The sequence below is a fragment of the Phascolarctos cinereus genome, unplaced genomic scaffold (genome assembly GCF_003287225.1).
Source record: "Phascolarctos cinereus isolate Bilbo 61053 unplaced genomic scaffold, phaCin_HiC Scaffold_726;HRSCAF=1367, whole genome shotgun sequence".
Classification (NCBI taxonomy): Eukaryota; Metazoa; Chordata; class Mammalia; order Diprotodontia; family Phascolarctidae; genus Phascolarctos; species Phascolarctos cinereus.
Window position 1 is genome coordinate 273,267,264 of NW_027556098.1, and position 72,089 is coordinate 273,339,352.

Genomic DNA, 72,089 nt, shown 5'->3' on the forward strand with positions numbered 1-72,089 from the left:
TTAGCTGTGATTTAAAGGAAGCCAAGGAAGTCAGCAGGAAGAACTGAGGAAGGAGAGTATTCTAGATGTGAAGGACAGCCAGGGAAAATGGCCAGAATTTATAGATGGGCCACACTGTTCAAGTAAGAGGCAAGATGTCAGTGTAAGAAGCCTGGAAAGGTAGAAGGGGGCTAGGTTAGAAAGGGCTTTGAATTCCAAACAGAAGATTTTGTATTTGATACTAGAAGTGACTGGAAACCACTGGAGTTTGAGGTAAGTGAGTGAGAGAGAGAGAGACAGAGAGAGATACAGAGAGAGACAGAGACAGAGAGACAGAGATATAGGATGATAATTATTGGAAATGGAGGATCAAGTGAGGATTTTCTTTTTCTAGTTGGGAGAGACATGGATATGTTTGTAGGCAGTAGAGAATGAGTCAGTAGAAAGAGAGAAATTGAAAATACATGAAACAATAGTGATAACAGAGGGGGAAATCTGTTGAAAGAGATGGGATAGAATGGGATTGCTTCAGCAAGTAGAGGGGTTAGGCTTGGTAAGGATTAAGGCCATTTCATCTTATGAGACAGGGTGAAGGAAGAGAAAGTAGCAGAAGACATCTGGGTGATAGGAGATAAGGAAGAGGGGAGAAGAAGGAGCTCCTGGTGAATGGCTTTAAATTAGTTCTGTAAAATATTAGACCAAATTCTCAACTGAGAGGGTTGGTAGGAAGGAGAGTCATGGGTGATTTGATGAGGGTTGAAAAGGTTTGGAAGGGCTGCTGTGAACAGGAGGATAGTGAGTTGATAAGGGAGGTATAGAAGGATTGTCTAGCAGCAGTGAAAGCACAGTTGAAGTTGTATACCATACATTTGTGGTGGACACATGCAGAATGGTTGCATTATTTTCTCCTTCATTCAGCAGCATGTGCCTCATTCAGCAGTACATGTGTAGGAGCAAAGGTAATGAATGATGGGAGAGATCCAGATTTGAGGCTTAGCTGGGAATAATTGGTGAAATGACAAGACATTAGGTATGGAAGAGAGGAGGACAGTCTGGAGTTTAAAAATGCCAAGATATGTAAAGCCATAATTACCTTAATGCTACAGACTAAGTTCTTGAGCCCTGGACTTTGATGAAGTTGTTTTCCTAAATCTTGATGTACTCTGACATTAGAGTAGTGTGGGGATTAAGTCACTTTTACTTGGTCTCAGTCTCTGATTAACTCTCCTAGGAACGTAGTGTCTCCTAGGTGAAAAGCTCTTTATTTTTATATATTTTTTTCCAAATCAGCTAGTGCTGTGGCCTGTTGAAGAAGGAAGAGGTTGGAGAGTTTATATTTTTAGCTTCATTTGTGGTCTTAATTATACCCCCCATGGGCAAATTCGGTTACATAAAGTAAAACATAATGACATAAAACATTATGCACTCAGAAGTTTCTAATGGTAGTTTCTTCTAAATGCCAGGCACTGTGGTAGTCTCTAGTGATTTAAGCACAAAAATAAATTAAATAAAATAAAATTTTAAAAAAGTTTCTGGTCTTAAGGACCTAAGTAGGAAGACAACATGTGCATGTATATGAGATACATATGAGATATACAAAGGAGATACAAGTAACCTGGGAGATTAAGGTACTAGTAGGTTCGCAATCCAAACAAATAAATATAAGTATCACAGGATTTTAGAGCTGGAAGGCCAAATAGAGGGTCAGTTAGCTGGGTGGTACAGTAGATAAAACACTGTGTCTAGAGTCAGGAGGACCTGAGTTCAAATCCAACCTCATATATTTACTAGCTGTGTGACCCTGGGTAAGTCACTTAACTCTGTTTGCCTCAGTTTCCTTAGCTGTAAAATTAGCTAGAGAAGAAATGGCAAACCACTCCTATATCTTTGTCAAATATGACCCCAAATGGAGTAATAGAGTCAGACACAATTGAAACAACTGAATAACAATAACCGATCTTCTCATTTGACAGATGAAGAACTAGACCTAAAGAGGTTATAAATGACTTGCTCAAGTTAAAGTGTTGAAACTAATGCATAGGACTCATGAACTCATTTCAATATTTAGTGTAATGTGAAAGCTAGAAGTTAGCTAAGACATCATTTAGCCTAAGCCCCCTCACCTTAAAGGAGAATAAATGAGGACCATGAAAAATGAAATAGTGCTCCCAAATTATGTGGCTAATGTGTCATAATCAGGAACTGAGCTCAGTCCTTCTGATTCACAGGCCAGTGCCCTTTCCCCTATTCCAAAGCTGCCTTCTTCAGCAATAAGAAGTTCATGAGTCATTTCCAGGAAGCCTTCTGAGATTTATACTTCATACTGTATGTAAATAGTAACTCTTATTTGCCAATAATCTCTAGAACCAAAATCTATAGAGACTTTGACAGATAGTAAGTTATCTATAAGAATAGTGAATATAAAAAAACTGATTTCCAGAAAACTATGATAGGATCATAGCATTAGTACACTAAGAGATCTCTGAAGTCAATATACTACTTTGCTTCCCATACATGCACCTTTAATTACAGTTGAAGAAACTGAGACTCAGAGAGGTTATAAAACTTGCCCTAGACCAGCATTAAACTCAAATCCTTTGATTCCAAACCTAACCCTCCACATTCCCAAACCCTCTATGAATCAACCAATCAACTAGCATTTGTAAAACATCTACTATGTGCCTCAAGTACCTTATTAAGTGCTAGGTATACAAAAGAAGGAAAGAAAGAAAAAATAATTTATTAGGTGCCTACTCTGGGCCCCGTGTTTTGCTAACACTTCACAAATATTATTTCATTTGATTCTCATAATAACCCTAAGAGGTTGGTGCTATCAATATCTATAGTTTACTATTGAGAGAACTGAGACAGCCAGAGTGATTAAGTAGTTTGCCACCATCACACAACTGCAAGTAACTGAGGATGGATTTAATTCCTAACTTCTTCTTAACTCTTAGGTTCAGTGCCTTCAGCAGCTAAAAGGAAGAAAAAAGTCATATCCTCTTTTAAAGTATCTCATACTCTAAGGGGGGAGGCAATATGCAAAAAGTCATATGTAAACAATATTTATCAGGGTAAATTGAGGCAATTTCAAGAGGGAAGGCACAAAGATTAAGGAGTACTGAGAAAGGTTTTTTGCAGACATTGGGGGGAAGCTAGGCCTGCTAAGAAGTGAAGGAGAGACAGAATACTAGGCATGGAGTATATCCAGTGACAATGCACAGAGTTAGGAGATGGGAGTCTCATGTGCAAGTTACAGAAAGGGTGTTAGTATCACTGAGTTTCAGAGTGCATGGAGGCAAAGTGAAGTAGAAGACTAGGAATGTAAAAAGAGGTTTAAGAAAGGATCTAAAAGACAAAAAAGATAATTTTGTATTTGATCCTGGTTCTGACAGGGTTCCATTGAATGTGGGCAGAGGCACATCATGGTTAGATCTGAACTTTAGGAAAATCACTTTTTAGCTACATAGAGGATAGACTAGAGTGCAAAGAGAGTTGTGGCAGGTAGACCAGTAGTCTAGGTATGAGTGATGAGGACCTAGACCAGTGTGGTGGCAGTATGAGAGGAAGGAAAGCACAAACCTATTTTAGTAAGTTATTGGATACGGGAGGTGAGAAAGAGTGAGGAGTAGATAATGATACCCAGGTTTCCAGCTGAGTGACCAAGAGGATGGTGATACCCACAATAGTAATAAGGAAGGAGAAGATAAAAGTGTTTAGTTTTGGACTCATTACTCTTACCTGACATCTACAGGACATCCAGTCTGAGATGTTAAAAATTATCTGGGGATGTTAGACTGAAGGACTCTTCTCTCCTAGGATAAGAGAAGTTAGGGCTGCATAAGTAAATCTGAGTGTCATCTACATAGGGATAATCATTGAAATTTCCAACATGAGCTACTGATTCCATTCAATTCAAGGAATATATCTATATCTATATCTATATCTATATCTATATCTATATCTATATCTATATCTATATCCACATATATATACACACACATATATGTATATATATGTATATATCTGTATATATGTATATATATATATATTTCTTGTGTGTGTATGTATATATAAATATATATATATAAACATACATTCACACATATACCTATATACATATACATACATACATGTGTATGTATGTATATTACACTAGCTAGGCACTATGTAGAACCCAAGGAAAGCATAAAAATGCCTTCATTTGCCTTGAGAATTTCACAATGTGTAGTAGAGGGGGAGATGATGATTTAAAAAAAAAAAATTCCACTCCAATGCTATCTATTCTATCACATCAGGTTCCAAAAGTCCAAAACAACAGGTCCATTACCCATTAGCCTTCCCTATCCCCCAGATGTTTGGGAAGATACAGAAGTGATGTTATCATTGCACTGGGGAAAAAAAAAAAGAAAATTTAGTGGGAAAATCAATAGACAGTTCTTTCCATGTGTTTTTAGTTACTCTGATTTTACTGGTACTTGAGCCTTCAGGCTGTTTACACCAAAGGCTCAGTGGTTGAAATACAAATGATAAATGAATATACAGATATGGATTGCCTAGGATGAGAGAGAGCTATCAGGCTACCTTACCAGAGGCAATTGGGAGCAGTCATGGGAACTCAAGCTTTCCCTCCATCCTGGAAGCTAATCGAAGCTGTTCCAAATGCTGGTGGAATCATAGGAGTGACCGAGGGAATTGGATCCATTTAGGAAAGTAAACATAGACCAAGGGTCCAAGAGGTACTTGGCTCCATGTTTATCCACTCCGATGCCCCAAGCATACATAATAATTAAGACTATCTCCTAATAGAGACTAAGTAATTATGGAAATCATGAAGCTTTGGATTGACTTTGAAAAGACTTTTTTGCTTTCATACCAATAGGGACCATCACTTTCTAAGATTCCAGAGTAGGAGAAACCTAAATGGCATTACTTCCTTCCGTGTTGCAATCAGATAAAAATTCTTGTGAACTCTAAAGTCTTAAATAAAAGTTAATTATTGTTATTATTATTATTGTTGTTGTTGTTGTTATTATTATTATTATTATTATTTAGGGCATAGACACTCCCAACAACTTGGAGGAGCCTTTAATAAGATAGAAAGAGCTGTGGCAAATTAGGTAAAAACATCTATATATTTGTGTTCCCCACCAAGCCAGTCACAACTCTAATTGCAAAGACTACCTTCCCAGAAGGATTCCTGTTTGTATTTTTAATAAAACAACTGAGCTGCATCTCAAATTTCTTGTGTTCATGAAAAATTCATTGCTCAGGTCCTTCTAAGTGTTGATTGGTATATTCAGTCAATGAAAAATCCTCAATGAGCTGTAAAAGGACCCCTAATTATTGTTATCAGTAACATCATTGGATGCCTCCCTCACCCCTCACCCCACCCTAGAGGTGACTGCATTTCCATACATAAATTATCATTTTGATAAGAACTGTTGAGAAAAAGGAGCTGAAAATTGTTAGACTGAGCTTTCATGCCTCTGGGCCTTTCTTCCCTTAACCTCTCCAAAATTCATACGCATCCTTTAAAGGCCAGCTCAAATGCCACATCCTTCATGAAGCTTCCCTGGACTCCCTGATAGCAATGCCCTTCTCCTTCCATACTCTACCCGCAGTTTCACAGAGCTCTTCATCTATAACCTATCCAACACATTTTTCATATGATGTGTGTCAGAATTGTCCATGTTTGTGTCTTAGCCCCCTGAAGCTTGTGGAATCTGTGAGGATTCTTGTAAGGAACTCTTCATTACACAAATTTTGCATGGTTTTCAAAGCCAAGAGTCATGTTCTGCACATTATAGGTGCATATTTGTCAATATTTACTGGTTGAATAAAAGCATCAATGGATGAATTAGGAGAATATTGCATTTCACTCTCTCACCAGTCCTGGAAGTATTTTGTTTAAGACTGCCTAGACTACCTGCCAAGGTGTGTGTGGCAGGGAGATATTGTCAAGTTTTTGTTGGTTAAGTAACTGATCCATACTATAGCTACAATTCACTTCTGTGCTTTTCAATTGATTTTCTTTTTGCTTTATATATGGAGCATTGTTTGGTTTTTGAAATATAATATCTGAAGGTAGAAAAGTTGGGAGAAACATCAAAGGGCATAGAATCTTAATTTGCAAAGATTTATCAATGACAAAGTTTCATAACCTTGACTCACAATGCACCATACAAATACTTGTGATTATTACAATAAACAGAAACAATAGCAGATATGTATATATATACATATATACATGTATATATGTATATATGTATTATGTGTATATATGCATATATACACACATACAGGTACATGTGTGCACTTGTAGAAAGGAGACAGTGGGGTACAGAAGAAAGAGCACCATCTATGGAATCAAAGCACCCTAGTTTAAATTCCTCCTCTGTTACTTACTACCCACGTGACCTTGGTAAGTTATTCAGGCTCTCTGGACCTCAGCTGCTTTATTTGTCAAATGAGAGGGTTGGGCTATAAGAGCTCTGAGTTCTCTTCTAGCCCTAGACGTATTATCCTATGAATTGCAAAGTACTTGTATATATGTCATCACATTTGATCTCTATGAGGTAGGTTGGGTAGGCATTATCATTCCCATTTCATAAAGGAGGAATTGAGTCCTAGAGAGGTTAAGTGATATATTCTCAAGACCATGCATTATTGTTTGGTTGTGTTGTTTTATTTTATTTTGTGTATACATTTCAGAGGCAGGTGTGCTGACCCAGGACTGAGTACCTGACTCTAAATTTAGGGCTCTTTCTATCTTATTAAAGGCTCCTCCAAGTTGTTGGGAGTGTCTATGCCCTAAATAATAATAATAATAATAATAATAATAACAACAACAACAACAACAATAATAATAATAACAATAATTAACTTTTATTTAAGACTTTAGAGTTCACAAGAATTTTACATTTGTGCTCTCTTTTGATCCTCACAGACCCCTCTCTGGAAGGTATTAAAATTGTTGTCTTCATTTTATAAAGGAGGAAAATGAGAGTCAGAGATTTATAGTGACTAGTCCTGATCATACAGTTCAAAAGTGTCAAATGACATTTTAACTCAGGCCTTCTTAACTGCAAGTTTAGCACTCTGTCCAAGATACAACACTATATCATTACTTTAGTCTTTGTTTCAATGGGAAATGTCAGAATATTTCTTTAAGGCCTTCCCTTATTTCTGTCATAGTTACTAGGAGAATTAAGGTAGTGTATATGATAGTCATCATATGACTAATGCCTTTTCATCACCTATGGTAATCTTAGAACTTTTGCATATCCTTCAACCCAGAGTTGTTCTGGTAAATGTCTAACAACCAACTCTCAGAAAAAGAAAATGTATACATGATGTACTTTTAAGTTTAATTGGCATTATTAACACTCTGTCCATTACTTAAGTCTGAACATCAACAAAGCGACAAATCAAGCCCTGAGATTTACAGGGTTTGCAGATTTCGGAGATGCAAATGCTCATAATGAATATTTAGCAATTGGCTTTTGTAAGTCCATTCAAGCTGGCTTCAGAAAACCCCAGCTTCAATACAGACTTTTAATGGATGTTGCATTGTATTATGACATCATGGAGTATACAAATCTCAGAGTTCAACGGGATCTCCTAGGTCATCTACTTCTAGTCCAATCCCTTGTGGAGCCCAAATCATGATCACTCAGACCTAACATGAGGACTTCTAGTGAAAGAGACCTTAGTACCTATTCCATTTTTGGACTGCACTAGTTGCTTAGAGAATAATGAGGAAAACGCCCAATGAAGGGGAAGTGGATTTCTCCACCATTTTCCATGTAACAATCTCAGCACAAAGTATCATCAATCATAATTCTAACATTTCCCTTGAAATGGCTTCATTTTTGGATGAGATGAGACATGCCAGTTATTCAAGTTCTTAGTACTAGTGCTAAATAGCAAACTGTCTGCTGTATCTGAGGTTGTTGACCACCTCTTGGATATTCCCTCTTCTTCAGGTTTTCTTAAAACTACTTTGACCTATTTTGCCCCTTACCTCTCTCACTATTCCTACTTAGTCTCCTTTGCTGACTCCTTATCCATATCATGCCCCATTAAAGTAGATATTCTCCGAAGTTTTGTCCTAGTCTCTCTTCTCTTTTCCCTCTAGATACTCTATTAGAAATTTCATCAGTTCCCATGTGTTTAACTACCATCTCTATGCAGATAATTTATATAATTTATATAATTATAGCCTCTCTCCAGTTTTGTATTATAAATTTCCCATTGGACATATTTTGGTAGTAATACAAGAAAATTTTCACATTAGCCATGCCTAAAAATAAATAAATGAATAAATGAATGAATGAATAAACAAACAAACAAATAAATAAATAAAAGAAGGAAATATATTCTAATTTGCTCTCTGAGTCTACCATCTCTTTATCTATGGTTAGATAACATGTTGCATCATGAATCCTTTGACTTTTTCATTTAGTCATTGTTGATCAGTTACCAAGTCTTTCAAAGCTGATTATCTTTACATTATTGTTGTTATTGAATAAATTGTTCTCTTGGTTCTCCTTAGTCACATAACCACCATCTTTTATTTCAAGCTCTCATCCCTTCTCAGCTAGATTATTACAACAATGTCCTAATTAGTCATCCTGCCTCAAGTCTCTCATCATTCCACACCATTCTCTACATTGCTTACAATATAATTTAACCTAAACACAGAGCTGACAAAATGATTCCCCTGCTCACTCAATTCCAATGACTTCCTCTTGTCTCTAGCAGAAAAATATCAACTAAGCAGTTTTGTTTTCAAAGACATACTTAACCTGATTGTGATTAATTTTCATCTGCACAGACCCTTCCACATTCTGTGGTCTACCTATCTGACCTTCCTTCTATTCTTCACGCATTACACTTTATATCCTATATCCATGCCTTTGCTCTGGCAGCCATCTTCCATACTTGGAATTTACTCTCTCCTTACTCCACCCCATAGAGCTCCTCTCTTCCTTTAAGACACAGATAGATTGTGGAAAGCAATTTGTAAATATGTCCCCAAAGTTACTAAACTCTGCATATCCTTTGACTCAGTGATATTAGGCCTATCCCACAGAGGTCAAAGAAAGAGGAAAAAGACCCTAAGCCCAAGTATATTTATAAGTCTTCTTTTTTTTGTGATAGCAAAGAACTAAAAATGTGTCTATCAGTTGAAGAATGACAACATATTATGATGCCAATCAATAATCAAACAAATATTTATCAAGTGCTATGTTGCACTAGGCATTGTACTAAGTGTCAGGAATGCAAAAGAGGCAAAGATCAGTTCTTGCCCTCAAATAATTTGCAGTCTAATAAAACATATGAATATAATGGTGTGCTCTAAGAAAAAAGTATAATAATATTTTTGTGTGTAAGAAATGATGAAGGAAATGGTTTCAGAGAAACCAGGGAGACTTTTATGAAAGGATGTAGATGGAAGGGAATAGGATCAGGAGAACAATTAATTCAATGACAACAGCATGAAAGATGGACAACTTTGAAAGGCTTAAGAATTATGACCCATTCAACCATGAACCATGATTCCAAAGACAAATGATGAGATACACTACCACTCAGAGTGTAGATGGATACATATGATAATAATTAACATTTATATGGCACTTACTCTGTGCCAGGCGCTATGCTAGGTGCTTCAGAATTGTTAATTTTTTAAAATATGGACAGTGTAGGAATTTGTTTTAAAAGACTATGCATATTTATTACTTATTTCCCCCAATGGGGTATGAGAATGAGAGAAAGTTTATTTAAAAATACCAGCTGAAGCAAAATTTTCTCTAGGAAATTTTCTTCTGGTCCTTCCATCTGCTCCTGCTTTCCTTCCCAAACTACCATATATAGAGAACTTTGTATATATCCATTTTATTAATTGTATGTCTATGCTGTATATATAAAGATATAAATATATGTATATTGTCATAGATGTATGTATAAAAAAGTATATGCATGCATATATTTGAAATATGTATGTACACATGTTTATTTATATACAGTAGCTAGGTGGTACAGCAGATAGATAACTGAGATTGGAATCAAGAAAAACTGAGTTTAAATCCTGATTCTAGGTAAATTATTTGGCTTCTCTCAGCCTTAGTATCCTCATCTATAAAATGGGAATAATAATATCAACTACCACAATGGTTATTGTGATATTGTACCTTGTAAATTTAACTATTATCATTTTTCTGACAAGGAAACTGCCCTATATACTTTTAAAAAAAATTTCTCCCCCATTAGAATGGAAATTCCTTACAAACAGAGATTATTTCATTCTTCTTATGTGTATACCAAGTACCTAGCATAGTGCCTGGCATATAGTAGGTATTTAATATATACTCATTGACTGATTGAGGTCCTGCAATATCAAATATCTGTCAGCTACAACAAAGTCTATAACTAAACAGGGCCTGCCTCCTGATAGGAAGTTTTACAATTACTACAAACATCATCTGGCCAGCAGACAACTATGGAGCCAGTCTTTTTTTGAGTCAGATTATGAATGGAGCAAAAATGTTCACTCAAATTGGTAGACGCAGTTTCCTCATTTGAACTGAAACTCATGAGAGTTTCCTATACCAATGAAATCAGAGGTCCCATCACTGTCTTTATCTTCTATGAAATAGAGCATAGAGTCTTCCAGCAAGGATCAAGGAATTCCTATGGTTTTCAGTCATAGATAGATCAACAAATGCATGGTGTAGGGACATTTCATATCCCCTCTGCTAAATCTGTTGTTTAAATAAGCATGAACTTACATACTATTTCTTTCTTTCACCCAACTTCAAAACTCTACACACACACACACACACACACACACCCCACATAGTCACCAACTAGAATTTATTTATTCATGCAGGCTAAAACCCAGCTTTGTCTGTAATTTAAAGTTCTGAATGAAAACAATGGCATTATATCTGAGAGTTGTACCCTCATACATTTAAATTCTATAATGCCATTTTTTTTTATATAAGAGGAAGAAGTTTTAAAGGATTTCTAGTCCATGTTATATGGGTGGCTATGTGGTAGAGCAGATAGAGCACTTGGCCTGGAGTCAGAAAGATTTGACTTCAAATCTGGCCTCAGACACTAGCTATGTGACCCTGGGCAAGTCAATTAATCCTGTTTGCCTTAGTTTCCTCATTTTTAAAATGAGCTGGAGAAGGAAATGACAAACCACTCTAGTATCTTCACCAAGAACACCAAAAATGAGGTGAAGAAGAGTCAGAAACAACTGAATCTGTAGCATCACATTAATTGAAACAGTAGTAGGATATATAATTTTTTAAAAAGCACATGCATTTTTACTATGATTTGAAATTTGGTCAAATGGTGCATTTGCCACTATTTGAGAATGTGGGGGTATGTGCAGAAATGTCATATCAATATAAAACCAGATCATGTGTCACCTAGTGAGAATTAGGGATAACCAGTGGATAGTATGTGTGTTTCACTGTTATCCTTGAGCTATTGATAGAACAAGTAACTCATTTTTCTCTGGGGTTCACTCTCAGACTTTCTCTACCATGCCCCAGCTCTTCATCCTGAAGCTTTACTCCAGCCATGAAGTTAGTATCCTGAGTCCTCTCCCTCTGATTGGATGGCTTCTTTCAGAACCTTCATTTAAGGAGGGTGTCCAGGCCAGTAGTGTGTTATTCCTTTCTAAGTTGTCCTTGGAGTTCCTCCACCATGTTGCCAACTCTCTTTATAACTTCCTTTTATGTGTGGTCTTTGCCCATTAGAATATCTGTTCCCTGCACGCAGAGACTGTCTTTCTTTCTACTTGTAATTGTATTCTTAGCACTTAACTTAGTGCCTGATACATAGTAAATGCTTAATAAATGCTTGTTGATTGATGGACTGGCTGTCTGGTTCCAAGTGTGTTAGCTAGACCCCTTACAGTAAATTTTTGTGTAAATATGGACCTATGCAAGCATTGCAAGGATGGGTTGAGCTTTTCATTGTTGGAGGACACACACACACACATACACACACACACACACACACACACACACACAACCTGCATCAATAACATTCCAGAACCATTTGATTATTTGAGACCTCCAGAAACAGTCATGGGGAACACAAATTCAAATTCAAGACATTTCCAATGGCTTCTTATTACCTGTAGGAACAAATACAAACTCTTCTCTTTGGCTTCTACGTGAGGGTCTTGGGGGTAGGCAGATACTTCCAAAATCTAGGTTTCCTCAAATCAGAGTAATACCTGCATATGACTCAGTATATTTTAACACTGCAAAAACATTTGCAGCCTCTGACAGAATCCTAATAACAATTCCATCCACTTTCCTTTGTTGAATACCAGATTTTCTTTAGTGGTGGCTCTGTAAAATGGAATGAACTTACTTTACGAATGCTGATGAGATCTCTATTCAAGACCATAAGACATCCGGTAAATTCTAAAGCCCCAGGGGTTCTCACTGACCTGTGTTAGTCTACTTTCTTCCACAGTCTTGTCTACCCCAGATCCTCTTAAATTATTCAAGGGCTAAAGTTGGTAAAAATAAGGGGAGGAAACTGTCAAGGAAGAATGAGGGAAGTCAAAGGGAATATAAATTCAGCCAGCCAATAAACTAATAAATGGTCATTCCTAATCTCTCTAGTTGGCTTCAAGTATGTTGGTGCGCAAATTTTATGGACTCAAAGATCTCTCCTGAGCTAATGAGGTGGTGGTCATTGCTGTCTCTATAACCACATCAGATATCTGGGCAAAGAACACAATGCTCAGGAAAAATAGGTCATAGAAGCTCATTCCAAGCAACTATGTTTTCCCTAGAAGTGTTCCTTTGAGTTCCTACCTATCAAATTGATGGGGTGAGCTCAAGCAGAGATCCCCGCCCCCTTTGACCCAAAGGGAATCTGGCTCCCATTTGTCTACAGACACCAGCTCCTTATCTCCCTTTGAAAGCCTTAGCCCCACCTTTAGACCTTACTCAGATGCCTTCCAGTTCCCTTCACTACAGGACCCTTAAACTTTCAGGTTCCTTATCTACTCTCTTATCTCCCTTTGAAAGCCTTAGCCCTATGATTTGATCTCATTCAGATAGCATCCAGTTCCTCTCATTATCTATTGTCTATTCAATCTCTCAGACCTTCCAATTGGAATTCTAACCTAGACCCTTTTCCCAGCCCCCTTCTCTCACCACCCAAAGTTACTTCAGTGTATAAATATTCCACCCTGGGCCCCCATTCAGGGCCTGAGAATCTCTCATGCCCCAAAGACTGAGCTTTTCTCAAGCCTGGTAGTCCTTATGGGTGTCACCTGGCCTAAGTGTTTTATCACTAATAAACTTTTCCTCTGACTGGAAGAAGATTTGAGTTGAATTCATTCAGGCAGGGCCCAGCACTGTGATCTTGGGGTTCCAGCACCCCAAACCTCTAGACCTCTTCAAAATGTTCTACATACAAGTCCTTTACCCTACAGATGGATCATAGCTACTGATCTTCAATGGCATGACAGAACAGGCAGCCTCAGATTCTTTTGTGGAAGGATTCCTGTCAGGTAGTTTCTCTCTTCCTTCTTACCATTTCTTCTCCCCTCTTCTTGATTAGACTTCTGGAGTGGAGGGCAAGCAAATATGAGCAGCAGCAAATCTGGACATGGACACAGCACATGTATGGAGGGAAAATGGAGAAAGAGATACAGAAAACAGTAAATTGAGATGACACCTAAAAGTGATTAGCGCCGATCATCCCTACCTTATTCAATTTCCCTCAACTTGACCAGTTTTAAGAAGCATTCTGACTTTGTATAGTGATAATGCACACCAAGATTAGATTTAGTTCAATAAACAAGATACACATTATTTCATGATATCAACCTCAGCTTATACATTTTGTACAGGAACAATTTCTAAGTAATACCTTACCAAAAAAGCCCCATTAGTCAGAATATGGCTTTATAAAAGCCAGATGTCGCCTTCTCCATTCCCCCTTTTCCTTATCATGTAACTTGTATAAAACTTCATCTGTAAATTGGGAATAATACTAGTATCTTCAATTCAATAATTCAATAAATATTTATTAAGCATTGTGCCAAAGCACAGTAGTGCTAACTGCTGGTTTAAAAATAAGAAAAAGATAGCCCCTGTCCTCAAGGAGTTGATCATCTAGGAAAACAATCCATCAAAGGCAGCTGAAATAGGGAAGACTGCCAAGGGTACCTAGCCTGGGGACACAATGTTCAACATAGTCTAAACCAAGCAGAGCTTCTGTTGCAAAGTAGAGATTTAGTTACCTCACAAGGCTATTTGTGAGGATCAAAAGAGATAATATCTTTAAAATGCTTGGCAAATCTCAAGGCATTATGTAAATGTCAATTATTGTTATTGTTACTATTATTGTAAAAATGTGGGTAGGATTTTTAATATTGTTTTTAGCATTCTAAACACAACTTGGACAAGATTAGTTTCCCCAGCAGCTGCTATAGCTTTTCTCTGACAAGCAAATGCTGAAGAAGCCTGGAGGGTTAACACCTCTCCTGCTGTTACTGCAAGGTGAAAGAGGCAGATCCAAATGCTCTTGTGCCTGCCTGAGATCCTTAGAGACAGGAATCTCTTTGCAAAGGCAATGTAGTCTCTCTCTTACTAAAGAGAAGTACTAGGATATAGTGTGAAGGAATTCCTGGAAGACTCCTTCCATTCCCTTCAAAAAAAAAGAAGGGGGGGAAGCAGGGGAAGCAAAGGAAGGAGGAAGAAAGAAAGGAAGACAGAAAAAGCAATAGAAAAAAAGGGAGGGAGGGAGGGAGGAAGGAAGAAAAGTTTTTACTTTGCTACTGGGCTCTAGGTACCCACTTTCCATTTTGTGCTGAATGATCCCAGATCTATAACTTAGAATTCCAGAGGCTTCTCTGCCACTAAAAAGAAAAATTGGTAAAGACGAAGTTACCTGAGGAAGAGCAGATGAATCTGTTGAGGTATAGATGCTAGGGGTGCTGGGACCCCAAAATCATGACATGTAGGTCCTGCTTGAATGAATTCCACCCAAGTCTTCTTTCAGCCAAAAACAAAGTCATACAGGTCAGACTCCTAAGGAATTTGAACATTAGTGACGCCCATAAGGACGAGTGGACATGAGGAAATCTCATCATTTAAATGGGGGCCAGGATGGATGTGATATACAGCCAAGTAATTTGGGGTGAGACTGAGCAGGGGCTGGGGGGAAGATCCTGAAACTTGGGTGATTGAGGGAAGAGTTTAAGGAGAATTCCAATGGGAGTGTCTGGGAGGTTGAATGGGGTCATCCTGAATAGACAATGGAGGGCTAGTCTTTATTAGAGCAACAAAGAACTGGAAGATAAAGAAGGAAGAAGTTGAATGGGGTCTGGATAAGATCAAAGTTGGGAAATACACTAGGCTTCATTAGGGTATCAAAGGGAGATAGTACCTAGGAGATAAGGCCAGTTGATAGGAATAAGAATAAGAGGTAAGGAAAGACCAGTTGAGTGGATTATAGCCTCAGGCAACCCTTGAAGACTTCTTTGATAGGTCAAAGAAAGTTTAAGGGTTTTCTGGGGCCCATAGATAAATGGGACCCAAATTCTTTTTGGGGTGAGGGGCGAAGGTTTCGGCTTGGGCCCATAGCCCATCAAATCCTTTGGACAGGAGTATTCTTTACCTTGCAATGTGGTGAGGGCCTTATTTGCCTTGACAACCTACTAAAAAATAGCAGTGGCAGAGGGAACCTATGAAAGTGCCTTCTAGGACATAGAGGTCCAGTAATACAGTTGTTGAATTGAACTGAATTGAATGGAATGATCAGTCTGTGTTAGTCTTCCATCAGCCCAGATAAAAAGAAATTAAAAGAAAAAAAAAACTGCTGAAGCTCTGGAGTCTGAGTAGTCTGCTTATCCAAAGGATATTATTATGGGAAGTAGTTATGTTAAATTATACACTCATGTATTTATTGTTGGGGGGAGGGTTTCCTCTTCAAAGAGTTTTCATTTTTGGCAAGGGAGGAGTGGCTCATATCCAATATTTGAGGAAGACCTGTATGGTAATTTTTAAATTTTAGATAAAATTTAAAAAGCAAGGCTGATAATTTTTTAAATTACTGGCCCCCTTTGTCAAACCACCAGCTCAAAGCTTGTCATTCAAAGTTTGTAACCATTTTGTGGGCAAAGATTTTGAATTTTGAGGCACCAGAGTGAAGTTTTAAGTGGGAGAGCAAAAGGAATGGTTTTTTTTTTTGTTTTTATTTTTTTGTTTTGATGTGACACTTGTAGACTGTTGGGAACCCTTTGTGTGTATGCCACTTGCCAGTGAAGTACTATATAGTGTCAATCAATTAATTAATGAAAAAAGCCACTGTGTTAGATACCAGGAATACAAAATGAAAAAAGAAACAATAGCTCCCCTCAAGAAATTTACAGTCTTACCACAGAGAATATGCACATTGGTATATACAAAACACCCGCAAAGCAGATACAAGCTAATCTTGGGTGGTAAAAAGGAGAGAGGCCCTCATGAAACTGGGGGGCTAAGAAATATCAAGATGTGCTATTTGGGTCCTAAAGGAAAATTCTAAGAGTTAGAGGTTACAAGAATGTTCTAAGCATAAGGGATAAGGAGTGTAAAGGCACAGATATAGGCCAGGATAATGTGTATTTAGGACAGTAAGAATGGGTATGGCTGAACAAGCTGAAGTTATGTGATGTGATAGAATAGTACTGTGCTGTAAGAAATGATGGACTCGATGATCTTGGAAAAACATGGCTAGACTTGCACAAAATAATGAAGAGTGAAGTAAACAATCAAGAGAATGTTGTATACCATGATAACAATATTGTTTTGAGAACAACTTTGAGTTGTCATTGAGTCATTTTGACTATTATAAATACCCAAACTACAAAGGACATATGAAAGAAGATATTACCTGCATCCAGAGAAAGACCTGATAAATAGAAGTATACGTATATTTAGAATGATTATATACATATGCATAATATATATAATATATATACTATGCATAATATATATAATATATATGCATAATTATATATAATATATACATACATATATATGCATACATATTTGTATCTAATGCTAGCTATCTCTAGGGCAAGGGGGAAGAAAAAAGGGAAAACAGAAATTTACATAATAACTTTATTATATATTTAAAAAGAATAGCAAGTTGTACATAATAGATTTGCAGTTTCAAATGAAATCATTTTTTTAAAAAATCATGTTGTATATATGTTATGAAAATGCTTGTTTTATTCCGTAAATCAAAAAAAAAAACCAGGACTGCAAGAAGGCTAGTGTTACAGTTACAGTTAAGATGATGGCCTGAAAGATCTTCAAGAAGTCCAGTTATCCCACAGAAATGTGAGTAAATATCTGAAAATGGTTCCAGAAAGACCAGTGATGAGAACACTGAACTCTAGACTGAGCTCTGTTAAAATGATCTAAAGCCTGCCGTTGCTCTCAGCAACGGTGGAGGAAGCCAATAACAGTTCCAATAATAGTTGATCTCAAGCTAGAGCTACTTCCCATTGATTACTGGATAACCCTGGGGCTACAACTTCTTGTTCCAGGCACTACCCCATGTAGGGAGTCAGGGAGCCAGGGTCTGGCAGTGCTCTCTTCCATGCAATGGAAGCCAAAGAAGGAGGCAGAAAAGGTCAACTTAGCACCTGGCTACCAAAACAGGAGCGGGAGTGGGGCAGCTATAGAGGAGGCCCAAGACCAGCATGTTCTCCAACATCATGGTTTTATAGCCAATACTCTTTTTTTTTTCTCCTGGCTTTCTTTGTAATAAAATGTGCATGAGTGTTGATGGCTTTCTACTTAATTTAATTAAAAAGAAAAAAATAAGATAGTATAATCTGATCATATAATATGTGAAGAGGAGAAATAAATAAGGCTAGAGAGGTACGATGGGTCCAGATTGTAAAGAGCTATACATTCCAAAAAGAAGAGTTTATATTTTACCTTACAGGCAATAAAGAACCTCCGGAATTATCTGGATATATGGTATTAAAGTGGGGTGGGAGTAATGACATGGTCTTACTTTAGGAAAATCACGTTAGCAACTGTGTATACAATGGATTGGAACAGGGAAAGATGAGGCTAGGTCAAAGGAGTAGGTAACCTGTAGCCTAGAAGTCATATGTAGTCTTCTAGGCCCTTGGGTGTGGCCTTTTGACTGAGTCTAAGTTTTATAAAACAAATTCTTTTATTAAGGGGATTTGTTCAGTTGACTTAGGGTACAGTCAAAGAACCCCACTTAAGGACCTAGAGGGCTGCATGTGGCCTGGAGGCTGCAGGTTTCCTACCCCTGCTTAGGAGATCAATTAGGAGGTATTGCAGTGGTCCAATAGTGAAAACAGACCACATTAGCTCTTGTGTCACTGTTCTTAATAATAATTTCTAAGACTTACATAGAACTTAATATGTTATAGACACTGGTGCTATGCATTTTTTTCAAATGTTATCTCATTTGATCCTCACAACCCCACAAGGTAAATACTATCATCATCCCCATTGAAGAAACTGAGACAAACAGAGATTAAGTGATTTGGCTAAGGCCACATAACTAATAAGTATTTCAGGGTGGATTTGAACTCAGATCTTCCTGACTCTAGGCCCAGGACTCTATTTAGTTTTCCACATCTAGTACTCCACAGAGCCGTCTTTACTTAACCCTGTACAAAGTCAGTGTCATCATTATCAATTCAGGTACTGGGATTTCTAATTTGGTCACCAGCTGGCATGCTGCTCAAGCCACCAACAAAGTCATCTCATGAGTTTCATTCAGAAATATGCATCTCTGCAGTATCTTGTCTGTCACCAAAAAGTGCTAAGCATTGAGTAAGTGTAGATCACTACCATATGAAAGTGTTGGTAAGCATTGGTACTAAGCCAGTTCAACCCACCCCAAATGGATTCAGAATTTAGAGAATGGATAATATGAAATGTGACCCCAACTCTCCAAAGAGGAAAGCTACAGCTTTGGCATTCATTCTTCTACCACATTTCCCCTTGGTTTGAACAACCTTCCATACACATGGCACAGGTGCTCATGTGGAGATGACATCATTTATTAAATATAATCATAAATGAAAGGAAAAAAAAATGATCGGTGTTGTTACAGCTTTTCTTCCACCTCCAAACATCTCCTCAAACTACATTTTGCTTTTACTCTCATTTCTTTGTTGTGGGAGATTTCCACAACCCCACTCTCCCAGAGATGATGGAAAGGTAAAGGAAGTGGGGATCAGAGTATGTCTGGGACCCAAGTTCTAGGCCAAAAAGTATTAACAAGGGAAGGTAGGGAAAGCAGATTAGTCTCCTTGTGCTCAGCCCACTCATCCATTTGGACAGTTGGCAGTTCTGAGGAACTCTGACCCCTCCTCCTCACCCTCTAACCCTTGCCCCTATTCAAGGGTTCAGCTTACCTATACAACACAGTCTTCAGCTTTTTTTCTCTAGTCTCCCCAGGATAAGGCCACAAAAACTTGCAGCAGGGACACCTAGTTGGCGCAGTGGATAGAGAACTGGCCCTGAAGTCAGGAGACCTGAGTTCAAATCTGAACTCAGACCAAACACTTGACATTTACTAGCTGTGTGACCCTGGGCAAGTCACTTAACCTGAATTGCCTAAAACAAAAACAAAACCAAAACAAACAAACAAAAAAACTTGTAGCAGCTGGCATCTAACAAGCATCACTGCCAAAGTTAGCTGTCACTTGTCCACATTGGTGAACAAGCCCTAATCTGATCACAATCACACTCTGATTCCATTTCCCAGAATGGCAACCAGGAAGTATCTGTTTCAAGGTCAATTTAAGGGAAAAAAGAGAACTCCAAACCTAATTATATACTTATCCTCTCACATGACTTTGTATCTATTGTGAAGACATGCCTGGTGACCATCAGAAATGTTTTGAAAACTTCACTGTCTTTGAACCAGCACCATCATTATCATTATCATTCTAAGCCCAGGGGAAATTAATAATTGTAATAATAATGATAATAATAATAATTTCAGACAGTGAATATAGCAATGTATGGATACAAATGACTTTCATAATAAAAAAAAGTATTTCTCAGTCAATGTATATATCTGAAGTGGAAAGGAGGTGACACCAAGAACTGAGAAATTCTTCATGTATAAGAACAGAAATCACCTTTTTAGTTACTGAATTAATGAACCCATAGCCTTTTTTGAAAAGTGCTTCAGTATTCCTGGGTCCTTTTATTGAACAAGCCTAACCAATTCTAAATCATCCTTCCTCTCCAAGGCCTCCTCCTACTTTCTGATGATCAGGAATCTTATTACCATATTGAGTACAAAGCATGTGCTTAGAACTGTCAAACTTGTCCTTGCCAGGTAAAGCAAAGGAGACTTTGGTAAGAATGGATAGATGTATCACCATCAATGACATCTTTGAAGCTTTAAGAAAGAAACATTAGCCTTGTACTATCTTGTGTTTCATCATCCTTTACTGGTAAATTTTGAAAAGGAAAGCTTGTAAGGGTAGGATGGTATGATGGGAAAATAATAGTCCTGGATATCAAGGGATCTCTAGACTCCACTAATAGCTAACTATATGATTCTTTTTTCTCTATGGTTGCTTCTACCTCTAAATTTATATGTTAGTCTAAGATCCTTCTCATTGGGAGAGAAACAAGCCAGTCCAGAAGAAGCAGTTGATTCCTCTGTTCCACCTAACTAGTAACCAAGATGAAATGTATCTTGAATTTCAAAACAGTCTTGAACTGACCCATAGGTTACATGGACAAACATCTAGCCAGCTGTTTAATTAACCACCCACTTTGTTCTTATTTCACAATTTTTTTTAAAAAAGGAAATTCATAAAGTGTGATTTCTTTAGGCGAATGTGTGGGTGTGAGTGTAAATATGAAAGGGTAAAAAAAAAGAAAGGGAGAAGGGGGAGAGAGAGAGAGAGAGAGAGAGAGAGAGAGAGAGAGAGAGAGAGAGAGAGAGAGAAGGAAGGAGAGAGAGAGAGAGAAGGAAGGAGAAAAAGTGTGAGTGAGTGAGTGTTGGTAACTCAAGTTAACAGGAACCAGAGTGAAATCAAGACTCTTTCTAGGCTAGGGCCAGAGAGCTAACAGAACAAATGGTGCAAAGTAAATTAGCTACTTTGCAAAGTTCGGTTTTAATAACACCAGAGAGAACTTTTTTTTAATATATGATTTTCATCTTGCTTGTGTGCCTTTAAGGGGGTATAACTTATTTATACTTTTCTCTTTTCTTCTAATTTACTGACTTCTCCCATTTCCTGTGTGCTCCCTTTCAACTAGAACAATAAGGTTTTGAAGATGGATATGTAGCAACAGCAGCTTCTTTAGTTCTCACTATGACTCCTCATTATAAGGTTATTTTCATGTGTTTTGAAATAGAAATGCCACCTTTGTTGCCACCATTTAAGTTCTTTTTTCTTCTTTTTCTAAAGAAAGTGTCCCCTACTTATCCTCCAGCCTTGTCACCTTAGCACACTGAAGTAAATGGCTTTCTAAATAAATATTTTCTAATATGCCTTCAAGTACAACTGTCTTTTTTTTCTTAGTGCAAATAGAATAATTGGGGAAAGGAGGAGAAAAGCAGCTCTGAATACACTGTTTTAGGAAAGAAAAGAAGAGGGGGAAATGATTTCTGTTTGGCTGCTCTGATGCAAGGCTCATCAGCAATTTCTGAGGAGGTTCCATGAATTTATGACAATATTTTAGTGATTGGACTGCCTGCATTTGAATCTCTGCAGGGGCAAAGATTGGAGAAAATCTTCTGGCTAGAAAGATAGACTTATTCTCTTTGTATTTCTCATCTTCACTCTCTCTTTTGGCAGATTTTTTTTTTCCTATACCGTTTCCCTGACTGTATCTGGCCTTTCTCATTCAGGGCTGTCCACCCGTCCATCCCCATGGCTCTCTCAGTCTCTGTCTCCTTTTCCCTCACATATGAATCTATTCACCTAGTGGCCAAGAAAGTTATTTTGGCCAACTGACAACACAAGGTGGCACCATCTATTTCTTTCCACTTTCAAGGTGCTGCCATGCCACCCTGACAGTCAGGAAAAGGGTGCTGTATGTTAATGCAAGAGAGTGCTGGTGAACAGATAAGCTGTTGCCAGTTTCCAGTGTAAGTTGCTTAATTAAAAGCCAGTGACTGTCACTTTTCTCCTTTGAGTGCTCTGTCATTCCTTTGGTGTCCCAGCTCTTGAGTAGCACCCATCTGGGCCCTCCTCAGCTCTCTGAAGTTCATTCCACCCTCTTCTTCTGACAGGTAACAGGCAAAGAGAAAAACTGAAAGAAGGACTGAGAAACTAGAAGTGATAAGACTTGTGATTCACATACCACCTGACTAGGGCCAGAAAGCAGCCTGACTGGGTCTATTACATGCTGGAAACATGTCCAGAAGAGTTAAATTTTTAAAGATGTCATGATTTATGGCAGATAGGACAAAAGTCAGGCAGACAGTCAATAAGCATTTAAGTGCCAACTATGTGGTAATGGCTAGCGAAAATAAGAAAGAAAAAGGGCAGTCCCTGCTGTCAAGGAGCTGATAATCTAACGGAAATATGCAAATAACAATGTGCAAACAAGCTATATACAGGATAGATTGGACATTATCGTAGAGAGAGAACATTAGTATTAAGAGAGGGTGGGAAAGGCTTCCTAGATAAGGTGGGATTTTAACTGGGGTTTGAAGGAAGGCATAGCAATTCTCTCTAAGGCCTAGAATAAATCTGAGTACTGCAGGAATACCACCACCACCCCCATCCCAAATCTAATATGGGTAATATGGTGAAATGATGGGGGAGGGTTGAGAGTGGGAGGCATTTGATTTGTTCTAGGTTCACAGTGGCTCTACCACTTAATACTTGTGCGATTTTGACAAATCATTTCATGTCTCTGCATCTCAGTTTCCCTATCTGCAAAATGAGATTATTGGACTAAATAGTTTCTAGAGTCCCTCCCAGCTCTACAACTAAGAGCCTATGAACTTGAAGAGAGGCATATAACTTTGGTGAAAACTGCATAGATATTTCTTAAGGAATTGCCTGAAGTTAAGAGATTATGCTACTAGTCCATGGTCATACAGCTAACAAGTATTTGAGGCAGGATTTGAACTCAGGATTTCCTGACTCCAAGCCCAATATTCTATTCCCATACTACCTGAGGATACAAACAGCAGAACAAAATTCTGTGGTGTCTACCCTGCTTTTGTTCCACAAAATGCTTTGTTGAAGCTCCTGAATTTCTGACAGCTGTTGTCTTTGCCTAAATGATGGCTGGTTTGCCAGAATCTTGTTCATTTGCCGGGGGGGGGGGGGGGAATATTGGCAACCAAATCATGATTTAGATGTATATTCATCTACTACACAGGAAAAAAAAACAAAACAGAATGGACACTGACATTGATCCAGTTCTTGATTGGCCTAAGATACGTCCCAGCTCTTCTTTTCCTGATAATGGTGAAAAAAGCACTCTTGTAATTTTGGGCTACTGTGTCTGCTTTTTTATTCTTTGTGTCAATGTCCCCAGAGGCATCTGGGATCCCAGGAAATCTCATGGAGCTATGGCAGTTATCAAATGATTGGAGGCTTACACCTACAATCCATGACTGATGAGATGACCTGCCTTTTGGTTTTTTTCACTTTTAGCCCAAGAGGGAAGGAACTGCAGCTCCCGCCCTTCTTCTGGAGGTTCCCTCTAGTGGGTTGGGACTTTGGGAATGCTCCCAATTAACTAGAAAGAAGTTGTTTGACCCACATTCAATTAAGGAAGAGAGAAAAAGAATGGTGGTGTACCCCATGGGGAAGGATAATTGTGTTAATGTAAGAATGGTAAGTATGTACACCTGAGTACTGACAAGATATAGTACAAGAGGGTAACACCCTCTTGATCTTCTGAGATTTGTTGAAGGAACTGGGAACGTTTAGCCTGCCGAAGGGAAGACTCAGAAAACGTGTAATATTGGTCTTCAAGTATTTTAAAGGTTGTACTTGTTCTGTTTGGCCTCAGAAGGTAAAACCAGGAACAAAAGGAAGATGTTGCAAAGGTAAATTTTGGTGTGATGTCAGAAATAATTTCTGAAAAATTACAACTGTTCAAAGGTGAAATGGGTTGCTGAAAGATAATGAATTCCCCTTCACTAACTGTCTTTAAGCAGAAGCTCGATGACCACATCAGGCATATTATGAATTGGATTAGGTAACTGCCAAGGTTTCTTCAAAGTCTAAAATCTGTGATCCTGGAATGGCAACTCTTCTTGGGTCCTAGAGTACCTTCTCTACCAGCTGAGAAACAGGGTGTCTTAGCTTTGTTCTAATTGCAAGCAGAATCATTTCTTCCACCGTATGGCAAATTATACTCCATTTATAGCTTTTCCAGCACTTCAGAGTTAAAAAGCAACTTTCCTGGGTAACCTGCCAGTTCTCATTGCATATAATGACAGCTGCACATTCAGCTTTTCTAGGAGGTGAAGGAGGCATTTGTCAAGACAAGCTTCCCAATAGATGGAATATAAAAGGACTGTGGAGATGAAAAGAAGTATTCCCACATTCTTGAAAGATTTGCCATGGCCATATCTGCTATTAGTCAAGGAGAGCAGTCTAACCTAGAAGCATCACAGAATAGCATCAGGAGCCCTTTAACCAGCCAGAGGTCCCCAGTTAAGGATGAACAAAGAAATCTGTTGAATTTGGAAATCCTCAGTTCTTAAGAGCATGCATGCTGCAAAATGGTCAAGGGAATGTTTCAGGGGAGGAGGAGATAGCAGAAGGTCAGGTTGTAGATAGATTCAGAAATTCTCTCTTACATTCACTCATATTGAGCAAAACTAGTGTTGGGTGCCATAGACCACAGAAAGTGGAGAACAAGTTATTTCAAAGGTTTTTTTTTAATTTTTTTAGTTTTATTTTGTGTGTGCGTGTCTGTTTGTTTTTTGGCGGGGGTGGGGGTAGGGGGAGGCTTAAAGATATCCGTTCTAAAATAACAAACCTCTTTCACTAAAGGACAGTATAGAGGTTTGCTTGGACCTTTGGCCAGCACATGTCAAGCCACTAAATCTAGTAAAGTCCTCTGAGGGCATTACTTTCCAGGTACTTCTGGTTTATTGACTCTACATACACAGTATTTCATCACCAACCTCTGTGTCTATGCACGAGCTGATACCCATGCCTGAAATACATTGCTTCCTCATCTAATCTCTTAGAATGCATAAAGCTGCCTTTAAGGCTCAGTTTAATAGTTACCTCATACCAGGACTTCTCTGATTTTCCTTCACTGGCCCTATCCACCTGCTCTGTGATTGAATCCCTGCAAATTATGTTTACTGTGTAACATATTATATATTTATTGACATGTATACATGGTGTTTCTCCCCAACTAGAAAATAAACTACTTGTAGTCAAGGACTGTTTCATTTTTGTCTTCATTGTTTTAGTGCCTAGTACAATGCTTGACCCGTAAGAGGTACTTAATAAATGCTTGTTGATTGATGGAACCCGAAGAAAGAAGGTCTTTGTTTCAAATGAGATCTGGAAGTAAAAATCTGGAAATTCGAGATTTCTGTACGTGTAGCAAATTGTCCAAAGCTAGAAATCTACACTTCTAAGGGCCTCCGTGTTTTGACAAGGCCCTACCAATAAAACACGTGTTATTTTCTGCAATAAGAATGTTGGTTGGTTGGGTGCTGCCCTTTGTTCTCAAAGAGGACAGACATAACATCACTGTGATAGAGCCAAGTTACCATGTGTCCAACTGTGGCTGATTAGAACAATATGAGCACAGGTTGGGCACAAATAGTCCACATGAACCTTCAGGGTGGATTCTCTAAATTTGCATGTGTCATATTTTTTTGCCTCACTTCATCTCTGCTTTGCTCATACAGCACAGAACCTTCTCTGATGAAGGCACACCATGCTGGGTGGTCCTGTGCCACTGTCTCCCATCTCACACAATCAATTCCAAAGTTTCAAGAGACACCTTGAGAGTGTCTTGGAATGCTTTTCTGTCTACCGTGTGAGCACTTGCTCTGTGTGAGTTCTCTAGCCCACTGGAGTTGCACTCTCTGCTATAGAGTTTGAATACTTGGCAATTTAGTTCAAGAAAGGACCTCAGTGTCTGGTATCTTATCCTGCCAGGTGATCTTCAGAATCTTTCTAAGACAATTCAAATAGAAGCAATTCAGTTTCCTGGCATGGTACTGGTATACTGTCCAGGTTTCACAGGCATACAAACTGAGGTCAGCACAGTGGCTCTGTAGACATTCAGTTCGGTAGTCAGTCTAATACCTCTTCTCTCCCACAGTTTCCTTTGGAGCCTCCCAAACACTGAGCTAGCTCTGGCAATGCATGTGTCAACCCCATTATCAAGCTCAGCATATGAGTTAGAGTGAAAATGGGTGACAACCCTGTGAAGGACAATCTTTTTTCTATGTGAAAATTAAGTAAGCAATCTAGGAGTCTTATGAAAGAAGGAGGAATGACAGGGATTTTTTTTTTCTCCAGGTTTTTCTGTTTGATCATACAGAAGGAAATAGTGGAAAAGCCTTGGAAACCTTCTTCTTAGGTGCCATCTCCAGTTGTCCTGAACTATATCTTGCCACTGGACCTGGCTATCTCCAGAGGAGAGTGTGAGGCTAGTGACTTTGCACAGCCCTGACTTACTTAAATCCAATTCACTTACAAGTCAGGACATCACCTTTTTGATGTCAGGATCCTATTCAAGAATGAAGGACAAACAATAATCAACAATCTGTGAGTATTAGTAGCTGCCCCACTGGGGACCCAACTGACCAGTTCCAGTAGGGCAATGCAGTTCCTCCCTCCCTTTCTTCCCTCCTTCCTTCCTTTTTCCCTTCCTTCCTTCCCTCCTTCTCTTTCTCCCTCCTCTCCCCCTGTCACCATAGGGAATTATACCCTTACCTCTTGGTCCTGTGCCCAAAGGAATATAAATTCTGATTATCAAACCTTGCAAGATATATTGGGAGTATACGGGCTAGATTTTGTTTTTAAGGACCATACTTTAAACCCAAAGTACTGTGGCTCTCATTGATTGGTCAGCAATGGGTCCCAGCTCAAGACTCATTTGTTCATTGTTTGGGCTCTGATGGCTCAGAGTGAGTGTAAATAGCAATTGTTTCTGTTTTGGCCAGAAACCCTGAGGGTCTTCCCCTCCCAGATTGATTTTTTTTTAACTAGGTAAAAGAGGTCATTTTTTACATCATTTCTTGCCTACCTTATAGATAAAGATAACTGGAGATGGACCAGGATAGCCCAGGAGACCTTGGCCCTTTTAAGCTAAGGTATTTTCAGGTTCTCACTCTGAGTGAGGCAATGCCCACTGAATAAGCCTCTTTAAGAAGTGAGTCAAGGAATGGCTCCTTTAAAATAAAAGTCAAACTGGGAGGGGAAGATACTCAGGGCTTCTGGCCAAAAAAGAAACAATTACTATTTATGTTCACTCTGAGCCAGAAGGGCCCCAAAAATATCCACGAAGTTGTGCTTTGGCAGGGACCTATTGTCCAATCCATTAGATCCTGAGTGAATTGGGTTTAAAGCTTGTTGTTTGAGAAAGAAATCTAGGCAGTAAACCCCAAGTTAACTAGGTAGCTTTTCCTCCATCAAAATTTACCTTCCTTTGGGCAGAACACCGGGAGAAGAGAGGAGAGGGGAGGGGAAGGAAGGACATGGGAGAGGAAGAGAGAATGAGTTGTCCAACTGGAACTGAGCCGCTGGGTCCCCATTCAGGCAGCTCAGACTACTCACAAGTTGTGGTTTGTCTTTCACTCTCAAAGAGGACTATGACATACTGCATCCTGGGCCATCTCCAGTCATCCTGATCGCTATCTGGCCACTGGATCCAGATGACTCTGGAGGAGAAAGTGAAGCTGGTGACTTTGCACAGCCCTGCCTCACTTAAATCCAATTCACTTGCAAGTTATGTCATCATCTCCTTGATTTTATAGTCCTCTTTGAGAATGAAAGATAAGTGACAACAACACTAGAGAAGGAAACAGTGGAAAAGCCTTGGAAGCAGAGACCCCATTTCTAATTTCAAAAAGAGAGAGAAAAAGGAACACTCCAAAGCTAATTAAAATGGTAAAGAGGCAGTCAGACCTTCCAGATGATAAGGCATCAAAATAGTTAAGAGCTTTTAAAGCTACAAGTTTGCTGCAGAGTAAAAATTCTATGTATGTCTGCAATGAGAAAGCACTTTCATGAGTGGATACTATAGACACCCCGAGGAAATTCTTTCACTGTGATGTCTGAGGTCAATCTGACTGAGTCTCTTATGTGCCTTACTCTGAGCCAGAGCACAAGGTATTCATTCATGGAATGTAGCCTTGTCTTTGTTGACCCTAGGAAACAGAGCTCCTGTGTCGGTCTGGCTTTCTGTTTGTCTTTCAGAACAGGATGAAGTCAGGGGAAATGGATAAAGCTGCTCTGATTGCTAGAGTGGTGGCCTCTAATGAAAATTGGACAAAGATTGTTTTACTCAGATTCATTTGAGGACATCTGGCTCAAAAATCATTATTGTTTTTACTTTACCCAACCAGAGTATGAAGTTCTAAGGACCAGTACCAGAGGAAGAAGCAATAATTAAATAGATAGATAGATAGATAGACAGACAGACAGACAGACAAATAAATGAAAGTGGTCTTTTTAAAAATGAGTTTTACACCAGGAGATAAATGTCCGTTCTGCTATTGAAGAATTAGAGCCTGAATAAAATTCTTTCTAAAAGGGCTTTTGTAGACTCAAAGCCTCAGAATCTCAAAGTAAGAGTCAGAGCCATGTCTATGTCCTTGAAAAGGTTCCTACCTTAAATAAACTTTCATGGTGAATGTTTTTTCTTTTCCTTTCTTTGTTCAGAACTGAGAAGAGACCACAGATAAATTAACCAGAAATTGATAATAGTTCATCAAATAGTACCAAATTATAGTTAGGTTTTTCTTTCTTTTTTAAAAATCTTGTTCTAATGTTATACACACACACACACACACACACACACACACACACACACACACACACACACACACTACTAGGGATGGGGGAGGAGTTAGAGACAAGAATCTTTAAAGTTTCTTTCAGCTCTACCTTTGAAATGATGCTCTCTAACAAAAAAAATACAGAAGCAAATTAATACTTGAGAAGTCCTACTTTTTTCAATTACTATTGCAACACTTTCCCCTTCTTTGTTCCTCTTTTTTTCTCCAATCTAACTTAAAAAGAACATTGCTCTTCTTAACAGTGCTCTGCTCATTCTGATTTTTAACTGCTATAACATTAATTTTATAAGTTCATGTAAAAAAAACTTTGGTTATATAATTTGCTTTTGTCTCTTCTATATGTTCATTTTGAATTTGAACTCAACAGAAACCTTTTTTAAAAACTTATTGGCCTCTTTAGATCTCTCCTCTTTTTTATTCCTTTTTGAAGCACTTGCCACACACATAATAACATATCTTTCTTCATTATTGTAATATCCACTATGGAATTTTACCTGCATTTTCTCTGAAATTTTTGATATTTGATTTCATAAAGTCTGGTTTGTCAGATTATACTCAGTATTCCTTACTTGCCTCTTGGTTATCATGAACTCTAGAGTTATCTGGTCATTTTATCCCAAGATTACCTTTTGTTTCATCATCATCATCATCACTAATATTTATATAGCACCTACCGTGTGCCAAGCACTGTGCTAAGCACTTTATAAATATATCTTTTCATCTCAGCAGCAATTCAGGGAGGTAGCTGCTATTATTATTCCCATCCCACAGTTGAGGAAACTGAGGCAGAAGTTAATTGACTTGCCCAGGATTGCACTGCTAGTAAGTGTCTGAGGCTAGATTTGAACTAAAGACTACCTGACTCCAGGCTCATTCTTTGCATCACTGCCTACCAATTCCTATTTATTGATCAAGATTCGGTCCAGTGTAGCAGTTTGGCCTGAAAAAATGTGTTTATATATGTGCATGTATGTGTGCATACATAAATGCACATGCACGTGTATGCAGAATATATAAATACATAAATATACATGGCATTACATGCATGCATGCATGCATGCATATATGTATTTGTATTGTTGCTGGGTAGCACAGTGGAATAAGCCCTGGACTTGGAGTCAAGATGACCTAAGTTTAAATCTAGCCATAGATACTTACTAGCTGTATGACCGTAAGCAAGTCACTGAATCCTTGTGTGCCCCAGTTTCCTCATCTGTAAAATAAGGATAGCATTTAGCTCCCAGGGTTTTTGTGAGGATAAAATGAGATATTTGTAAAGTGCTTTACATCCCTTAAAGTACTATATAAATGCTATCACATACATGTGAGCATATATATATATATATATATATATATATATATATAGTGTGTGTGTATCTGTGTGTACACACATATATACAATTCACATACATGTATGTATATTATATATAGTTATGTATATCTTTTTTAGTTAATTATTGCTTTTTTCGTTGTCTAGGGGGAATAGCTTATTATCATCTTTAAATACCAGAGCTCCCTTTCTTTGATACTTGAATTATGTACCACATACTCTGGATATTTCATTCCTGTACTGTGTGCTACTAAACTTTCAGATTAATGACCCACAGACCAGATCAAACTCATCAAAGCATATGGCTGAGGTCAGCACCAATAGTCTCCAGAGCAATAGAAGGGAAAGAGCATATATTAAGAAATAGATGAAGGAATTGTGGGCAGAGATCAGAAAAGAGGCTAGTCCTTGGACTAGCCAATTTCTGGGTAGACTTGAGGCCAACATGGTCTTCTAGAAACTCTAGTGTGTCACCATGCATTGATTTGATTACAACTCACCTGGATCACCCTTTACCTTTCAGAGTTATTTGGAATTATTCCAAGAAGAATTTCTTTTGTTCTATTCTTGGCCTAGAATATTCTTAAAATGTTCTAGAAAAGATGCCACAGCTTCGTTCAGTAGCTTGTTAGAAGGATCATTGAGTCACGTTTGTACTGGGGAATTCTAGCCTGTGTCTAAATTCTAAATCCTCATTGCACAAAATGAGGAAGGTAGGGCAATTGAAATCCTGCTATGTCTGAGTTGGTTCTGAGGTGTGAAAGCACTTCCTTTTCTGTATTAAAAACCATGTTCCATGAACACAACACCCAGACACCCACTTTTGCCAACAAAGCTAGGGATGGGTCTTTGATTAGAATCATTAGTAGCAGGGTTAGCCAGAAATATTTTTCCCCTTGATCAACACTTGCGAAGAAAAAAAAAAATATGCATAGCAAAGAAACATTACAACTCTCCCTCTTTTGTAACCTATTTCCTATTTTTTTCCTTTGAGAAAAAAAGAGAAAGAGATCAATAAAATGCTGTAAGCTCAAAATTATTGATCTTGCTCCAACATTTCACTTGCCATCAAAAGAAATTTATGACAGAGGAAGGAAAAAAAGAGAGAAGGAAAATGTCTAAATAGTTCAGGGAAATTAAGTCCCTGACATGGCTCTCATAGAAAGCTTCAAACTTTTGCCACTAGAAATTTAAAGAAAATTTCTGTTTTCTAGGGTTTTTTTTCTCTCCCTTTAGGTTGTAAGTCCTCTTGCTTGAGTAGTTTTTAAACTGTAAATTCTTAACTACCTTAGAAATATACTGAACTTTATTAAAATGTTGATATAGAGGGCCACAATTGGCTTGACTCAAAACATGACAATAACATTTATGACTACTTACCACTAGCCCACAGTTTATTCCAAACTGGTTCCTAGATAATCCATCCTTAAAGAACCAGCTCTCCACATTCTAGTCCTCCTGTGGATTTAGGTGAGTGCTTCAGAAATAGAAACTTTACATATGGTCCCAGAAAAGGATGATGAAACTGGAGATAACCAGCTAATGTTCATGGCAGCTACAGTACTTCTCTTTGCTGTAGTTGCCCAAATACTTTTTTTCCCCCTCCTGCTTCTTTAGCAGTCTCCCTTCTCTTTATCCTCAAAGACATCCAGGGAGAGAGAAGAGACTGCCAGATGTAAGTTGCAATTAGAACAGCTGAGAAAAGACTGAGATTTATGAGGTAGAATCCTCACAACAGCTATGACATATTGCAAGCAAACTCTCCCAAATATGGTCAAGAAAAACCGAGGGTAGGAGTTCAAAGGGGTGGGAAATAGATTCCTATTATTACCCCCTTCAGTGTTCTTGATCTACTCCAATCTCTTTAGCAATGGCTTCATTCCTTTGGCATTGATTTAATGACCTCCGATGAACTCCAGAATCATGGACTTTTCAAATCACAAATATAGAGATGTCTTCAAAGTCCATCTAGTTCACCCCATGTATCTCCTCTATAACATACCCCACCAGTAGTTATAAAACCTTTATTTGAAAAATTGAAGTCATAAGGCAAGGTAACAAACAGTCATTGAGCACTTGCTGCGTGCCAAACACTGCTAAATAAATAAAAAAAGGAATGCTGACTATATAAATACATACAAAAAGAAAGATAGCTAGCCTCCGTCCTTGAGTAGTTTATATTCTAATGAGGGGAGACAGCACCCAAAAGGGAACTGAAATATGAGTAGAGAGAGAAGGTAGAGAAGGTATCCGGGTAGGGAAATAGTATTAAAGTCTAGTGTCAGAATCAGAACCAAGAAAGAAATGAAGGTTGACCACTGTGGGTCCTTCCTGGGATGAATTCATCTATGAGAGAAAGGAGGCAGCATTACTGAGACATGCTGAGGTATGAGGAGGCCCTAGCCATTATCGAGGGAAGTTCAAATATAAGACTATGGCTGAGGTATGGTCAAAGTGCAAAAGATCATCAAGAAAGCCAGAAAGGGAATGAGGAGAAACTCACTGCCCTATGGGTAGGCCATTTGCAGTTTTGTAAGGCTCAAATTGTTAGCAAGTATTTCCTTAAATAAAACTTAAATAAACCTATTTGTAGCTACCACTCATTGTTCTTACTCCCCACTCTGAAGTGAAGAACAAGCATATCCCCTCTTCTACATGTCAGTTCTTCAAATACTTGAAGTTTGCTTACATTCCTTAATGCCTGAATCATTTATCCTGCTTGTTAAACATCTCTAATTCCTTTTATCAAACCTCATATTGCATAATATTATGGCCTTCGGCACCCTGGTTGCCATCATCTGAAATCTTCAGTTTTTCAATATGTTTCCTAAAATTTAATTTTAGGTCTGACTAAAGCACAACATAGTGGTGCCATCCATTCCCTAGTTCTAGAAACTATGCCTCTCTTTGATCTGGCCTAAGATCACATTAGATTCTTTGGCTGTTAATATCAGCGGTCTGTTTTAGGTCTAAGATCAAATACAATTTATTATATTAGGCATTTAAAGCCTCGACCTATTTCTTCTAGGCTTAGGATGCATTACTGCTCTTTATGAACTCTGCAGTCTAGCCAAATTAGTCTTCTTAGTATTCTTGGTGTGATTAGTTATCATCTGTGCTTGTATTTTTGCACAAGTTGCCCTCCATGCCTTTTGACCTCTGACTGCAAAATTCTCATTTTGTTCTAAGTTCAGGTCAATACTACCTTCTGTAGGAAGCCTTCCTTGACTCCTCCCCTTCCTAAATGCTAATGCCTGTCTCCTTTCTCCTAAATTACTTTGTATTTATTTTGCATAAATGGTATGTGTGTGTGTATATATATGCATGTATATACACACATATGTATAGACAGGTACCTACAGATATAGATATATCTATAGATGTATAGTTATAGATATGTGTATATACATACATGCGCTTATTGTTTCTTCATGTAGACTATAAGCTCCCTGAAGGAAAACACTCATTTTTTTTTTGTCTTTCTAACTCTAGGACTTGCACAAAGACTGGCACATAATAGATGTTTAATAGACTTTTCCTGATTAATCTCACACAATTGATTAACATTCATTTTGTAGTCAACTAAAGATTTAAAACTCCTTCTGCTCAATAACCAAATTTTATTTCGTTGTCCATAAGTGTTCCACAGCCATGCAACTAGTGGTGGTCATTTTGCATTTATGTTCAGGTATAGTTGAAAATACTAACTAAGGGTCCGTTCTTCACCATTACACACTCTCAGTGTTTTTCAGATCACCTTTTCATTTGTACCTAGAGAGGCTGTTTGTAAATGGTAGCTCTCCTCAAATGGATCATTCACCTGACACTAGCATTCTAGGAACATTCCCTTGTTATCTTTCTTGGCTTCATGACAAACTGATGCAGCCTATACGTGTTTTTTTTTTTCTTCAGTGAATAATTGTCTTGTGTCATTTCACGTTATTTTTTCAGCATGATGTGGAAACATTTTGTCAGACCAACTCCCTTATAGTCACTCCCTATTTCAGCCCATGTTGCAACAGATGTTTGGGTATCCAATAGTCATCTCCATAAATGTTCCAGTGGGCTTGTGATATGTTGAACACTGTGTCGATGTTGGCTCTGATGTAGGATCTTAAGATATTAAGATAACAGAAACCTAGTTTGAGAGTTGGGAGGAACCTTGAAGGTCATCGAGTCCAACCCTTTCTCACAGATGACCAAACAGCTCCAGATGGGTTACAGGATATACCAAGAGTTTGCACAACTAGCAAGTGACAAAAGGCAGAGATCAAACCTCTGGTCTCACGCTATGTGTGTACCCCATGGCACAACACCTCTTGTTCTTAGGAGGCCCTGCCTTGCCAATTAAGTTGAACTATTAGAATATCCAGGTACAATATCAGGGAGATCTATTAATCAGTTAACAAGCATTTATTAAGTCTCTACTCTATGTCTGAGACAGTGCGAGGCACTGAAGATGCAAATAAAGAAGAATGGAAGATTTGGATAGACAGTTCATATGAAAAAGGCTTGGATGTTTTAATGAACATAAAGGTCAATGAGAGTTAGCAATGTAGTATAGCTACATAGCTGTGACATATCAAGGTTATCATAGGTTGTGGGGTTGCTTTTTGTTTGTTTTTGTTCTGTTTTTGTTTGTTTTGGTTTTTTTGAAAGTGGGTGGATACAATCAAGGTTAAGTAACTTGCCCAGGGTACCACAGCTCATAAGCATATTTGAACTCAGGTCTTTCTGACTCCAGGCCCACTACTTTATCTACTGTCCCACCTAGATGCACCAAATTGGTCATGGTTTATTTATTTATTTATTTTTTTGGCTAGGCAATGGGGTTAAATGACTTGCCCAGGGTCACACAGTTAGTAGGTGTTGTAGGTCTGAGGTCAGATTTGAACTCAGGTCTTTCTGAATCCAGGGCCGGTGCTCTATCCACTGCACCACCTAGCTTCTTCAGTGTCATCATACTTTTAAAGAAACATGGTACACATAATACAAGAAGAATGGCATTGCCTCTTTATTTTTGTGCCAGTTGTTTCATGTACAGAATATTGTGCTTGTTTCTGGGTGCCATGACACACTATAGTGTTATTCAAAAGACGATTATATAACTTGAAGATATGTGACATGACTATCATCTGAAGGAAATGGAGAAGATGAGGGGTACAGAATCTGTGTTTTCAAATTTTTGACCTGCTCTCCAATGCAAGAGTGCTTAGATTTATTCTGAAAAGCTCCTAGGTAAAAGTTGCAGAGAGGCAGATTTGGTGATAATATTACAAAGGATTTCTAATAATTAAAGCTCTATGAAAATAAAAAAATAGCATAGAGGACATTTATATATTGGTTAAAGAAGTTGGGTAAAATGACATTTGAGTCTTTTTCCCCATTCTATCATGTCATAATTATTTTAACTGCTTCACAAGATTCAACATTCCCTCCAAATTGCACCAGCGTATCTGTACAGAATGTAAACATTTCTTGGAAAATATAACTCCCAGTAGCCATCTAGAGTAGACCAGGGTAAACAAACACACAAACAATTTTTCACTAGTTGAAATAAGACAGTTTCATTCTATAGATCAAGGTTAGAACCAGGATGCACTTGCCCAAATTATCATTTTCTTTACTCAGCTGACTCCTTAGGAACTCATAGATGTAAGCACTGAGAGATCCTAATTCTGTAAAATGCATAAGTGCAAGATGTCACCCCCAACCTGGGGATTTTTCATACATCAATCCTTTTAGCTGAAAATGTTGAACAAAAATTAAAGTAGAAAAGTACTGCCCTCAGCATGAAAAAAAAAATTTCCTGGGAAGCTATTTGGGATCATGTTAAGTCCAACATTACTTTCCTTGTGTCCTTTCAAAAAAACAAAGGGTTACATAAGTGCTTATGAGATTGGTGGTCCTTAGAGAGGAAACTGAGCCACTCAATGGATGGGTAAAGAAGCTTGCTGAAAGCTCTTCTAGTTACTTGGAACAAGTGACATGTTTTATATTCCGTTAAGATTACAACTGGTGTTTGTACAGTGTCAGGCAAGGGATGGAGTCCACTGACCTGAATGGCAGGAAAAAAACAACAAAATGGACTAACCTAAAGTGGGTGATTAATGTGGAGCCCTAGATTCAGAGTTAGATGTGGTTTAACGTTCTGAGTCTTCCTTTGGTGTGTTACCTTGAACAAGTCGTTTCCTTGTTTGGTACTTCAGCTTTCTCACCCATTAAAGCCTGATCAACATCTGCTAAATTCTTATGGAGATGAAGGAGGTTTGGTCTACATGTTACTGAGTGTCTCTTCTAGATCAAACCCTACCTTCTTATTCAGATGCTCAGATCTCACCGATGCCCCCCACTGCTTTTTATTCTTTTTCTTCTTTCTAGAGAGGCTTCCTGGCTCCCTGTTCTGACTCTAGGACTGTGACTATTTGAAGAACAGAGGAAGAATTTGCAAAGACACCAGATCTTAAAGCTGTAAGGGAGGTCTAGCAGTCACATTCCTCCATCTCCTTTGGAAGAAGAACACAACTAAACTATTCTGCAAAAAAAGAAAAAGAATTCCCTAGATTGGATATTCAAAAATACAGGCCTCAAAGACCACTTATGGTTCATCTTGCACAAAGCTTTATTCTGATTCTATCTTTGTTTTTGAAGGAAGGCTATTTAACAACTTCAGTAACCTCAATGGCTTTTTCAAGCTGCTAATAAACTCCCAATTAAAGAATTATTCTAGTTAGACAGATGTCTAATTTGAGGCTTCTCTGCTAAATAGCAGGGGAGTAGGAAGAGAAGGAAGCCTTTTCATTTTCTTTCTCTCTTCTATTCTCTTTTCTCTCTGTTTCGATTTCTCTCTCTGTCAGTCTCTTTGTCTCTGTTTGGCTGTCTGTCTGTTGCTATATCTGTCTTCTCCCCTCCTCTACACACCTGGGAATTTTGAAATCTCCTCAAATACCTATGTGACCTGTTATATCTGGATATTACCACAACTCCCCTAAACCATTGCTTATAGAAGAAGACATTTAAAAAAGGAGACCAGAATCATATCACAGAATTTTACCCCTTCCCTCAACACCCTAAATTATATTTGAAAGGAAATATCATGGCCTTCTAGTCCAATCTGTATCCTAATGTAATCTCTACTATAGCATAACCAGCAAGCTTTCTTCTGTCTTCCGCTCAAAGTCCAGCCAGAAATGGGAAAAGCCTTTTCCTCTTGAGGCAGCCCAGGCTACCTCTGGAAGGCTCTAATTGTTGGGAAGGTTTTCCTGGCGTTAAGCCTAAATTGGCTTCTTTGCAACTTCTACTCCCTGTTTCCGGTTCTCCCCTCTGGTGCTGACCAGAATAAGTCTAAATCCTTCCTTCAGGACAGCTCTTCAAATACTGAAATATAACTCTCTTATTCCATTTGAGGCTTTTCTTCTCTAGGCTAAGCATACCCAATTCTTTCAAAAGATATTCATACAGCATAGACTAAAAGCCGTTCATCAGCTTGGTTGGATTGATTGACTTGTACGCTCTTCTGCATATTAATGTACTTTTTAAACATTACACCCCAAACTGAACACAGTATTCCAGACAAGGTCTGACAAAGGCAGTATATAGTGGGACAATTATATATTCTTGGAAGCTATACCCCACTTAATGCAGCCCAAGATTGCAGGAACTTCTTTGTCTGCTGTATCATACCATCAAGCTCATGATATGCTGTGTGTATGTGTATGTGTGTGTATATGCATGCATATATTTCTTCAGAGCAACTGCTGACTAACTAAATCTCTTGCTTGCATTCATGCACTATTTTTTCTTTAGTACACTAATGTGAGACTTTATCCTTATCTCTACCAAACTTTGGGGTTTTTTTTTTTGGTTTTTGTTTGTTTGTTTTTCATATTAGATACAGCCAAATGTTCTAGAATAGAAGTTCCTAACCTAAGGTCTGTGAATGTATGTATGCATATGTATATATGTGTGTATGTATACACGTATGTGTATGTATGCATTGTTATTTGCATTTCAATGTAATTGATTTCATTTGTTATCCAATATGTTTTGTTTTGTACATTTAAAAGTATTATTCTGAAAAGCGTTCTAGTGACTTCACCAGACATCCAAAGAGCTACATGATACTTAAAAAAGATAAGAAGCCATCTTTAGTATGTTGAGATTCTGTTTAATTCTGAATTTGTCCTCCATTGTGTTAGCTATATTTCTCAGACGAGTATATATTTGATGAACATAGCTTCATCCATATAGTTGATCATCACAGATTTTGGGAACAGTCCACTGCAGACTTCTTGCTACATTGTCGCTGAACCACTCTTTGAAGCTACTGAGTCATTTTTATTTTTTTTTTAAAGGTGAAACAGCTGAGTTCAAACAGAAGTAATGGCAGCTCACTAGAATACCAGCTTCCTGAGGGCAGCAACTATCTTTTTGCTATGTTTTCTTATCTCTACTGACTAGAATATGGTCACTGCCCTTGGGTATAATAGACCCTTAATACATACTGTTGATTTAAACTGGAAATGACCCCAAAGGGGAAAAAAAAGGTCAGCCCTGTTCCCAGGTCAGAATATATTTTTATTCTTGGGATGCTGAGCTCAAGGTTAGTCTGAGCTCCAAATAATTGGAATGAAGGGAACAATGCCACTATTAAATTTGTGTTCAATCCCAGCACTAAAAACATTTGAATAGAGATAGAATCTCAAGGTAGGGGAAAAAAAAGGTGGGGAAAATCCTCTGGCAAAGTTCCTGCACATCTAAAGGATTAATGATAAAGCTTTAACAAAGTGTTTCAGATTATGTATTAATCTTCAGAAATAGGCATGGGTTTCCAAAAGACAAGTCCAGACATTTTACATCACCCTTCAGAGGGATCATTGTTTCATCCAAATATGGGCTGAAGATTCAGCTTTGATAAGAATAAGGCAAGGGAACAACCTCTTCCTGCTCTAGTGAAGCAAGTACTCTAGAAATAGCAAATATACCTTTGTTAACTCCCCACTCAGCAAGGGGTACAAATGGAGAATGAACAGCAAGCTCCCAAATAGATTATTTTGAAAAACCTCTGTTTTTCAATTTTGATGTCTAAAAGGATATTCCTATGTTATATGGGAAATTTTCATAATGTGCCCTGCTAAGGCAGCACTTTTCATCTTAGAAGCTATGATTGTTGTGATTACTTAATAGGTTTGCAAATGTAAGGCAACTCCTAGAAGAGGCTGTTTATTTCTGTCTAGGAGATGTAGCTGACACTGTACTGGCTAACATAGGATGTATGAAGCTTAGTGGGATTATAGGTGATAGCCTTAATTTAGGCTGTCCCCAGACATGGATATCTGGAATATTTGATTTAAAGGACACAATTTACTTTTTTCTGTAAAGTATCTAACTCATAACTGAAATGAGAGTATGAATGTTATTTACCCACTGATGTTATTATGTAAACCAAAGATGTATATATACATGTATTATATATATATATGTATATACATATATATAATATTATATTATATTATATTATATTATATTATATTATATTATATTATATTATATTATATTATATTATATTTATATTATATTATATTATATTATATTATATTATATTACATTATATTATATTATAGTATATGGCAAAACATAAAGGAAATATACACCTAGGTACAGATTGGTGCCTTTGCCTCATTTGATTAATTTTGAAGACTGGCTTAAATGTTTATTGCTCTAGCACAGAAGGCCCTGCAGGCAGAGCTAATCATATCCCTTTTAAAGGCTTAGGGTCAGCTTTGATGCTGTTCATCCACTATTCTTTTTTTTAAATATTTTCATTTGTTTCATTAAACATTTCCCAATTACATGTAAAATTAACATTTAAAAAAAATTTTGAGTTCCAAATTCTGTCCCTCCCACCTCTCCTTCATCCCATAGGAGGAAAGCAATTTGATATCAACTATATAAGTGAGGCCATGCAAAACATACTTCTATATTAGCCATAATGTAAAAGAAAATACAGACAAAAAAAAATAAATCAAAAATAAAGATTTAAAAAGTACACTTAGTTGTATTCTTAGTTCATCAATTTTCTCTCTGGAAGCAGACAATGTTTTTAATCATGGGTCCTTTGGAATTGTCTTGAATCACTATATTGATAAGAGTAGCTAAGTCTTTTACTGTTGGTCATCCATAAAATGCTGTTATTACTGTATACAATGTTCTCTGGGTCCTGCTCACTTCATTTTGTATGAGTTCATATAAGTCTTCCCAGAGTTTTCTGAAACTATCCCCTTTATCATTTCTTATAGCACAATAGAATTCATTCATAATCATATACCACAACTTGTTCAGCCATTCCCCAATTGATGGGTATCCCCTTTATTTCCAATTCTTTGCCACCACAAAAAGAGCTGCTATAAATATTTTTGTACAAATAGTTCTTTTTCCCTTTTCTTTAATCTCGTTGAGATACAGACCAATTAGTTTTATTTGTGGGTCCAGGGATATGTGTGTCCCAATTTTTCCACATCCCCTCCACCATTTGTCACTTTTTTTTCTTTTTTATCATGTTAGCCAATCTGATAGGTTTGAAGCAGTATCTCAAAGTTGTTTAATTTGTATTCTTCTAATCAGTAGTGATTTAGATCACTTTAATAGTATTTTATTTTCCCCCAATTATATGTTATGACAATTTTTTGGCATTCACTTTTACAAGAGTTTGAGGTCCAAATTTTTCTACCTCCCTCTCCTCCACTGCAATCTTCTGAAAACGGTAGGCATTTTGACATTGGTTATACATGTACTATCACATAAAACATATTTCCATATTAGCCGCAGCTGTGAAATAAGAAACAGATCCAAACAAAATAAAACAAAACAAAAAAAAGAATAAAATAAGTGAAAAAAAGTATGCTTTGATGTACATTCAAAGGTCATCAACTCTTTATTTGGTTGTATATAGTATTTTCCTTCCTGAGTCCTTTGCAATTGACTTGAATCATTGTGTTGCTGAGAAGAGCTGAGTCATTCAGAGTGGATCATCATACAGTGTTACTGGTATTATGTACAATGTTTTGCTGGTTCTGCTCATTTCACTTTGCATCAGCTCATACAAGTCTTTCTGGGCTTTTTCTGAAATCTGCCTGTTCATCATTTCTTATTACACAATAGCGTTCCATTACATTCATATACCAGAGCTTGTTCAGGCATTCCCCGGTTGATGGGCATCCCCTCAATTTCTAGTATCTTGCTACTACAAACAGGGCCGCTATAAAAATTTTGCACGTGTAGGTCCTTTTTTTTTTTTCTTTTTCATGATCTCTTTGGGATACAGACCTAGTGGTAGTATTGCTGGAGCAAAGAGTATACACAGTTTGGTTGCCCTTTGGCCATAGTTCCAAATTTATGTCCAGAATAGTTTGATAAATGTACAACTCCACAAACAGTGCATTAGTGTCCCAATCTTCCCACACCCTATCCAATATTTATCATTTTCCTTTTTGTCATATTAGCTAATCTGATAGGTGTGAGGTGGTACCTCAGAGTTGCTTTAATTTACATTTCTCTAATCAAAAGTGATTTAGAGCACTTCCTCATATACCTTCTTATACTTTTGATTTTTTCATCTGAAAACTGCCTCTTCATACCATTTGACCATTTATCAATTGGAGAATGGCTTATATTCTTTTAAATTTGACTCTCTTTTCATAGTTTTCTTGCATCACTCTCATTTCTTTTTCCCAATTTTTCCTCTTTGTTGTTTCTGCCATCTTCTAAAGAATGACATCATGAGAACAAGTCAAGATTTCCTCACTTGTCCTCCTTTCAGTGGAAAGCTGAAGCTGAAATCTAAAGCTGAAGTCCCTTGTTGCTATTATATCATGTTTACATACCTTGAAATGTGTTTCCTGAACTCAGCCCATCAATGACATTCCTTCTTCTGCCAACATCATTTCTGTTTCTCTCTCTTTGTACTTACCCAAATGCTTTCTGTTCAGAACCCTCATGTTCATATTCTAAGATTAAAGTCATATGTATTTATATCTCTGTCTATATCTGTACATATATACATTTATAACATATACATATAGGAATACATGCATATATACATAAAATACACATACACATATGTGTCTGTGTACACATGCATTCATTATACTCTGTCTTTGGTCAAGAGAAATCTTTCCTATATTTTAAGCCATGATTCATTAATATAAATTCTCTTCTTAGGCCCTATTTTTTTTTATCTAAATACTTTCTAAATCATTATTCTTTTGAAAACCCTACCTTTAGTTGACAATAGTGATAAAAATGTCTACTATACAAATAACATCCTTAGTTTATTGTCCCCGGATTGCTATTTTTAAAAAATGTTGATTGATTTATTGATTTGATTGTTCACCATCTAGCTTGGTCTACTTTCTTTTTTAATATAATATTTTATTTTCCCTCAATTACATGTTAAAACAATGTTAAACATTTTTAAATTTGTGTTTCAAATTTTATCCCTACCTTTCTCTTTTCTTCCCATCCTTCCTCCCTGAGATGGTAAGCTATCTGATATAGTTTATACATGTGCAATCATATAAAACATTTCCATATTAGTCATTTTGTACAAGAGAACTTGAATTAAAAAAAGAATGAAAGAAAGAAAAAAAAGTAAAAAATAGCATGCTTCAGTCTATATTCAGATAGTATAAGTTATTTCTCTAGATATAGATAGTATGCTTCATCATTAGTCCTTTGGGACTGTCTTAGATCATTGCATTGCTTAGAATAGCTATGTCATTCACAGTTCTTCATCGTATAATATTGCTGTTAATGTGTACAATGTTCCTGGTTTTTCTCACTTCACTTTGCATCAGTTCGTGTAAGTCTTTCCAGGTTTTTACGAAATCATCCTGCTTATCATTTCTTATAGCACAATAACATTCCATCACAATCAGATACCACACTTTATTTAGCCATTTCCCAACTGATGGGTATCTCTCAGTTTTAAAGTATTAGCCACCACAAAAATTGGTGGTATAAGTATTTTTGTACAAATAAGTCTTTCCCCCTTTCCCTTTTTATATATCTTTGGGATATAGACCTAGGAGTAGTATCACCTAGGAGTGAATCAAATGGTACACACAGTTTTATAGCCTCTCGGACATTGTTCCAAATCACTCTCCAGAAGAGCTGGATCAGTTCACAACTCCAACAACAATCCATTCATGTCCAAGTTTTCCCACATCCCCTCCAAAATTTGTCATATTTTTCCCCTTTTTTTGTCATATTAGCCAATCTGATAGGTATAAGGTTGCAGCTCAGAGTTGTTTTAATTTGCATTTCTCTAATCAATAGTGATTTAGAGTATTTTTTTCATACACCTATAGATAGCTTTGATTTCTTTGTCTGAAACTGCCTGTTCACATCCTTTGATCATTTATCAATTGGAGAACAGTTTATATTTTAACAAATTCTCTATATATTTGAGAAATTAGGCCTTTTTATAAGAGATAATTCTTGCAACCTCCCCCCCCATTTTCCATTTCCCTTTTAATTTTGGTTGCATTGATTTTGTTTGTGCAAAAAACTTTTTAATTCTATACAATCATAATTATCTATTTTATAGTTTGTAATGTATTCTATATTTTCCTTTGTTCTTAATTCTTACTTTATCCATAGATATGACAGATAAACTATTCCATGTTCTCCTAATTTGCTTATAATATCACCCTTAATATGTAAATTATGTACCTATTTTGACCTTATCTTGATATATTGTGTAAGATATTGGTCTATACCTCATTTCAGATTCCTAATCTTTAGCAATATGTTCTAGATCCTTTCAGGAAGAACATTTGTCACCACAAGGACTACCCAGAATTAATAGTAAACTCTTATGTTCTGGATACATATCTAACAATGGAACCAAAACTCTCAGTTGTTTCTGCCAGGTCAACAGATATTTATTATGTATCCATATGTGGGGAACCATTCACTACCGCTACTCATCCCTTCTTTCTCTGAACATTATTGTATGACTTCTTGCCTGACTGCATCTGTACATTCATATTATCATATCAGGTACAAGGTAGCAGAGTTCAATGGTCTTGTTCCATACCCATAGAAGGTAAGAAATACTCCATAAATAAATTAAGCCACACATCTAGCAATGAACTTGAAGCATATGAAGCTGCTTCTGCCTGAGATGACTCTACTCCTGTATCTCTGGGAAGAGCCTCACATATATTATAAAGCTTCCAATGTTCAGTAATCCTTCCTGTCACTCTCTATTCTATTCTTCTACTCTCCCCAAAATATTCTCCTCTTTCTCTTCAGATAATTCTTCATTGTATTCTCCTCAGATAGCTCTTCACATTACTTTAAGATTCCGCTCTTCCTGCTAAGCAGAAGAATAAAAATGCACTCCTCCAAATGTTTTAGCTTATCCTTTTGGACAGACACCAGCTTGTATTTTGTGCATGTAGGGTTGTTACTCAGCACTAGCAGAGACACAAACATAGTTTAACCTCTGCAGGTGACTAAAAAGTTCTCCTTGCTTTCCATTCTTGCTTGAAATGAGATTCTCAATCTGATATCATTCTTTTTGTTAGCCTTCAAGACTGTTTCTTATTGACTGCATTGGGGTACAGGTTCTGGTGGCTGGCCAAGCAGGCTTATTAATAGTTATGGAGGGCTTCTTATATTTTTTCTGGCAATTTATGATACTATATCTCTTTGATGCCTTTGACACTTATCTCATTCTTTTCAAGCTTAATAAAAACAGAAACTTCTGTAGGCATTAATCTCTAGAAATCCAATTACTACATAAGGCTCTAAATAATTAAATTTAATCACCCACTTCTTTTCTAATTTGCTTCTATTTCCTCTTAAGTCTAAATACTCCCTTGAACCTCTTTTGCTGCTTTACTTCCTGTTCCTGCTTGTGGAATGGTGACATACATACACATATGTAGTATGTATATATGTATATGGTTATTTTATTATCAGATCTATTTTTATCATCTCAGGTTTTGTGTAGGATATCCTATGCGTTAGCCAATCAATCAGCAAACATTTATTAAACTTTTATACCTTTTTTAAAATTTAAGTTCTAAATTTTCTCCCTGTCTTTCACCCCTCCCCTACCTATTGAGAAGAAATAAAATAACCATTATACATATGAAGTCATGCAAAACAATTCCAAATCAGCCTTGTTGCCCAAAACAAAACAACACAGAAAATAAAAAAAAACAAGATAAATAAATTGAATAAATATGCTTAAATTTGCATTCAGAGTTCATCAGTCCTGTCTCTAGAGGTGAATAACATTTTTATTATCATGAATCCTTTAGAATTGTTATGGATCAGAGCTGCTAAGTCTTTCACTGTTGTTTATTGTCATGATATTGCTATAACGTACACTGTTCTCACTTTGTATTAGCTCTTATAAGTTTTCCAAGGTTTATCTGAAACCATCCCCATTCATCTTTTCTATGGCATAATTGTATTTCATCACAATCATATACCAAAACTTGTTCAGCCATGCCCAATTGATGAATATCCCAGAAATTTCTAATTACTTTCCAGCACAAAAAGAGCTTCTATAATTTGTTTTTTTTACATGATTGTTTTTGTTTTGATTTTTTTTCTTTTCTTTGATCTCCTTGGGCTATATGTGCCATAGTGCTATCACTGGATCAAAGGTTATCCATAGTTTTATAATCTTTCGGCAGAGTTTCAAAGTATCCTTCAGAATGGTTGGACCAGAGCTCCACAAATAGTTTGTTATTGTATCTATTTTTCCATGTCCCCTACAGCATTTGTCTTTTTCCTTTTCTGTCGTTTTAGCCAATTTCATGGGTATGAGATAATACCTCAGAGTTGTTTTATTTTTTCATTTTTTGATTATTAGTGATTCAAAGCATTTTTCATATGATTGTTGATGTCTTTGATTTATTCTTTTGAAAGTTGCCTTTTAATATTTTTGACCATTTATCAGTTGGGGAATTTAGAAAAAATAGATTTGACTCAGTTTCCTATATATTTGAAAAATGAAAACTTTACCAGAGAGCCTTGCTGTAATTTTTTTGCCCCATTTACTTCTAATTTTGTCTTATTGGTTTTATTTGTGCAAAACTTTCTAATTTAATGTAATCAAAAGTATCAATTTTACCTTCCAAAATTCTCTTTATCTCGTTTGGTCATAAGTTCTTCCCCAATCCAAAGATATTACAAGTAATTTTTTCCCATGCTACCTTAATTTGTTTATATTGCTATTTCTTTCTAATTCGTATATCCATTTCGAACTTATCTTCATATATAGTGTAAGATGATTTTTATGATTAGATTCTGACAAGCTTCTTTCTAGTTTTCTGAGCAATTTTTTCATTGAATAATGGGTTCTTACACTAAAAACTTGTATCTTTGGGTTTATCAAACACTAGTTTACTGTGGCCACTTCTAAATATTGTGTTCCAAATCTGTTGCATTGATCAACCATTCTATTTCTTATGCAAACCAGATTGTTTAATGATTTCTGCTTTGTAGTATAGTTTAACCTCTGGTATTGCTAGGCTGTTTTCTTCATTGGGAAAAAAAAAGATTCCCTTGATATTCTTGACAATTTGCTTCTCCAGATTATTTTTTAAAATTAGTTTTTCTAGCTTTATAAAATAATACTTTGGCAATTGGTTTGGTATGGTTTAGAATAGTAAAATCAATTTAGATATTGTCATTTTTATTATATTAGATTAATCTCCCCATGAAAAATGGAAATTTCTTTCATTGTTTAGATCTGTTTTTATTTGAGTGAGAAGTATTTTTTAAATTAAGTTCACAGAGGTAACTCTGTGTGTGTGTGTGTGTGTGTGTGTGTGTGTGTGTGTGTGTGTGTGATGGCATGTTGACTCCAAAATATTTTATACTCTTTGGGACTTCTCTTTCTATCTTTTCCTGATAGATTTTGTGGGTGATATATATACATACACATATACATCTGATGGTTTATGTGGGTTTATTCTATATCCTGCAATTTTTCTAAAATTTTTAAATGTCTCAGTGAAATCTTCATTTGATTCTCTAAGGTTCTCTAAAGATGCCATCAGATCATATACAAAAAGTGATGGTTTTATTTCCTTATAGCCTATTTTTAATCCTTCACTTTATTTTTTTGTTTTATCACTGTAATTAGCATTTCTAGTACAATATTGAATAATAATGGTGATAATGGGCATCCTTTTTAACCTCTGTTCTTATTGGAAAGATTTCTAGCTCAAACTCATTACATATAATACTTGCTCTTGTTTTTAGGTACATCATTTTAATAAAAGCTACATTTATTCCTATGCTTTCTTATATTTTTAAGTAGAATGGGTTCTATATTTTTACAAAGTTTTTTTCTATAGCTATTGATATAATACTATGATTTTATTGTTTATATTATTGATATAGTCAATTATGCTGATAGTTTTATTTATATTGAATCAGCTCTTCATTCCTGGTATAAACCACCTGGTTATAGTATATGATCTTTGGGAGATACTGCTATGGTGTCCTTCGTAGTATTTTATGTAAAATTTTTGCATATACTAGGGAAATTGGCCTACAGTTTTCTTTTTCTATTTTTGTTCTTCCTGGTTTAGGTATCAGCACCATATTTGTGGTATAAAAGGAATTTTGTAGACTCCTTTTTTACCTATTTTTTCCCCAAATAGTTTATTTAGTATTGGGATTAATTGTCCTTAAATATTTAGTAGAATTCACTTATAAATCCATCTGGTCTTTTCATTTTTTCCTTGGAGAGCTCATTTATGGCTTGTTCAATTTCCTTTTCTAAGACAGTTTATTTAAATATTCTATTTCTTCTTATGCTAATTTAGGCCATTTATATTTTTGTAAACATTCACTCATTTCATTAAGATATCATTTTTTATTGGCATATAATTGGACAAAATAGCCCCTAATAATTGCTTTAATTTAATCTTTGTTGGTTGTGCATTCAGCCTTTGCATCTTTTAATACTGGTAATTTGATTTTATTCTTTCTTTTTTTAAATCAAGTTAGGCAATGGTTTATCTATTTTATCTTTTTTTTTCATATGTAAATCCAGGTCCAGTTAAATTTATTAGTTTGGTGTTCCTTTTTTAACTTTAATGTTTTTTAATCTCTCCTTTGATTTCAGGATTTTTATTTTAGTATTTAATTTAGGATTTTTAATTTGTTCTTTTTCTAGTTTCATTTACTTGCTTGCCTAATTCATTGATCTGCTCTTTCTCTCTTTTGTTGATGTTAGAATTTAGAGATATGGATTTTCCCATAACTACCACTTTGACTCCATCCCAAAAATTTTGATATGTTACCATATTGTTGTCATTATCTTTAATGAAATTATTGGTCATTTCTATGATGTGTTCTTTGACCCACTCACTATTTAGGATCACACTCTTTAGTTTCCAATTAATTTCTAACCTATGCTTCCATAGACTTTTATTAAATGTATTTTTTATTCCAATGTGTTCTGAAAAAGAATGTGTTTAATGTATCTGTTCTTCTGCATTTAGTTGTGATATTTGTGGGCCCTGATATATAATCAAATTTTGTTAAGGTGTCATATACATCTGAGAAAAAACATATAGTCCTATTTATTCTTATTCACTATTTTCTTTTTTTATTACTTTATTTTGATTTATCAACAATCACTTTCATAGGCTTTTGGGTTCTAAATTTTTCTCCCTCTGCCTCCCCTCCTCTCTCCGCAAGACCGCTTGCAATCTGATATATGCTATACAAATACATTCCTTTTAAACATATTTTTCACCTTAATTATGTTGTAAATCTGAATTAGAACCAATAGGAGGAACCATCAGAAAGAGGAAACAAAACAAAACAGAAGAAAAAAAATAGCAAATAGTATGCTTCAATCTGCATTCAAACTACATAGTTCTTTCTCCGGATATGGACAGCATTTCTCATCATGAGATCTTTGGAGATGTCTTAGATTCTTGCATTGCTGAGAAGTCTATCAATGTTAGTCATTGCACAACATGGCTGTTACTGCATACAACATTCTCCTGGTTTTGCTCACTTCACTCAGCATCAGTACACACAAGTCCTTCCAGGTTTCTCTGAACTCCACCTGCTCACCATTTCTTATAGCACAATAGTATTTTATTACATTCATATACCACAACTTGTTCAGCCCTTCACAAATTGATGGGCATCCCCTCAATTTCCAATTCTTTGCCACCACAAAAAGAGCTACTATAAACATTTTTTTTTTACACATGGGTCCTTTGCCTATTTTATGATCTCTTTGGAACACAGACCTAGAAGTACTATTGCTGGGTCAAAGGGTATACACACTTTTATAGCCCTTTGATCATAGTTCCAAATTGCTCTCCAAAATGGTTGGATCATTTCACAATTCTACCAACAATGAATTAATGTTCTAATTTTCCCACATCTTCACCAACATTTATCATTTTCCTGTTTTGTCATATTGGCCACTCTGATAGGTATGATGTGGTACCTCAGAGTTGTTTAGATTTGCATTTCTCTAATCAATAGTGATTTAGAGCACTTTTTCATATGACTATAGATGGCTTTAATTTCTTCATCTGAGAACTGTCTCATATCCTTTGACCATTTATCAATTGGGAATGGCTTGTATTCTTATAAATTTGTCTTAATTCTCTATATTTTTAGAAATGAGGCCTTTATCAGAGAGACTGGTTGTAAAAATTCTTTCCCAATTTTCTACCTTCCTTCTAATCTTAGTTGCATTGGCTTTGTTTGTGCAAAAACTTTTCAATTTAATGTAATCAAAATTATCCATTTTGCTTTTTAATGTTCTCTATCTCCTGTTTGGTCATGAATTCTTCTGTTCTCCATAGATCTGATAGGTAAACTATTCCTTGTTCTCCAGTTTACTTAAGTATCAGCCTTTATATCTAAGTCATGAACCCATTTTGACTTTATTTTTATATGGTGTGAGATTTGGGTCTATGCCTAGTTTCTGCCATACTCTTTTCCAGTTTTCCAGCAGTTTTTTCAAAGAGTGTTCTTATCCCAGAAGCTGGGGTCTTTGGGTTTATCAAATAATAGATTACTATAGTCATTGACTACTGTGTCTTGCATATTTAACCTATTCCACTGATCCACCTCCCTATTTCTTAGCCAGTACCAAGCAGTTTTGATGATTGCTGCTTTATAATACAATTTAAGATCTGGAATTGCTAGGCCACCTTCCCCTGCATTTCTTTTCATTAGTTCCTTTGATATTCTGGACCTTTTTTTTTCCAAATGAATCTTGTTATTATTTTTTCTAACTCTATAAAATAATTTTTGGTAGTTTGATTGGTATGGCACTGAATAAGTAAATTAGCTTAGGTAGGATTGTCATTTTTATTATATTAGCTGGCCTACCCATGAGCAACTGATGTTTTTCCAATTATTTAGATCTGATTTTATTTGTGTGAAAAGTGTTTTGTAATTGTGTTCATAGAGTTCCTGGGTTTGTTTGGAGGTAGACTCCTAAATATTTTATAATGTCTACAGTAAGTTTAAATGGATTTCTCTTTCTATCTCTTGCTGTTGGGCTTTGTTGGTAATATATAGAAATGCTGATGATTTATGTGGGTTTATTTTATAGCCTGCAACTTTGCTAAAGTTGTTTATTATTTCAAGTATTTTTACTTGATTCTCTAGGATTCTCTAAGTATATCATCATGTCATCTGCAAAGAGTGATAGCTTTGTTTCTTCTTTGCCTATTCATATGCCTTCAATTTCTTTTCCTTCTCTTATTGCTAAAGCTAAGGTTTCCAGTACAATATTGAATAACAGTGGTGATAATGGACATCCTTGTTTCACCCCGATCTTATTGGAAATGCTTCTAGCCTGTCCCCATTACATATAATGCTTGCTGAAGGTTTTAGATAGATGCTATTTATTATTTTAAGGAAGACTCCATTTATACCTATGCTTTCTAGTGTTTTTAATAGGAATGGGTGTTGTATTTTATCAAAAGCTTTTTCTGCATCTATTGAGATGATCATGTGGTTTCTGTTGGTTTTTTGTTGATATGCTCAATATGCTGATAGTTTTCCTAATATTGAACCAACCCTGCATTCCTGGTATAAATCCTACCTGGTCATAGTGTATTATTCTTGTGATAAGTTGCTGTATCTTGCTATATTTTTTTAAAATTTTTGCATCTATATTCATTAGAGAAATTGGTCTATAATTTTCTTTCTCTATTTTGACTCTTCCTGGTTTAGGTATCACACCATATTTGTATCATAAAAAGAATTTGGTAAGACTCCTTCTTCACCTATTTTCCCAAATAGTCTATATAGTATTGGAATTAATTGTTCTTTAAATGTTTGATAGAATTGCATGTAAATCCATCTGGCCCTGGAGATTTTTTCCTAGGGAGTTCATCAATGGCTTGTTCAATTTCTTTTTCTGAGATGGGGTTATTTAAGTATTTTACTTCCTCTTCTGTTAATCTGGGCAATTTATATTTTTGTAAATATGTATCCATTTCACTAAGATTGTCAAATTTGTTGGCATATAGTTGGGCAAAATAATTCCTAATTATTGTTTTAATTTCCTCTTCCTTGGTGGTAGCTTCCCCTTTTCATTCTTGATACTAGTAATTTGGTTTTCTTTCTTTTTTTAATTAAATTAACCAAAGGTTTATCTATTTTATTGGTTTTTTCATAAAACCAGCTCTTAGTTTTATTTATTAGTTCAATAGTTTTCTTAATTTCAATTTTTAATTTTCCTTTGGTTTTCAATATTTCTAATTTGTTTATTGAGGATTTTTAATTTGTTCTTTTCTAGTTTTTTTAGTTGTATGCCCAATTCATTAATCTCTCTTTTCTATTTTATTTATGTAAGCATTTAGAGATATAAAACTTCCCCTAAGAACTGCTTTGCTGCATCCATAGTTTTGGTATGTTGTCTCATTATTGTCATTCTCTTGAATGAAATTATTGATTGTTTCTATGATTTGTTGTTTGACCCAATCATTTTTTAGGATTAGATTATTTAGTTTCCAATTATTTTTTAGTCTATCTTTCCATGGCCCTTTATTACATATAATTTTTATTGCATCATGATCTGAAAAGGATGCATTTAATATTTCTGCCTTTCTGCATTGGATTGTGAGGTTTTATGCCCTAGTACATGGTCAATTTTTGTGTATGTGCCATGTACTGAGAAAAAAATATATTCCTTTCTATCCCCATTCAGTTTTCTCCAGAGGTCTATCATACCTAACTTTTCTAATTCTATTCACCTCCTTAACTTCTTTCTTGTTTATTTTGTGGTTAGATTTATCTAGTCAGAGAGGGGAGGTTCAGGTCCCCACTAGTATAGTTTTGCTGTCTATCTTCTGTAACTCCCTGAACTTCTCCTCTAAGAATTTGGATGCTATACCATTTGGTGCATATATGTTTAGTAATGATATTACTTCATTGTCTATGGTGCCTTTTAGCAGGATGTAGTTTCCTTCCTTATCTCTTTTGATTAGATCTATTTTTGCTTTTTCTTTGTCTGAGATCAGGATTGCTATCCCTGCTTTTTTTACTTCAGCTGAAGCATAATATATTCTACTCCAGCCTTTTACATCTACCCCAATGTGTGTCCCTGTATTTCAAATGTGTTTCTTGTAAACAAAATATTGCAGGATTATGTTTTTTAATTCATTCTGCTTTCCACTTTTATTTTATGGGAGAATTCATCCCATTCACATTCACAGTTATGATTACTATCTCTGTCTTTTTCTCCCATTTTCCCCCTGTTTATGCTTTTCTTTCTCCTTTTCCTTTCCCCCTCACTAGTGTTTTGCTTTTGACCACGCCTCCTCAGTCACCTCCCCCTTCTATTAGCCCTCTCCCTTTTCTTCCCCTTTACCCTTTCTACTTCTTCCCTCCTTTCTATCCCCCTTCCCTTTTCTTTCCTGTTTTCCTTCCTACTGCCTATAGCGCAAGTTAGATTTTTATGCCTAACTGAGCCAAATCTGATGAGAGTAAAGTTCAAACAATGCTCATCTCCCTCCCTTCTTTCCCTTTACTGTAATGGGTTTTTGTGCCTTTTCCTGTAATATAATTTACCCTTGTCTGCCTCCTCCTTTCCTTTCTCAGTACATTTTTTAGATCAGATTAATCCACTTACTTGATCCATTTAACCCACTTGATTAGAATTTTTTTATCTTTATATCAAAGTCCACTTATACCCACCTCCTCTATATATACTCCTTTAAAGTGGTGTAGAAATAATACAGTTGTCAAGAGTTACAAGTGTCATCTTCCCTTGTAGGGATGTAAATAATTTGCCTTTATTAATAACATGTTGTTGTTGTTGTTGTTTTCTGTCCCATTTACCTTTTTAGGTCTCTCTTGAGCCTTGAATTTGAAGATCAAATTTTTGGTTGAGGTCTGGTCTTTTTATCAGGAAGGTTTGGAAGTCCCTTATTTCATTGAATGTCTATCTCCTCCTCTAAAAGATTATGCTCATTTTCACTGAGTAGTTGATACTTGGTTGTAATCCAAGCTCCTTTGCTTTACAGAATATCATATTCCATGCCCTACAATCTTTTAATGTAGAATCTGCAAGGTCCTGTGTAATCCTGACTGTAGTTTCATGATATTTAAATTGTTTCTTCCTGGCTGCTTGCAGTATTTTCTCTTTGACCTGGTAATTTTGAAATTTGGCTACTATATTCCCTAGCATTTTTAATTTGGGATCTCTTTCGGGAGGTAAGCAGTGGATTATTTCTATGGCTATTTTACCCTCTGGTTCTAGAACCACAAGGCAGTTTGTCTTGATGATTTCCTGAAAGATGCTTTCCAGGCTCTTTTTTTCATTGTGGTTTTCAGGTAGGCTAATAATTTTTAAATTGTCTCTCCTGGATTTGTTTTCCAAGTTAGTTGTTTTGCCAATGAGGTATTTATGTTTTCATCTATTTTTTCATCCTTTTGTTTCTATTTGACTGATTCTCACTCCCTAACAGAGTCATTAACTTCCACTTGCACAGTTCTAATTTTTAACAAATTGTTTTCATCTATCAGATTTTGTACCTCCTTCTCCATTTGGCCAATTGTATTTTTTAGGGACTTCTTTTCTACAGTTAATTCTTGTCTTTCCTTTTCCAAGCTATTGACTATCTCTTGCATACCTCTCATTTCTTTTCCCAATTTTTCTTCTACCTCTCTTCTTTGACTTTTAAAATCCTTCTTGAGCTCTTCCAAGAAGGCTTTTTGGTCTTCAGACTAGTTCATATTCCCTTTTGAGATTCCAGATGTGGGTTTCTTGACAATGTTGTCCTCTTCAGAATTTCTGCCTTTGTCTTCACTCTTCTCATAATAAGAATCTATAGTACATTTCTTTTTATTCGTGATATTTGCTTATTTCCTGGACTTTAAAAAGACTGAGCTCTCTTTCTGGGTAACAGAGGGTGTTAAATAAGCTTCTTGTATTGGAAGCCTGGGGCCTGGTCACTGGATTTATGTGCTGAGTCCTCTGATACTGGTAGTTGGAGGCTGTATGGTTCTGGCAGATTACTTGGTGTTGGGCTGGAATCTGCAACACTGGAATTCTAGGGGTAGGATTGGGTAGTCTGGCCCCTGGAGGTTGCCTGTTCATCTGGTCTGTTCCTTCCTTTCACTCTCTTAGGTTCCTTTTAGATGGATGTTTCCCTGCCGTGGGATGTTTCTCCTCCTGGGGGAGACCCTTGCAGTGTTTCCAAGAGATTTGCTGAGGCACTAGGAGACTTTGGTTGCCATAGAACATCAAGGCATGTGGTTGCTTTTTGAGCTGGCTTCCACTGGTTCCCTTGCCTTCACTGAGGCACTCAGGGGTCCAGGTGTTGCTGTTTGCCTGCTCCACCACCTGGGGTTCAGGATCTCCCCCTGATGCGCTGAGGTGTGACTTTCCACTAGCTTCTTTGCATGCCTCCTGTTCTGTACTCCTCCCTTTCCCCCAGGGCAAGAGGGGCCTTTCCCACTAAGCCCTCAAGCTACTTGGGCTGCCTGACTTCCCCATACTGTCTTACTGCTGCTTCAGCTGGTCCAGGGTTTTTCCTAGGGCAATATTTTCTGGACTTTCAGAGGTTAATAAGGGATGGTGAGTTCAACTTATTTCTTACCCTACCATCTTGGCACCCAGAAGTGGAACTCCAGTGCTGTCTCTTGAGGAGTCCCCAAAGTGAGAACTGTCTAAGAACCTAAACTCTCACTAACTCAATCCATTATTCACTGTTTTCTAGAGGTCTATCACATCTACCTTTTCTAAAATTCTGTTCATCTCCTTAACATCTTTCTCATTTATTTTATAACTGGACTTATCTAGTTTTAAGAGATGGTGAATTGAGGTCTTGCACTAGTGTCGTTTTACTATTTCCTCTTGTAAATTATATAACTTTTCCTTCAAGAAATTGGATGCTATGCCATTTAGTACACATGTTTGTTATTGATATTAAATCATTGTCGATGGTTTCTTGGAACAAAATGTAGTCCTTCTGATTATACCTTGGGCCCATTTTTACTTTTGTTTGCTCTAAGATCATGATTGCTGCCCCACCTTAAAAAATATATATTTTCAGTTGAAGCATAATAAATTCTTCTCACAACTCTCATTTTTACTCTATATGTCTTTCTATTTCAAGTGTGTCTTTTGTAAAGAAAATATTGTTAAATTCTGGTTTCTGATCTATTCTACTATCCTCTTCCATATCATGAGTGAGTTCCTCACATTCACATTCACAGCTATACTTGCTAGGTGAGTATTTCCATCCATTATCTTCTATTTATCCTTCTATTTTTTGTACTCTGTCTCCCTTTCAAAAATCAGTTTTGCTTCTGACTGCTATGTCCATTCTTCTTCCCTCTCTTTTATTTCTACCCCTATCCTTTCTCTTAGCTTTTTTCCCTAATATTTATTGAGTAAAATTAATTTCTATACCTAACTTTCTCTTCGTGCGTATTCTCCCCTCTTTGAACAAGTTTGGATGTAAATGTTTTTTCCTCAATTGCAAAAACTCTTTCTCTTTATTTGAGATAATTTCCCTTTTCTTCATTTGCCTTCTCTCTTATGCCTATATATCCCTCTTTCATACTCTTCTATTTTTCTTTTGACATGATCCCTATGTGATAGCCTCCCACTCATTCTCTCTGTTGAAGTAGACTCCTTATAAGAACACCAATGATGATGAGTTCAAATCCAGCCTCAGACACTTACTGGCTGTGTGATGAGCAAGTCACTTAACCCTATTTACCTCAGTTTCCTCATCTGTAAAATGAGCTGGAGAAAGAAATGGCAAACCACTCCAATATCTTTGCCAAGAAAACCCCAATGCGGTTTGGAAGAGTCAACCGCTACTTAACAACAGTAATAAAGCCTTAGGATTTATCTTAGAGATTACGTTTATTGTATTCCCATTTGGGAATGTCAGCAGTTTAAAATTATTAAATTGTTTATGATTTCTCACTCATGTTTACCCTTTAATGGTTTTCACATCTTTTGTTTGAATGTCAAATGATCCATTTTGCTCTATTCTTTTCATCATGAATGCTTGGAAATCCTCTAATTTATTGAATGTTCACTTTTCCTCTATAGGATTATACTCAGTTTCAATGGGTAGGTTATCTTTGCTTCTAACCTTAGTTCCTTTGCCTTCCATAATATCATATTCAAAGTCCTCTGCTCCTTTATCATGGTAGGTGTTAAATCTTTTATGATTCTGATTGTGTCTCAGTGGTATTTGAATTATTTTTCTTTCAGGCCATTTGCAGTTTTTTCTTTGATCTGGAAGCTCTGGAATTTTTCATTTTGGGATCTTTCTCAGGAGGTGATTGATGGATTCTTTCAGTTTCCATTTTCTCCTCTGGTTCCAAGATATCTAGGTAGTTTTTATTTATGACATCTTGAAATATAATGTCGAGGCTATTTCATCATAGCTTTCAAGGTAGCACAATAATTCTTTCATTACCTCTTCTTGATCTATATTCTTTGGAAACTTTTCACATTTTCTTCTATTAATTAATTTTTGACTGTGTTTTATTATTTCTTAATGGCTAATGGAGTCATTAGTTTTCACTTGAACAATTCTAATTTTTAAGGAAATAATTTCTTCAGTATTTTTATGCCTCTTTTGCCCAGCTGTTAAATTTCTTTTTGTAATTATCTAGCATTATTCTCATTTCTTTTTCCATTTTTCTCCATTGCTCTTATTTGATTTTTTAAATAATTTTTTTTATTTTTCTTTTAAATCTCTTCAGCTCTTCTAGGAATTCTTGTTAAGCTTGTGTTAATCTTCAATTTTTATGTTTTTCTTATAGATGTTTTCAAGTAATTTTCTTGTTTTGAGTTTATGTCCTGAGCTCCCCTGTTGTCATAGTAACTTTTTGTGGTCAGATTTTTTTTTTTTGCTCATTTTTCCAGCATATTTCTTGTCTTGGGACTTTATGTCATAGTTGGGTTCTACTTACTTTTGGTGAGAGAAGGGAGTTGATTGCGCCTAGCTTCAGGCTTTTATGCCCGACCATTTCAGAGCTAGTTCTGGGGACATTCAAGTTTTCATTGCTTCCAAAGCACTATGATCCAGGGATAGGTATGGTCATTGTTTTCTTAGTCTGAGCTTTATTCTTTACCCAGATAAGGCCTTGCTCCCTTGTAACTGAAAATGTTCCTTCTCACTATGAAACTGAGATCTGGAACTTGGTCTTGGGCAATAAAGTTCCCAAATTGTGCCCAGTTCAGCACCAAGTGCTACCACAAGGGTCCTCTGTAATCACTTTCTTACCTGACATTCAATCCCTTGACATCTTTCAGTGCTAAATGCTCTTGACACCACCACTGCTGTTGCTGCTACTGCTGCTGCTGCTGCTACAGCTACCTTCAAGGCCCAAGCACTCACACTAGGGCTGCAGACTTCTTTTTCTGTCCTCAGCTCTCCTGGGCTTGAGAAATAACTCATTCTAACCTTTTGTTGGTTATGCCACTTAGAATTCAATTTAATATGCTTTTAAAATGTTGTTTAGAGGGAATGTTACGCAAAAATGTTCCATTTACATTGCCATCTAGGCTCCCAAAACTATATAGACCTTTTTACCTTTTCTGGGGACATATCAAACCTATCCATCTCATCTGTCTTGAATTAGTAATTAATACAATAATACCAATCTCCACTGCAAATAGAAGCAATCTAGTCATTACTGATACTATTTTAATAGCAAAAATTATCAACAACATTTATGTAGTTTTTGAAGTAAATTCTCAAAGCATTTTCTTCATATCAACATGGTAATGTAGGTATTGCAAATATTTTAGTCTACATTTTACAAATCTATGAAGGGTATCTCAGAGAGGTTAATGGCATATTAAACTTAAATCTGGGAAAAAATCTTCATTTTAGACATGAAGAGATTAAAAACTGCAGACCTTAAGTCATGTGGCAAAAGTCATGGAGGTAGCAAGTGACATAACCAGGATATGAATCCAGGTGCTCTGACACCAAAGCAAGCATATATGTACCACATTATCTCTTAATTGTCTCCTATCACATTGCTAGCAAGGCAGCATACAAATTTAGGTCATTCTTACTTTAAATACAGAATTCTTTCTAATACCTTCTAGTACCTCTTTGCTTACATGAATATGTTTTCTTCCAATTGAAACTTAAAAGTGAGATTAACAGTCTTCTATATTTTATTTTATCTTATTTTTTATTTTTATTTTTTTTTGCTTTGTAATATAAATTTATTTATTTTTAGTTTTCAACATTCACTTCCACAAGTTTTTGAGTTCCAAATTTTCACCCCATCTCACCCCTCCCCTCATCCCAAGATGGCATGCATTCTGAATATCCCTTCCCTTAGTCTGTCCTCTCTTATATCTCTCTCCCCTTCTCTTATCACCTTCCTCTTCTATTTTCCTGTAGGGCAGGATAGACTTCTGTACCCCATTTCCTGTATTTCTTACTTCCCAGTAGCATGTGAAAACAGTTTTTTAAACATATGTTTTTAAAACTTTAGATTTCAAATTTTTCTCTTCCTCCCTCCCCACCCACCCTCATTGAAAAGGCAAGCAACTCAATATAGGTTGTACATGTGCAGTTATGCAAAAACTTCCATAGTAGACATGTTGTGAAAAACTAACTCTATTTCCCTTAATCCTATCCTGCCCTCCCATTTATTCTATTCTTTCTTTTGACCCTGTCCTCCTCAGAAGTATTTACTTCTGATTACCCCTTTCCCAATCTGCCCTCCTCTCTATCATCCCCCTGCTCTCTTGTCCCCTTCTCCCCCTATTTTCCTATAGGGATAGACAGATTTCCATACCCAATTGAATGTGTATGTTATTCCCTCCTTAAGCCAAATCCTATGAGAATAAGATTCACTCATTCCCTCTCACCTTCCCCTGTTTCCCCCCACTGTAAGAGACTTTTCTTTTTGTTTTTTTTTTGTGAGATAATTTACCCCATTCTACCTCTCCCTTTCTTCTTCTCTGAGTATAATCCTCTCTCATCCCTTAATTTTATTCTCCAGATATGACCCCTTAATCTTCAACTCACCCTGTGCCCTCTATCTATCTATCTATACATATACATACATAAATTTTTTTCCTCCAACTACCCTAATACTGACAAAGGTCTCATGAGTTATAAATATCATCTTTCCATGCAGGAATGTAAACAGTTCAATCTTAATAAGTCTCTTATGATTTCTCTTTCCTGTTTACCTCTTCATGTTCCACTGAGTCCTGTATTTGAAAGTCAAATTTTCTATTCAGCTCTGGTCTTTTCATCAGAATGCTTGAAAGTCCTCTGTTTCACTGAATGACCATTTTTCCCCCTGAAGGATTATGCTTAGTTTTGCTGGGTGGGTGATTCTTGGTTGTAATCCTATGTCCTTTGCCCTCCGGAATATTATATTCCATGCCCTGCGGTCCTTTAATGTAGAAGCTGCTAAATCTTGTGTTATCCTGATTGTGTTTCCACAGTACTTGAATGTTTTTCTGGCAGCTTGTAATATTTTCTCCTTGACCTGGGAACTCTGGAATTTGGCTATAACATTCCTAGGAGTTTTCCTTTGGGAATCTCTTTCAGGAGGAGATCTGTGGATTCTTTCAATTTCTATTTTGCCCTCTAGTTCTGATATATCAGGGCAGTTTTCCTTGATAATTTCTTGAAAGATGATGTCTAGGCTCTTTTTTTGATCATGGCTTTCAGATAGTCCAATAATTTTTAAATTCTCTCTCCTGGATCTATTTTCCAGGTCAGTTGTTTTTCCAATGAGATATTTCACATTGTTTTCTAATTTTTCATTCTTTTGGATTTGTTTACTGTGTCGATTTCTCATAAAGTCACTATCTTCCAATTGCTCTATTCTAATTTTTAAGGAAGTATTTTCTTCAGTAATCTTTTGGACTTCCTTTTCCATTTGGCCAATTTTTCTTTTTAGGGCATTTTTCTCCTCATTGGCTTTTTGGACCTCTTTTGCCATTTGGGTTACACTATTTTTTAAGGTGTTATTTTCTTCAGTATGTTTTTGGGTCTCCTTTAGCAAGCTGTTGACTTGTTTTTCTTGATTTTCTTGCTTCACTCTCAGTTTTTCCTCTACTTCCCTTACTTTCTTCTTGAGATCCCTTTTGAGCTCTTCCAAGGCCTGGGACTGATTCACATTTTTCTTGGAGGCTTTGGATGTAGGAGCTTTGACTTTGTTGTCTTCTTCTGGTTGTATATTTTGATCTTCTTTTTCACCAAAGTAAGATAATATAGTCTGACTCTTTTTGCACTGCTTGCTCATGATCCTGGCCAATTACTTGAGTTTTAAACTCTTTGTTAAGGTAAGAGTCTGCTTCCAATGTGGAGAATATGCTGACCCAAGCTTCGGGGGGTTTGTACAGCTATTTTCAGAGAACTGTTTTCAGTTCTTGCAAGATGGTATGATAAGGGGCGAGGTATTTACTCCTTTCCTGGCCTGTGACTACAAGCACTCCTTTCTGTCCTGTAACTGTGAGGAGGGGTTGCTCTCTACAGCCACTACAAGCTCCACCACACCAACACTCCTCCTTACCCCGCCTGATGCCCAGAACTGTGACCCAGATCCAAACACAGGGAAAGCAAGATATTCCTGCCTCCGCACTGGCAAAGAGATCCCTGCAATCCCTCTCTGATCAGCCACTGGATTCCCCCTCAGTCTGTGGGCTAGAAGCTCGGGAAGCAGCTGCCCCCCTCCCAGGGCCACACTCTTGGGGAATGGAGCTGGGACCCCACCTTCCTTTCTCAGCACCAACAGAAACAGACTTTTCCCACTGACCTTTTAAGTTGTCTTTGGCATTGGTGGATTGAGGAGTCTGGAAACCTCCACAGCTGCCCGCAATTCAGTCCTCTGAGGCCCGCTCCAGGTCTGCTGTGGCCTGGGTGCCAATGCCACGCTGCGCTCACAGCTTGGCATGATACACCTTTCTGATAAATCATCCAGGTTGTCTTGGGCTGGAAATTTATTCTCTCTGTCTTTTTGTGGGTTCTGCAGCTTCAGAATTTGCTTAGAGCCATTTTTTATGAGTATTTGGAGGGGTTTGGAGGAGAGCTCAAGCAAGTCACTGCTTTCACTCTGCCATCTTGGCTCCACCCCCCAGTTTTCCATATTTTAAATGTGAGAGTATCCTTCATCATAATTTTATTCATTCACACCTCCACACACTGAATGTATTCTTGTCAAGGATCTATTATGTACAGAGCTCTATGCAGAATACATAGTGGTAGAAGACATGACCCCTGGTTTCCAGGGACATGAAGACATGTAGAACAACTATTACACAAAATAAAACCTAAGTTGCTGATGGGAAAACTGGAAAATACTATGGCAGAAATGAAGCATAGACCAACATCTTATAGTGTACACCAAAATAAAATAAAAATGGGTAAACAATTTAGATATAAAGGCTGATACTATAAACAAACTAGGAGAGCAAGGAATAGTTTACCTGTCAGGTTTATGGAGAGCAGAAGATTTTATGACCAAATGAGAAATAAAGAACATTGTGAAATGAAAAATTGATAATTTTGATTACATTAAATTGAAAAGTTTTGGCACAAACAAAGCCAATGCAACCAAGATTAGGAGGGAAACAGAAAACTGGGAAAGAATTTTTATAACCAGTGTCTGTGATGAATGCCTCATTTCTAAAATCTATAGAGAACTGAGTCAAATTTATAGAACTACAAGGCATTCCCTAATTAATAAACAGCAAGGATATAAACAAGCAATTTTCAGATGAAGAAATTAAAGCTATCTATAGTCCTATGAAAAAATGCTCTAAATCCCTATTGATTAGAGACATGCAAATCAAAACAACTTTGAGGTACCACATAACACCTATCAGATTGGATAACATGACAAAATAAGTAAATGATAACTGCTGGAGAAGATGGGAAAATTAGAGCTAATGCATTGTTGTTGGAGTTGTAAACTAATCCAACCATTCTGAAGAGAAATTTTGAACTATGCCCAAAGGACTACAAAAATGTGCATATTCTTTGACCCAGCAGTACTATGTCTAGGTCTGTATCCTAAAGAGATCATAAAAAGGGGGAAAAAATCCACATGTACAAAAATATTTCTAACAGGTCTTTCTGTGATGGTAAAGAATTGGAAATTGAGGGGATGCCCATCAATTGGGGAATGGCTGAACAAGTTGTGTAAGAGAATACCGTGTTATAAGAAATGATAAGACTTCAGAAAAACTTGCAAAGACTGAAAGGAACTGATGCTGAGCAAAGTGAGCAGAAACAGGAGAACACTGTACATACTAACAGCCACAATGTGTGATGACTAACTTTGATAGACTTACCTCTTCTCAGCAATGCAATGATTTAAGACAATCCCAAAGGACTCATTATGGAAAATGCTGTCCACATCCATAAAAAGAGCTATGGAGTCTGAATGCAGATGGAAACACATTATTTGAACTCTCTCATTTTTTTGTTTGTTTCTTCTTTCTTGTGGTTTCTTCCATTGGCTGTAATTTTTCTTTACAGCATGACTAATATGAAAATAGGTTCAATATGAATATATATGTAGAGCCTATGCCAGATTGCATGCTGTCTTGAGGTAAGGGAGGGGAAAGATGTGGAGAAATTTTGAAACTCAAGATCTTATGGAGGTGAATATTGAAAACTAAAAATAAATAAATAAAAAAAACCTAAATTGTCTGAGATGTGAAACCTGTTTCTTCTAGGAGGGGTCTAGTTTCAGACCTATACTATAACTTCAAATTCTGTTCCTATAATTGTTCTAGCTAGGATCATATTTCATCCTGTGCTCTGGTCCTTATATATTATTGCCCTCAGGCAGTAATTGATACAAAGCCCCTCCTGTTTTCCCTCAACACCCAATATATGGAATCATAACATAAAGCTGTCCCTGTCACCATTGTTTATTCTAAAACATGCTGAATACTAGAGTTCAAAAGATAAAAATCTTTCTTTTATAGCAAAATGTGAGATCAGGAAGGGACTTATGTAATTATTGAGTCAACAGTCTCCCCACTGAGGTAGGAGAAAGCAGGAGGAGAAGAGAAAGATAGTATACTTTTGATTTGACTACAAATGCAATACTAATTATAGTCATTTACATCAACTACGTCTCATTTATGCTCAATTACCATACATCACAATACTGATTTATTCATGTCATTAAATATACATCAGATTATCTTCCAGGAGATTATACATTACTTTAGGGAAGGGATCATGTTTTTCAAGTCTTTTAATCCTTCTCCTTCACACACACAAAGTATTGTTCTGAGTATGTAGGAAGGAAAGAAAACAAATAGGCATTTGTTAACCACCCATTATGTGCCAGGTCCTGTACAAAGAATGTTACAAATATTATCTCATCTGATCCTCTCAGTAACCTTGGGAGGTAGGTGCTGTTATCCTATCCATCCACAGTTGAGGAAACTGAGACAAACACAGGTTAAGTGATTTGCTCAGGGTGAAACACCTAGTAAAAATTTGAAAACACATTTGAATTCAAGACTTCCTGATTCTAGGCCCTCTGTTCTATCCACTGTGCCATCTAACTATCTCTTGGCAATTATATGGGCCCAATAATTATTAACTTAATGTGTGATGTAGTCAAAAGATGACTGGACAGAGAATCAAGAGGCTGGGGGTTTTGTTGATACTATAATGGTAGGATCTCAATAAATATGACATTGTAAAAATTTTCCTCTTATGAGGCCTTGGTTTTGCTCAATTAGAGAAAAAAATAAGTTTGGAGAGATAATATGTTATGTCCCTTACACTTTTCTCTATTTCTATGAATAAATTAGCTACTAGAAATTTTATTTCAATAAAAAAATCCACTCTGTTCATCTAGCATGTCGCCTGCTCAGAAGCACAAAAAAAATTAGATGGAACATTGCCCGTGACAGTCTCTTTTCCAATGAAGAATTGTTTACTTTAGCAAACAGTAACATTATGGTGACAGTCATTCAAGTCCCTTCCCAAATCCCTCTGAGGCTCCATGTGAGCGTGAAAGCTTTCTGCATAGAATCATTTGTGATAATTATTTAATTTCAGAGTTATTTTCTCAATCTGACTCTATGATGACCAAAACTATTTCTTAAAGAATCTAAGCTCCTCCCTTTTTTTTCCTCAGGCAAGTTCCAAATATATGTAAATGGATGAAATAAAACACATCTTAAGCATAGTTAGCCAGTGGCTTCTTCACTAGAGCCAAAAATGCCTTCTCTATATTTTATCTATATGGCATTTTACCCCTGTTTCATGGAATATTATGGCCAAAATTTTTTCATCATAAAGTGCTTAGTCTACTAATAATACACTTCTTAATACACTTCTCTCCAACAAGCTGGGTAGGTCTTCAAAAATAGATTTAGTCTATTCCAAGAGCCATACTTGTATTTTATCATATGCTCTTAAAAGCACAATAAATATTGTTTCATGGAACATTTAATCACCTGTACCAACGTCTAGTATTTGCAAAAATATTACTGTAACAATTATGCACCAACATCAGATGTTAAGTATGAAGTAGGAGAGAAATTCTGTGAACTTGATAAGTCCTGCAAATCAAATTAATATCCTCTGATACTTGGCAACTTCAGTCCATAGGTGGAAAAAGGTGATGTTAGAAAGAGATATAAGGCAGAGTATGGCTCAGGAGAAAAAAGTGAGAAATCAAAGAATTATAGATTATATGGAAATCTGATGCCTCTGTATCATGAGCATTTTATAAAAACAACAGCAACAACAACAAATTGACAATGACAGCAGCAACCAAACAAAACTATGTAGGTATTAGATATGGTGAGTGCCAAACAATATTAAAAAAATGAAATTGACTACATTTTTCAGACAAAAGATTTATTACTGACATTCTTCATCAGGTGTCTATACACATGCTATCAATGCATCAGTGGTAAAATTTGTTATAAGAAAACATTTACATAAACAAAATAAAGTATAGTAATGATGAAAGGATGTGAACTGAAAGTAAGAAGATTTAAGCCTGAGTTATTGAAACAAGATATAATTTTTAAAATAATAAATGGGCAAGAGAAATGACACCATCTCATATAATACTTTGTCCAGAAGTTAAATTTATATAAATTAGTTGCTACTATAAAAAATCCATAAGAGGCCAGATAGTGACTTCATCAGCAGACATTCGACTTAGTTACTAGAGAGAAATACTTGCCAAAGGCAATACTGGATTACAATGTAAACTCACCTGTAAAATCTCACCAAGAAGGTTTGTAGATGCTTATAAACAGTATCATTTCATAAAGAAGAGAGAAGCAGGGAAGTATTAAACCTGTCTACAGAAATCCTGGCAATATATCCAACCATGCAGAGCCACCCCAAAGGCATTCTACAATAAAAATGGGGAAAAGACTACAAAAAGAAGAAAAATAGAAAAGATTTGCAAAAATTATTACAATAAACCATTTTATCCATTGAAGACAGTAGAATCACCACATTTGGAATCTAACATGTCCCTGAGATGATTACAGAAGAAGTAAGATTGCACTAAAGGAAGAAAAAAAAGATAGGAAAAGCAGCTAAAGTGAATCAATTACACATACAGGAGATCTGAGCTGGAGGCAACAGAATTGTGAGGGCATTGAGGGACCAATTATCTAAAGGAAGAGAATATCAAATGCATAGAAATAATCTCAGTCCTTATTGATTCCAACAAAAAGTAACTTAGAAAACATCAACAACTAGGGACATCTGTTCCTACTCTCCCATGAATGCAAAATAGTTATTAGAGTCATCTATATACTAATAGAGGAGGTCCTAAATGAGAATATTTGTAGGGGTCATGCAGAATTTTACAAATAACATTCAATTATAAAACATCTTTATACCTGAAAGATGCAGTGAATACAAAACCTTATTGTGTTTCTTCTTTTACAAAAAAAGTATTTAATTTGGCAGAAGAAAAAGCCACCTCACATGTTCTTTACGACACGTCTTTCACTGATATATCAACATCATTCAAGATTGCTTGGAAGATGTAACACCGTAAAATACTCTTCAGTGACCTTCTGATAATGAATATCAGACAAAGTACAAAGCCAGGAGATGTGTATTCACCAAAAATATTTACTGACTGTGACGGAAGAGAACCTACATGGAGTCCAAGTCAAGGATCCTGTGGACAAGCAGGTTCTCTAGATGCTCCTGGTTGTGGCCATTGTATCGATTGCATCAAGCCCAAAGACGTGGCAGATTCCCCAGGAAGTGTTTTGCAATTACGCAAAGGAATTTGGCCTATCCAATCACATAGTGATTGTTCAAGTGGATAAATAACTATTGCCCAGAATTCAACATAAATCTAAATGCAACAGAAATGCAAGAGAAATACCTATAGTTTGTCTACAAGTATGTACAGCTAGGCCAGACAATATAGAATAACAGTAAACTAGATCCAAAGTTGCAATCAAGAAGAGAGCTGGCTATATTGCATTTAGGAAATTGTTGCTGTTTGGTCATGTCTGACTCTTTGTGACCTCATTTGTTTTGTTTTGTTTTGTTTTGGCAGGTCATTTCCTTCTCTAACTCTTTTTTTTTTTTTTTGTGAGGCAATCAAGGTTAAGTCACTTGCCCAGGGTCAAACAGCTAGTGTCAAGTGTCAGAGGCCAGATTTGAACCCAGGTCCTCCTAACTCCAGGGCTGCTGCTGTATCCACTGTGCCACCTAGCTGCCCCTCTCCATCTCATTTGACAGATGAAGCTGAGGCAAACAGGATTAAGTGACTTGCCCAGGGGCACCCAGCTAGTAAATGCTGAGGCCCTATTTGAACTCAGGAGGAGGAGTGTTACTGACTCTAGGCTCAGCACTCTATCCACTGTGCCATCTAGCTGTTCTTAAAGACATAGGTATAGGAGTATGGAGACTCAGTATGCCCTTGAACTCTTCTTCTCTCAGGATTTTTCTACTTACCCTTTCACATTACTGTTGTTCAGTTTCTAGTTGTTTCTGATCTTCATGACCCATTTGGATTTTCTTGGCAGAGATCCTGGAGGGGTTTGCCATTTCCTTCTCCAGCTTATTTTTACAGATTAGGAAACTGAGGCAAAAAGGGTTAAGTGTCTTGCCCAGGGTCACACAGCTAGTAAGTATCTGAGGCCACATCTGAACTCAAAAAGATGAGTCTCCTTGACTCCAGGCCCAGCACTCTATCCACTATGCCACCAAGCTTCCTCTAAGAAATTGTGAAGTACTTTCCCTCACTTCACATTTCCTACAACAAAAACCCTTCTTTTCCATGCAAATACTTTACTGGTGGTGGTATATGGCAATGATGCCTGGGATACCACTGCATGTCATGGAATTTGTGACATGTTCATTTTTTCTTTTCCTCTTTCTCTCTTTTTTTCTAGAGGCAATCTGTGATTTTATTTTTCAATTGACAATTGGTTTTGTGTGGTCAGAGGTCCTGGGAAGTTTTCTTATAGTATTTTTCATATTATATTTTAACTTGCCATATTCTTTTGGGAAATCTCTAATCCTTAAATCATCCCTACATTCCATCTTCAAGATCAATATGTTTTGCTTATATAGAGAAAAAGTATTCTTTTAATGTCATTCCTTTTTTTTTTTTTTTGTCTTCCAGATTGTCTTCCACTTCTTTGCATTCTTGGAAAACGTTTTTCCCTCTTTTATATCTTTGATGAGATTTGCTGTCATGGATCCAAGTTGTTCTGTTCTGCCAATTATTCTTGCTGTGCAAGCCATAAACTCTGTTCTCATTTTTTTTTTAATTTCTCTCTTGAATTATTTGGGACTATCCTTTTATGGTTCCATGTATTTCTTAAATTCCCTTTATCCTATATTTTTCTTCTCTGAGATACTTGGGCTCAAATGATTTGGAATTCATATTCTTTTCTTTTATTAATATATCTCCAGTACTTTTACCTGACTGTGGTTAAGATTTTTAACTGAATTGTCTTCCCTTTGAGATTTTTAATAATTTTAGTATATTTTCCCCTTACATTTGATACCATATCTCATATACCTTTCACTCTTTATGTCATTCAACACCTTCTCACCTTAGAACATTCTTCTGCCTATCCATCCTCCTCCCATTAATGAGTCACTGCCATGCTTCCATTACGGGGACAAAACTAGGCCAGCTATGCTTCATTCACGTCCTGGTTCTGACTCTGATTCTCATAACCTTAACACTATCTTCCTTTGTGAGTATGCTCACATAAATTTTCTATTCCTTTTTGTGTGTTGTCTTTCTCCATTAAAATGGAAGCTACTTGAGGTACTATGTACTTGTATCACTAGCATTTAGCACAGTGCCTGGCACATGAGAAGCACTTAATAAATACTTTTTTGGTGCCTTACATTGTCACTCACTTTCTGACTCCTTTTCCTTGGGTAGTGGTTTCTCCATGGACTGGACTTCCAAGTTAGGGAATTAACTTTTTTTTTCATTAATTTATTTTTAGTTTTCAACATTCACTTCCACAAGATTTTGTTCCAAATTTTCTCCCCATGTTGTCCCTTCCCCTACTCCAAGATGGCATGCATTCTAAAGTCCCCTTCCCCTAATCTACACTCCCTTCTAGCTCTCCTCCCCTTCTCTTATCCCCTTTCCCTTCAGTTTTCTTGTAGGGCAGGATAGATTTCTATACCGCATTTCCTATATATCTTATTTCCCAGATGTATGTGAAAACAATTTTTTAAAAAAAATTGTTTTTAAAACTTTGGGTTCTCAATTTTCTCCCTTCTTCCCTTCCCACTCACCCTCATTGAGAGGGGAAGCAACTCGATACAGGTTATACATGTGTAGTCATGCAAACCATTTCCATAGTAGTCATGTTGTGAGAAACTAACTCTAATTTCCTTAATACTACCCTGCCCCCCATTTATTCTATTCTTTCTTTTGACCCTGTCCCTCCTTAGTAGTGTTTGCTTCTGATAACCCCCACCCTCAATCTGCCCTTCTCTCTGCTCTCTTGTACCCTTCCCTTGCTATTTCCCTATAGGATAAGATAGATTTCCGTACTCAATTGTTATTCCCTCCTTAAGCCAAATCCAATGAGAATAAGATTCACTCATTCCCTCTCACTTCCCCCCCCTTCCCCTCCATTGCAAAAGCCATTCCTTGTCTGTTTTATGTGAGATAATTTACCCCATTCTACCTCTCCCTCTCTCCTTCTCCCAGTATTCCTCTCTCACCCCTTAATTTTTTTCTCCAGATATCACCTCTTCATCTTCAACTCACCCTGTGCCCTGTATTTCTCTCTCTCTGTCTCTCTCTCTCTCTCTCTCTCTCTCTCTCTCTCTCTCTCTCTCTCTCTCTCTCTCTCTCTCTCTATATATATATATATATATATATATATATATATATATATATATATATACACACACACACACACATATTTAATTTTTCCCTCCAACTACCATAATACTAACAAAGGTCTCATGAGTTCATGAGTTACAAATATCATCTTTCCATGCACCAATGTAAGCAGTTCAACCTTAATGAGTCCCTTATGATTTATCATTCCTGTTTACCTCTTCATGCTTCTCTTGAGTCTTGTATTTGAAAGTCAGATTTTCTGTTCAGCTGTGGTCTTTTCATCAAGAATTCTTGAAAGTCCTCTATTTCACTGAATGTCTGTTTTTTTACCATGAAGGATTATACTCAGTTTTGCTGGGTAGGTGATTCTAGGTTGTAATCCTATCTCCTTTGCCCTCCAGAGTATTATATTCCAAGCCCTCTAGTCCCTTCATGTAGAAGCTGCTAAATCCTGTGTTATCCTCATTGTGTTTCTACAATACTTGAATTGTTTCTTTCTGGCTGCTTGCAATATTTTCTCCTTGACCTGGGAACTCTGGAATTTGGCTACAATATTCTTAAGAGTTTTCCTTTGGGGATCTCTTATAGGGGGTAATTGGTGGTTTCTTTCAATTTCTATTTTGCCCTCTGGTTCTAATGTATCGGGGCAGTTTTCCTTGGTAATTTCTTGAAAGATGATGTCTAGGCTCTTTTTTTTTTATCATGGCTTTCATATGGTCCAATATTTTTTTAAATTATCTCTCCTGTATCTATTTTTCAGGTTAGTTGCTTTTCCAATGAGATATTTCACACTGTTTTCTATTTTTTCATTCTTTTGGTTTTGTTTTACAGTGTTTTGATTTCTCATAAAGTCACTAGCTTCCAATTGCTCCATTCTAAGTTTTAAGGAAATATTTTCTTCAGTAAGTTTTTGGACTTCCTTTTCCATTTGGATAATTTTTCATTTTAGGGCATTCTTCTCCTCATTGGCTTTTTGGACCTCTTTTGCAATTTGGGTTAGGATATTTTTAAGGTGTTATTTTCTTCAGTATTTTTTGGGGGTCTCCCTTAGCAAGCTGTTGTCCTGTTTTTCATGATTTTCTTGCACCACTCTCATTTCTCTTCCCAATTTTCCTCTACCTCTCTTACTTGCTTCTCAAAATCCTTTTTGAGTTCTTCCATGACCTGGGACCAATTCATATCTTTCTTGGAGTCTTTGGATGTAGGAGATTTTACTTTATTGTCTTCTTCTGGTTGTATGTTTTGATCTTCATCACCAAATAAAGATTCTATGGTCTCACTTTTTTGTGAAGTTTGCTCATGATCCCAGCCAATTATTTGAGTTATCAACTCTTTGTTAAGGTAGGGCTCTGCTTCCAGTGTGGAGAATGTACTGTCTCAAGCTTCAGGGGTTTTGTGTAGCTGTTTTCAGGGGTACTTCTAGGGAATTGGAAATTTTCAGTTCTTCCAAGGTGGTATGGTAAAGGGTGAAATGTTTACTCCTGTCTTGACCTGTGCTCTGGTCTATGAGTGACCACAAGCACTCTTTTCTGCCTTGGAACTGTGAGGAGGATTTTCTCTATATCACCACTACAAGCTTCACGATGCCAGCACTTCTCCTCACACCAGGACCACCACCCAGAACTGTGACCCAGATCCAAACACAGGCAAACCAAGAGAATCCTGCACCAGCAAAGAGATCCCTGCAATCCTGCTCTGATCAGCCACTTGATTCCCCCTCAATTTGTGGGCCAAAAGTTCAGGAAGCAGCCAGCACCCCAGGTCCACACATGGGGACTGGGGGTAGGACTGAGCTTCTTTCTCACTGCAGTCATAGACCTTACCTACTGACCTTCTAAGCTGTCTTTGGCATTCTTGGGTTGAGATGTATGGAAAATGCCACAGCTGTCTGTGACTAGGT